The 54,553-nt window shown below is 35.5% G+C and overlaps 11 protein-coding genes and 1 pseudogene across 14 annotated transcripts; 7 read left to right on the plus strand and 5 right to left on the minus strand.

Moving 5' to 3' along the window:
* The first annotated feature begins 8,141 nt into the window (after positions 1–8,141).
* LOC125578582 (zinc-finger homeodomain protein 4-like) lies at positions 8,142–10,198 on the plus strand. 3 transcript variants are annotated; one of them, XM_048741739.1, is made up of 2 exons: positions 8,142–8,497; positions 9,060–10,198. In XM_048741739.1, the coding sequence occupies exon 2, from the start codon at positions 9,074–9,076 to the stop codon at positions 10,016–10,018; it is 945 nt and encodes a 314-aa protein (XP_048597696.1). In that variant the 5' UTR covers positions 8,142–8,497; positions 9,060–9,073; the 3' UTR covers positions 10,019–10,198. The 3 variants fall into 3 exon arrangements, with proteins under 3 accessions (XP_048597696.1, XP_048597695.1, XP_048597694.1); XM_048741738.1 differs by having other exon boundaries at positions 8,154–8,497; positions 9,008–10,198; XM_048741737.1 differs by having other exon boundaries at positions 8,174–8,497; positions 9,004–10,198.
* A 2,223-nt stretch (positions 10,199–12,421) lies between these two features.
* Positions 12,422–14,656, minus strand: LOC106369156 (aldehyde oxidase GLOX-like). Its single transcript, XM_013809256.3, has one exon. The coding sequence runs from the start codon at positions 14,217–14,219 to the stop codon at positions 12,543–12,545; it is 1,677 nt and encodes a 558-aa protein (XP_013664710.3). The 5' UTR covers positions 14,220–14,656; the 3' UTR covers positions 12,422–12,542.
* Positions 14,657–15,338: 682 nt separating this feature from the next.
* On the plus strand, positions 15,339–17,255 carry LOC106380924 (probable pectate lyase 3). The gene is made up of 3 exons (XM_013820770.3): positions 15,339–15,674; positions 15,760–16,435; positions 16,773–17,255. Exons 1-3 carry the CDS (start codon positions 15,475–15,477, stop codon positions 17,253–17,255), a joined length of 1,359 nt encoding a protein of 452 aa, XP_013676224.2. The 5' UTR covers positions 15,339–15,474.
* An 804-nt stretch (positions 17,256–18,059) lies between these two features.
* On the plus strand, positions 18,060–19,689 carry LOC106369159 (ubiquitin-conjugating enzyme E2 1). The gene is made up of 6 exons (XM_013809259.3): positions 18,060–18,303; positions 18,690–18,825; positions 18,896–18,921; positions 18,994–19,083; positions 19,157–19,245; positions 19,327–19,689. Exons 2-6 carry the CDS (start codon positions 18,701–18,703, stop codon positions 19,453–19,455), a joined length of 459 nt encoding a protein of 152 aa, XP_013664713.2. The 5' UTR covers positions 18,060–18,303; positions 18,690–18,700; the 3' UTR covers positions 19,456–19,689.
* Positions 19,690–19,706: 17 nt separating this feature from the next.
* On the minus strand, positions 19,707–22,273 carry LOC106380926 (probable serine/threonine-protein kinase PBL2). The gene is made up of 6 exons (XM_013820772.3): positions 21,966–22,273; positions 21,430–21,785; positions 21,201–21,336; positions 20,986–21,122; positions 20,778–20,901; positions 19,707–20,317 (listed from the first exon to the last, which is right to left on the minus strand). The coding sequence occupies exons 1-6, from the start codon at positions 22,030–22,032 to the stop codon at positions 19,848–19,850; spliced, it is 1,290 nt and encodes a 429-aa protein (XP_013676226.1). The 5' UTR covers positions 22,033–22,273; the 3' UTR covers positions 19,707–19,847.
* Positions 22,274–25,710: 3,437 nt separating this feature from the next.
* LOC106369155 (UDP-galactose/UDP-glucose transporter 3) lies at positions 25,711–27,639 on the plus strand. The gene is made up of 6 exons (XM_013809255.3): positions 25,711–25,936; positions 26,031–26,128; positions 26,215–26,345; positions 26,647–26,677; positions 26,781–26,884; positions 26,957–27,639. The coding sequence occupies exons 1-6, from the start codon at positions 25,833–25,835 to the stop codon at positions 27,482–27,484; spliced, it is 996 nt and encodes a 331-aa protein (XP_013664709.1). The 5' UTR covers positions 25,711–25,832; the 3' UTR covers positions 27,485–27,639.
* Positions 27,640–28,112: 473 nt separating this feature from the next.
* Positions 28,113–30,348, plus strand: LOC106380919 (annotated as a pseudogene).
* Positions 30,349–35,188: 4,840 nt separating this feature from the next.
* LOC106369153 (F-box/kelch-repeat protein SKIP11-like) lies at positions 35,189–37,270 on the plus strand. Of its 2 annotated transcripts, XM_048741740.1 has the most exons (2): positions 35,189–35,442; positions 35,736–37,270. In XM_048741740.1, the coding sequence occupies exon 2, from the start codon at positions 35,801–35,803 to the stop codon at positions 36,947–36,949; it is 1,149 nt and encodes a 382-aa protein (XP_048597697.1). In that variant the 5' UTR covers positions 35,189–35,442; positions 35,736–35,800; the 3' UTR covers positions 36,950–37,270. The 2 variants fall into 2 exon arrangements, with proteins under 2 accessions (XP_048597697.1, XP_013664707.1); XM_013809253.3 differs by having other exon boundaries at positions 35,189–37,270.
* A 718-nt stretch (positions 37,271–37,988) lies between these two features.
* On the minus strand, positions 37,989–39,333 carry LOC106365367 (60S ribosomal protein L10-1). Its single transcript, XM_048741741.1, has 4 exons — positions 39,222–39,333; positions 38,479–38,980; positions 38,323–38,404; positions 37,989–38,229 (listed from the first exon to the last, which is right to left on the minus strand). The coding sequence occupies exons 1-4, from the start codon at positions 39,316–39,318 to the stop codon at positions 38,161–38,163; spliced, it is 750 nt and encodes a 249-aa protein (XP_048597698.1). The 5' UTR covers positions 39,319–39,333; the 3' UTR covers positions 37,989–38,160.
* A 1,008-nt stretch (positions 39,334–40,341) lies between these two features.
* Positions 40,342–42,660, minus strand: LOC106365366. The gene is made up of 7 exons (XM_013804807.3): positions 42,151–42,660; positions 42,002–42,073; positions 41,517–41,584; positions 41,278–41,428; positions 41,099–41,182; positions 40,932–41,021; positions 40,342–40,848 (listed from the first exon to the last, which is right to left on the minus strand). Exons 1-7 carry the CDS (start codon positions 42,388–42,390, stop codon positions 40,759–40,761), a joined length of 795 nt encoding a protein of 264 aa, XP_013660261.1. The 5' UTR covers positions 42,391–42,660; the 3' UTR covers positions 40,342–40,758.
* Positions 42,661–48,168: 5,508 nt separating this feature from the next.
* On the plus strand, positions 48,169–49,973 carry LOC106365364 (dual specificity protein phosphatase 12-like). Its single transcript, XM_013804806.3, has 6 exons — positions 48,169–48,741; positions 48,816–48,868; positions 48,936–48,997; positions 49,087–49,165; positions 49,274–49,549; positions 49,625–49,973. The coding sequence occupies exons 1-6, from the start codon at positions 48,314–48,316 to the stop codon at positions 49,834–49,836; spliced, it is 1,110 nt and encodes a 369-aa protein (XP_013660260.2). The 5' UTR covers positions 48,169–48,313; the 3' UTR covers positions 49,837–49,973.
* A 2,453-nt stretch (positions 49,974–52,426) lies between these two features.
* Positions 52,427–54,089, minus strand: LOC106369152. Its single transcript, XM_048741742.1, has 7 exons — positions 53,976–54,089; positions 53,860–53,903; positions 53,633–53,776; positions 53,379–53,549; positions 53,155–53,280; positions 52,916–53,061; positions 52,427–52,837 (listed from the first exon to the last, which is right to left on the minus strand). Exons 1-7 carry the CDS (start codon positions 53,994–53,996, stop codon positions 52,614–52,616), a joined length of 876 nt encoding a protein of 291 aa, XP_048597699.1. The 5' UTR covers positions 53,997–54,089; the 3' UTR covers positions 52,427–52,613.
* Between the last annotated feature and the right edge of the window lie 464 nt (positions 54,090–54,553).

The raw sequence follows: 54,553 nt of genomic DNA on the forward strand, positions 1-54,553 counted from the left end.
AATCTAAACAGTGGCGCCTGAGGCTTCTTCTCGGTTACTAAAGCTTTCTTGAATTGTCTTAATAATCTGTTTGTTGTAATGAAGAAACAAAGAATTTGACTTCTCTATTGAATTTAAAAGCTTGTTGTCTCAAAGGTTCTCTTTGTATCCTCACAAGTTTGTCTTTCTTCTTAACTGACATTGAATTGAAGTTTTGTCTTTTTCTTGTTCAACTGTTTTTCTAAGTAGATACTCAGCTAAAACTGGGTCGTTTTGGAGATTATAGCTTTCATGGTTTAGTAGTAGAGAATCCATTTCCTGTGAATAAGCCTGCACGTAAAATAAAGGCCCAGTATGTTTAACAATGTTGTCCATTATATTTTTCGTTTTAATAAAGGGATGATTATGAAATATGAATCATGAATGAGAATCGAAGATGCTATTTCATACTTTTTTTTTTTTTTTTTTTTTGTAAAAAGGCTTTCAATTTAAATTGCAGAAAAGAAATAAAATGTTACAAACCAAGATGGCTAGTGTATCATGGTCAACAGACCCAATAGAGTTTTTATAAGTGCACACATATCATTAGAACTTGAACCCATAGCTCATAAGGTGAAAGGTGAGTTAAAAGCATTTTGGCCCATTACTGGCCCAAGTGGAGAGCACGATCATCTTCCGTAACGGAGAGACGTCAGTCCCGATTCAATCAGTTTGATCCCAGCCAGTCTTGCATCATAACACTAGATGATCGAGGGTTTTCAACTCTTATACTCTGAATCCTGTTTCTGATCCGCCCATTACTTTTTTTTTTATTCCAGTCCATTACCTTTTCTTTTTTTTTGCTAAACTGTGAACATCATATTAATGATTTGAGATTCTACGAGATAGTAATCTAAAATTATGTTCCAACCCGGCAAAAAAGAATAGAAACAAGTTTATAAATTATATATTTCATACATATTGGAATTTATATTTCCAAGTACAGGTGAGTAATGGTCAGAAATAAATTATAATAATTTCAATTATTATATTCAACTTTATCCTTTAGTTTAGAAAATTATATTATAAGGTACGGGTTTATATTTTCTTACACGCTACGTCCATTTCATCTGCCATATAACTGTTACTTGAGCAATATATATATTACAAAATAGTAAAGTGAATCAAAAGAACATATAAATAATACATGTATGATGAGAAATCAGATGTCAGTAAACTGATTGCACGTAAAACCCCATAATAGTGTTAAAAAAATCCAGGACTCGTGCATTTGCTTTGTTGGAAAGATTGTCGGCAGTAAGGGAAAATGATCTTTGTAAAATAAAAATCAAACACTAACTAGAATTTCTTTCATGTGTATATTTATATTCTAGTTATGTATTGATTTCCATGTTGATGTTTTTTTAATGAAACAAAGGAAATAAATAATTAAACAACGACAAGTAATCATAAGTAACTTCTTGTGTTTATATATAAGATTAGATAGGTAACTACTACAGTATAGTCACAACACTGTTGTTTTCTTAAACTAATAGTATAACTTAATATTTGGAAACAATGTTTTTCTTTGTTCTATATATGCATAATCAATTATGAGTCTGAATCACATAGAATGCATCTAATTATTATGAGACGATCGTGCCGAACTGTATAATTTAGCTTTCTTGTTAACAAAAATGTGTACCAAAGTTCGCAAAATATTCATCGTCACAATTCAAAACTTCGAAATCCAGGTTTTCAATCTATCTTTTGGTTTTCAAAATTTTATAATCTTTGTCCTGATAATCTCGACCGGTCAATAGCGGAACGCCTACTAGAAATAAGTTGTATCTACGTACGTAATCATCCATCGTAATCAAAACCATCGCATGCATTGTTAGTCTATAGCTGTCAATAAGATATATTGTTTGTCTTTTTCATTATTTTAACAACTATATATATATAGATCTTAGAATATGTCATATATGTTCTCTTAAGATAATGCCTTTTTCAAATTAAAGTTTTGTCCAACGAGATGGCACGATTCTTTGTAAATTCGATTGGAACTGCTATTGTGTGTTGATCTTTAGGATTAAGAATAAAAAAATATGTAAAGGATAATTCTTTGGGTTTTCAGAGGACCAATATTCCTCAGAAAAGAGAGATAACCAATATTCCTCCACTATATGCAATTATACATCATGAAGACATTAACCATTTTTAATTACCAACACAATAAATATAATGAAAAACGAACTATTTTCCAACAATTATTTTCTGAGTTAGATTATTTACAGCAAATGGGCTATGAGCTGGTCCGTGAATTGGTCCCCAGTTCGTCTGTTGCACCGTTTCTAGTATAAATAATTAATTTGTGCGCCTATGAAATTGTTATATGTATTAATACTTTACTATTATATATATGAAAATTACGAATATTTAATTTTATACACATGTACGCACAAAAGAGCTCTATTTTAAACTTTTTGGTTTACAAAAAAAACTATTTTTCGAAATAATGTTCGATCTTCATAAAATGAATTGGTGAAAACCACCGTTATCCTTCTTTCTGAGGAAAAAACACCAGTATCTTACATGGAAGTTCTTTTTGCAATGTTTATTTCGATAACTTGACTTTAGAAAACTGAAGTAACGTAGAAATGCTTTTGTATGATTACTGGTCTTGATTGTATTCATACGGATACATATTTTTGTTAATTAATAGATGCATGTGAAGCTTAACGAACCATCTTTGTTTAAGGCTTAATTTCGTTATTTCTTTTCAACATTTTCGTTTACGGTTACTTTAAAACAATTCCAAAATACAGCAGATGTCACAGTTCATCGGATAACAAACCAAAGAAGTTTCAAAGTTTTCTCAAAAAAAAAAAAAGTTTCAAAGTTCATGGCTTTCCGTAAACTATATAATATACTAGATCCATATGATTATATGTCGGACATCCCGAGAAATTTAATAACATTTAATTAAGCATGATTTTACTTTTCTTTTGATTGAAGTGGTGTGGGGCTTTTGAATCTCATGCCAAAAGGAATAATAAACGAAAAAAAGCTGGAAAAGGAGAATAACAAAGAAAAATAAAGAGCGAAGATGTTCCCAACGGCTGAATTTCTATCTTAGTGTCGAATTTTGTAGCTTTTATAAGAACTTAAAGTTACAAATTTATTCAAGGCCTGGTATAAATATTGTGTTGCAAGAGATATAGTAGAATATAAAATACAAAAATGTGGTCGGAACTTGTTTATATACATGAATAAAAATGTAAATAAATCATATATAGTCAGATTATTATATGTTCTTTAATTTGCCAAAGGGAATTTGTTATATATGTCGGAAACTTGGAAATATGCAAATTTAATAACAAACCATAAAAAGTAAACAATTTATTTAAATCCATATATTTTAGGTCTATAAAGTATTAATAAAGATCAGTGACGAAGCTCCTGAAAAATACAATCAAAGTAAGCATCAGAGGAGTTCGCCCTAGCCTCCCAGACACGAAGTTCGAGACTCATCCAAGATCTATGTTCTCCGGCGCCGGCGACGCGTGTTCCCGCTGGCGCTGGGCCTCTTCGCAACTGCTGTTCACCGTACTCATTCTCTGTTTCATGGTTCACTGCTCCGTCTGTCTGTTACCTGTTCGATTTCGGTGGAATCTCAAAGGAAGAAGATCTCGACTGACGCTACGACGAAGACGACTCTTCGTTGTGCTGGTCCCGTCAATTCTTCTCCTCCGTTTGGTCCCTCCTCCAGCGATGAGTCGAGAGGGTTCTCTCACCGCCGCTTTGTTCTGGTCCTCGGGTTCAGATCCCGTCGTACCTTCCTCTGGCTGCCGTAGGACAAGAGACGGTGTCGTTTCTGTCAAAATCGTTCAACCGTTTATGGAGTTGCGTTCTAAAGCGACGAGCTCAATCTCTCCATCTCCGGGGAGGCTTGAGTCCAACAAGCCACCGGGTGGTGCTCCTCCTCATATAACCGGCACCAGATCCAAACACATCACAAGTTCAGATCCGAATCTTTTCGGTAATGCTTCAGTCTCTCTATCATTTAAAGTGATTCTGCTCCGGCATAGCTCTTCCGGCGACCACTCTTTCGGCGCCGATGAACGGACTGCCTCTTGGTCCGTACTGACAAGGCTTGGTGAGCTGATGCTCCCTTATGCTTGGGCATGTCCCATGTGTGCAAATGACCAAGTCAGCCCAAGAAGCTACTTACCAGAACCCAATTATCTAGAAGAAAACGTGTTACAGTTCCTAATGGCGGATGGTGATTGGTTTAGCTTCTCAGAGATTTCCAGTGGGATCTCTCCCTGTTATATATTGACATATCTCTTTTTTGGGAAGAATTTACCGGTGGGTTCACCGGACACGACTCTGTTTCGATCATCCTCCTCTTCTGAGGCCACATTTTTACCACCATATCCTCTTCCAATGGCAAGGGGTGTTTTCTCGGGCTTGTTCCCGAATGCTTGCTTCAGTTCCTTCATCGTCTTGTCATCTTGCGGAGCGGTCTCTACGGAACCTGAAGATGCAAGCAAAATTACTTCGGTGATTTTCGTAGATGGGGTCTGGACCTCAACGTCACATTATGTGACTATTCTCAAGCTATTTGACTTTGTCGTGAAAGCTTCCCCGACGCATTCAAGCATCGTCTCGAATTCGCTGTCATCTCCATGTGAAGACCTATCTTATCTTGCTTATTTATCTGTGTTTTGTTATGCTTATTGTCTAAGAGGATGGATAATTCCCTCATGTTATTGTATTGAAGAAGTTTGAGTATGAATGAAATTAAGTTTATGTTCAAAAAAAAAAAAAGATCAGTGACGAAAATTATATTTTGAATTCATCTATAGTATTTATTACAAAATAATAATAAAAACATAAAAAATTTGATATATAACATCAGATTTATTATAAACTGAAATCCAAGTTAATTTGATCTAGTTTTACATTTTTCATGCAATGTATGCAAATGCTTAACGTTTATTTCTTGCACTTAGTAAGATGTTTATATTTCACTCATGAATGTTACTGGAGAAGTTCTATAATTGTCACATGTAGACTGATGAATATTTTTTACAAAGCGATATAGTTATACCAAATGTAGTGATATATATAAAAATGGATCAACTAGTGTGTGAGAAAAGTAAGGACAGTCCCACATGCAAAAACAGAGGTAGAGCATGAATAAAATGTGAAATTTAAGATTCATTTTTGTTGCTTGCAAGTTAAATGCTTGTTGCGATATACATAATGATGAAACTTACAAAAATGATGAATTATGATCAAGTCAAGTAAGAAGGAAAAAAACTGTTTTACAAAATAGGGAAATAAATACGTAAAATATTGGACTTATTTTTATCTTAATTTCAAATGCAAAGTGCAACCCATAACTTATATGATAAAATTATAACTCACATAACCATGAAATAACTAATGCATGAGAGTATGAAACCTAACAATCATGAATTAAGAGATATAATCAACAACTTTTTAATCTATTAAAATATAACAAATGATGTTGTTATCATAATTTTATTCTAACCAACTCTAAAATGAACTCATCATTATATTATTTGTCAATGTGATTGTGACTTGAATCTGTATTTTGATTAGCTAACATAAAATGATTGGAATATTGATTATACATATAAGAATAATAAGAGTATAAGACCATATACAAATTATTTGATTTGTTGTGATAAAGATTGTTAGAAGAAAGTTGGCATCTAAAAATAAGTTATTATTATTATTTTAGGGATACAAGCTTTGGCTGACCAAAAATTGATGGTTCCATCCAAAAAAGAAATGCACCGGCTGCCTTTGCACGCTTGTCACTTAATAAATATTTAAAAATGCCTAAAATACATCTTGAGACTTGAATCTTTTCATAATAGTAATAGTTTTTGTAAATACTAAATATATTAGATATAGTCATATAGCTTAATGCTTGACTTGAAAATTATAGAAGGGTTTGAATTCTACTTTAACTTACCATAGTATAGCTTTTTTTTAATCAAAACCATAGTATTTCTAAATAATAGAAGTTTCATGTAGGAATTATTCAGTTACTGAGATATACATTTTTTTTAGTAAAATGGGAAAATGTAGATACAAATAATTAAATCAACATATATAATTATATATACATCAAGAAAAGGAGTTTTAAGAGAATCTTAAGATTATCTTTTAATTTATTTATTTTTTGATCAAACGGATTATTATCTTTTAATATCTTTGCAAATTCACCCGTCTTTTTGAGGAATGTACAATTGTACATGACTAAAAATACCTCTTGAATCTTTTCTTCTTCTTTTTGATAAACTGGAAAACAAATTAAATAACCAGGCGATAAATATAAAACATGGAGATAAAAATATTAAAGTGTCGTAATATTTATAAAAGGGGTACGAGTAAATACGAACATCTTGAAAATTGTGAACAATTTTGGACCATCGACCTAACGTCATTTATTCTTGTGGACCCTTTTTATCTTGTTGCATGAGTAAATATATTTTGAAAATACTGAATACATCAAAACAAATTTATATTTATTTATAAGTGCTCTATATTGTCCCAAGTTTTGGGTTCATCCTATAATATAGGCGAACGAACACTAATATTGGTTTAAAGAATTTATCATAAGAAGAGACAACAAAACAAGAACCATAAAAAGAAAACGCATCTCAAATGTGTGGCCTGATGTCCATAAAACTTTTTTTTCTGATATCCATAAAATTATTAAACTAGGATATTGGTTCATTAAACGAATGTAATTTCAAAATGTAGTGGCTAGCTATTACATGGTTACTACTGCTAAGAGCAGTAAGTCTGAAATTTCAAGCAAGTTTCTCCATCTGACCACGACTTCCTATATCTAGGAAACGAACACTTAACTTTCGATCTTTTGCCCATGCTTCCTAATTTAAAGTACTAGAAATTATAAGGCTGTATAATTATATTTAAGTGGTAAATACGCTCAACAACTTATCAAATATTACAGGCATATATCTATATATTGAAACTTTTTACAGAAATATATATACAAATTAGGAGAAACAAGAATTAATATCTCGTCTGTGATATGAATTGAATAGTTTACATGGTTCGATATGTGGTGTATGTGGATCTGAATAGTTTATCATAGTCTCGAAATTCGTGTGATGCACCATATTTCGTCTATTTAGATAAAATGCACTTAGAAATGTACATATTTTAATTAAAATCAAATACTATAATATACCACAACCAATTTCAATATTTGCTAAAATACCGTCCAGTATCATTACTTTATCATTGAGAAAGTAAGTAATTTTAGCTAATATATCTAAGAAAATTCAAATTCCCGACTATCAAAGATTGTTAAAATTTCAGTTTTTTAAATCATGTCTAGTGTAAATTCCAAGGTTTAAATTGCATTTATAAACAGATACTACACTTTTATGATAAATATGCGAAATATTGTAGGGCCTTTATTAATAGTAACTTCTGGTTAATTATATAATTCACATGCATGACATGACAACCTCGAGAGTCCAAAGTCTTATTATTGGAAAGAAAAAGAGATAAATCTTTTTGATGTTTAGCGATAAATTATCTATAATATATTAATATCATAATATGTGACTTTTGGAAATAAAACGTGTAATTTCAGTAAAATATATATGATAAGCCCAAAATCCCGATTAATGAAGGTTGAAGTAAGGTTCTAATACTACTCAATAGGACTATTGTTTACAGTTTCTAATTCCAAATTATATACAATCAAATTAAAATTTTATTTTATTTGTTGGTTATTAACTTACTAGCTAACACATTTGTTTCTTTTGTAAACAACTTTCGTTTATTTATGAAATTTAATTTATTTGATTTATTATTACTTTTATGCTTGTCTCACTGATTCAGTACTCTCCCCACCACTCTCTGACACATTTTATCTCTACAAATTGTGTAAATTTGATGTCTGATAGTGCAAGCAAAGCAATCACCCATAGCCTTTAATTCTCTTCATTTCTCCCCTTCTTTGGATAATATTTGTATTTGCAGTTAGGTTATACTATATCTTATTATGGTGTAAAAATACTGTACTTATGATAAACATATATTTTAAGAAACCATATGCATTTGAAAATTCGATTGAACTATATTTTATTTGTGTAATTAATACAAAATACTACTAACAAAACTGACAAAAATAATGTTGTTGTGTATGTAGAAAAGAGAGTGAAATATTGAAAATATCTAGTTTGGCTTTCTCTCTCTTGCTTTGTTAGTCTTTAGGCTTCCACTACTAATACCCTAAGCCCTCTCTTAGTTTAAGACATTGTCTTCACATCCAAAACTCAAATGCAAATCTTTCTCTCCTTTCTTCCTTCAAAGTATTTCATTACAAAACCCTAGATATCTAATATTATCTTGCCTCTCTTAATGGTTTATATTTGGCTGATGCTGCCTCTCTTCAACCAAGTTCTGAACTTTTGAAGCATATTAAGATCAAAGTCTACTGCTTTTAGTTGACTGGGTATGTGTATTTCTGTTCAATCATCAACAACTTAATTCAGTTTTCTTTCATAACTTTTATCTCCCTATGTCTATTCAATTCTCATAAAAATCTGGGAGAAAGGAGGTTTATAACCATAGAACAGTTGTTTTTATGACTAATTCCTTGTCTTTGTTTTTTTATTGATCACCATAAATCTCACTTGCATTGAAGTACAGACTTCTTTTGAAGTGCGTTTGTCAGCTTTTTTTACGAGCATGCTTGCAATAAGAGTTTTTCCCTTAACTTCTTTATTTTTGGTATTCTTCCGTTTTGTCCTCTAATTTATGGATTTTCTAAACTTTGTGTTTCTTTTCAGTAAAATCATCTAAAATGGTTTCCGTGAGTTGTTTCTAAAAAAGTAGACATTTTCCAAGAAAAATCCTTTTAATATTTTTTGATAATAAAGAAAGCATTCACCTTTGCTGGTTCATAATCATTTTTAGTCTTAGTTACTAATTATTCTTCTTCATTGGTTTTCTTCTTAGCTAGCCTCTTTGTCCCCAAACCAAGAAACAGTTTGCAACAAGAAGTTTTTTTGTAGAAGATTCAATAAAAATGGAAATTGCAAGTCAAGAAGACCATGATATGCCCATCCCACTAAACACTGCATTTGTTGGTGGTGGTGGTGGTCATGGTCACATGATCCATCATCATAATGACCATCATGCTGCTAATTCTGCTCCTCCAACTCACAACAACAACAACATTACTACTCAACCACCACAGATGCCGTTACATGGAAATGGTCATGGCAACAATCATGATCATCGCCAACATCAAGATCCTCATCATGTGAGTTACAACGCCATCATCAAGAAGCCTATTATAACGTACAAGGAATGTCTCAAGAACCATGCAGCAGCAATGGGAGGAAACGCTACTGATGGGTGTGGAGAGTTTATGCCTAGTGGCGAAGATGGCTCCATTGAAGCTCTCACTTGCTCGGCTTGCAACTGCCACAGAAACTTCCATAGAAAAGAAGTCGAAGGTGAAACCGCCGCCACCGCTATTTCCTCTTTCCACCAGCCGCCTCCACCGCGTAAACTTATGCTCAACCACCATAATATCAGATCAGCCATGCCACACAAAATGATCATGCCGGTGGGAGTTTCTAACTACCGTTATATGCATCACTCGGAGTCTGATGACTTCATGGAGGAAGACGGGGTAACCACCGCGTCTAGACCCCCACCGTACAACCAGAAGAAGAGATTTAGGACCAAGTTCACGCCGGAACAGAAAGAGAAGATGCTGAGTTTTGCCGAGAAAGTTGGGTGGAAGTTACAAAGGCAAGAAGATTCCGTTGTTCAGAGATTCTGTGAAGAGATTGGAGTGAAGAGAAGAGTCCTTAAGGTTTGGATGCACAACAATAAGCTCCACTTCTCCAAGAAGGACAGTAGCAACAGCATTAATCTGGAAGACAACGACAACGAAAAGATCAACAACGTTAACAATGTTGATCTGTCTGGTAATATCGACATGACTAAGATCGTCCCATGAATTAATATTAATTACGTCGTTTTATGATTTTATCATGACTATGATTAGTCGTCTTTAAGTTAGCTATTAGGGTTTTAATGTTATGTTCTAGCTGGTGTGGTTATATTTATATATAAACTTGTATTTGCTATCTGATTAGGGATATGGATCGGGTAATAATATGTCCTTTCTTTTCTGGTCTATGTAGTATCTTTCCTTTTCCTTTTGGAAGCTATATATATATTGAACTTCTCGCAATAAATATATGACCACTCCGAGTCTTATTTATTCTTCTTCTTCTTTTGGTTATGTAAGAAAATCTACTTTGGTTATATCATTCTGAATCATTAGACTTTTCGCAGTTTGTGATCATTGTGTTCACAAATTCTGCATGCAAGATAAATTATATATATATATATATACATGGCTTCTGAAAGCGGTATAAATATCTAATATAGATACTATATTTATGGCGAACCATAACTCTTTTCTGGTTGTAAATTGTATTTGTAATCTAGTTTTCTTCATGCCTCATTGCCTTGGATTAAAATTGTATTCTTAGCTATTACAATCGGTGCGAGACTAACAATCATAACTATTAACTACCAAAGTAGCTACAGGCTAGGCTGGTGTTTATTTTTACTTTTATTTTGTAATGTAAAAACCAAATCTTATACTTGACAAAGAAAAGTCAAATTCAATATTGTTATTAGAAACAAAATACAAGTTTCATTGTGGCTATAAATGATGAGATTTTTTGGCCAAGACATGTTTTTATTTTGTTCTTGAACATACAATAATAGAACAAAATTAAGAGAGAGATAAAATACAAATAGTTTCTACAATTAGAGAGCTGGAGAGTGTACTCGCGAGTTGTAAGTTACGTCCTCTTGTGTGTGACGTATAAGGTTGAGTAAATATATGCAGTTGATGTCACAAGCGATCATCCAAAGTACTAATTAAACCACTTTTATATACGAATGTTCAGTAACTAATTATTCCCCCTTTTTAATTATGTATATCATAACTAGTGTAGTGTGCTACTGGATGAATAAAAGAATTTGTCGTTAAAATCTTGTGTTATTAGTTATGTCACATGTTTCATTTTCCTTTGGTCGTTGTATAGAACAATTTCATGCCTCGCATGTGTTATTGTTTAATGCAGGTACATGTTCCTATGCTCTTGTGGATGTGATTGTTGATCACACAAATATTAACCTTCGAAGCTGGAGAATTCTTCAAACTGTAAACATGAGTATTATGCTTAAATTGTGATATCGATGTATGATAGACTTGAATGTCTCAATCTTACTAAAAACAATTATAAAATTATAACTATTTCAGTCTTGAAGTATAAGAAGATAGTTCACTCATTTTTTTTACGTCAAGTTACTTTGATATTAAATCACTACTCACCGTGCTAAATGAATTGACTGAATTTGTAGGATCATAGGATGTAGAGTCGTCACTATTACATTTATTGGGGTCAGATAAGAAAATGTGATATTCTGAGCCATATTTATTATGTTTGTGAAGAAAACTCCATAAATGTAGTTGAAAATAAGGTCCCCTCTTCTTCCTACTTAAGCTATATGAAATGTGATCACTTAATTTGTTCAAAAAAATTTAAGACTGATCGATCTAGTATACTGAAAATCTGACCTGTTAGTGTGTTATGTTTATTCCCTTAGGGCATGTGTATAAAATCCATTATCGACTTATAGAAAACGACGACAATATATCAAACATGTCATGATCTCTTTGATACAAAAAAACTACATTGATACTGAACCAATGAAGCTATCGATCCATCTACATAAACATGACCTGGAAAGCAAGGAGAATACAAGGGGTGACGTACGTACCTCTCCAAGTGTGGGTCTTAAAATGAAAACTTCACATGTTTATCCCTAATTCTGAAGATTTATCTAACCAACACGGTTTGTAAGTGCCATTCATTTTGTCTTTACTTTGAGTTGTTATGCCTAGGTGAAGGAAAACTTCAGTGTCATATAGTCCAAGATTGACTACAATGTCCGAATTGTAACAGTGTAGAAGTAGATCAAAGCGTCACAAGGGCAATTGATACGTTTTCCCCCATATGTGTAGGGATCTCAAACCGAAACTGATAATTTGATAACTGATGTGGTTAGCCTTTCATGTATAATATAAACCATTGTTATCTTCACCAATATCATAATCTTTTTTTTTGTTTTTTGTAAAAGGGCTTTCAAATTAAAATGCATAAGTAGTACAAGAGATGAGTTTTCACCCATAAGTTTTAAAAAGATTGCAACAAGCAAAGGATACAATATCATAATCTTTCTATATCTTACTTTCACCATAACAAAATGTATTAGTACACCCAAAATGTATTAGTACAAAAGGGCTTTCAATATCATAATCTTTCTATATCTATTGTTTTATTGTTAACAAAATCTCTTAGTTTCCGTTATTTCTTACTTTCACCATAACAAAATGTATTAGTACACTAAAATGATGTAAAATCGAAGAGTCAAAAGCAGAGTAAAAAATGAATTCACGTTTAAACTTTAACCCAAATAGCCACACTCGGAGTTCCACGGTGAACCATGAACATCATATAATACCCAGGCGGTGCCACGTAGGAGTTCGTTGGACCATCCACGTCAGCTTTGTACGCAAAAACAGATAACTGAACGACGCGCCTCACGCGCAAGACCAGCATCCTCTGGTTCATCGCCGTCGAGTGCGTGCTGAACGACGGAGCCACGAGCCGCACCGACACTCTTCCGTCGAACATCCCAAACGCCGGAATCACGAACGTGACCGCAAACGACTTTCCGTACAGCATATTCCCGGCGAGCTCCACCGTGACAATCGACGGCCTCACGCCGGAGTATTGCGGATCCAGGTAACGCGGGAGGTAGGCCTCGAGACTGAGCTCCGTCGGATAATGCCTCGCCGTGAAATTGTAATTCCGATGAGGATTGCTTCCTCCGATTAAGACTCTGCCGTCGGCAAGGAGGAGAGACGCCGAGTGGTACATTCTAGGGATTCGAGTCGGCGCGAGAATCTCAAATCTCCGGGTCGGGTCGGGTTCATCGGGCAAGTACAAAATCGGGTTGAGAACGGCGTTAGTAGCGTCTTCCCAACCAGCGGTTCCGTTACTCGCGCCGTTAATGATCAAAACGTCGCCGTTGGGTAACAACAGCATATCAGGCATGACACGTGGCGCCGGCATCTGCTCCATGACCCAGCTCGGGTTCGGGTCGGTCACTTTCAATCTCCCGCACGTGCGAGACGCTCCGACGAAAACCTTAGGGATCGTCCTCGCCGCCTTAAGAAACGCACCGGGCGGTGCTCCGCCGCAGACCATTACTTCCGCCGCGATCTTCGATCGGTTATTTTCTCCGGTGAGTGATATAGGGAGGAGTACGGAGGAGCCAGTGCTGGGGTAATTCCGTTTATCGCCGCCGGGAATCACCGGAAACTCCTTGACGATTCGGTGATTGACGAAGTTGAACAGAATCGATCTCCGGTTGGCGAAGATGAATAGGTTTCCGTCGGGGAGAAGATGAAGAAAGGGATAAAGATTGTTCTCTTCGTTAGGATCTCTCGTCTCCGCCAAGAATCTGAGAATGAAAACGGACTTTCCCGGATTCTTGGGGTAAAACTCGTAGGTGAAGGCTCTTCTCCCGCCGACGATGATAATCCGGCCGTCGGGGAGAATCTGATTGGTGGAGTACCACCGGCGAGAGGAGAGGTACGCTCTGTTCTCAACCCAATCGCAAGAAACGCCGTCGCAAGGCGTAAATATACGTACAACTCGTTCGCCGACGCCGTAACCGCCGGTTTGTATCAAAGAGCCTGAGGCGTTTAAGGAGCCAGAGGAGCACCACGTGTCGGATCGGAGAGTGAGTGGGCGAAAGGTGTTCGAAGCGACGTCGTATAAGAGTGAGTGCGCGGAACAGTCGAAAACGGTGGCGTTTCGGCAAGTTTGAGAAGGGAGGGAGAGATTCGAAGGGCCGTAGTCCGTACGGTCAAAGATGACGACTTTGTTGTTGTGGAGGAGTTGCATGTGCATCGCTGATATGCCTACGCTCGGCTGCAGGAGATCCCACCTCCCTCCGGTGAGCATCTCTAACGGCGAACGTGGGAGGAGCAAATCCGACGTGGAACAGAAGAAGAAGAAGAAAGTGAAAAAGACTGCGTATAGGTTCTTGAATCTTCCTTCTTTCATGATTTTTCTTCTATTTTCAGCTCTGAATCTTCTTTTTTCAGGAGAACGAGATTTAACAGTTAAAGCTTTTTTTGGGTAATTATTGTCTTTCTTGGAATGGTTAGGAGAAGAAACATTTATGGTGATTAATGTATAATAACAGACTCAGAGTGCTATGTACATAATAATCTGTAGATGTATTATCATAAGGGTCAAGAAATTATTTATTGCTTTTGAAAATGTGCAGATAAGTTGGTGAAGTTGGATCTGTATAAAATTGATCACGGACCATCTTGGCATAGATAATCAGTAAGGCATCTTCTATCAACTTGCTCTGTGAACTATTCATGATATTCAGTTTGCATTTCTTGTTCTGTTTTCTTCAAATTATGTTGGGGAACAAAGAGTCCCGCCATTAATAAGCTTCTGACTGCAAGGTACAAGTTTAGTTACTTGGACGGCAAGAATAGAGGCTTCCAATAGTACTATATGGGCCGAGCTTGTATTCTGTTTGACACCAACTGATTCGACCCAATAGAAAATGGTCTCTTTTAATTAACGAATCAAATCACAAGATGTTATGCATAATGAAAAAGAAGAAGATTAGACTGTTAATGTGTAACTATGGACACATGAATTTTTACTTTTAGTAAGTGAGAAATCCAGATATATCAAATGATTCTGATCTGATTCGATCAACCAATTCCAAATTTAAGTTTTTATATTATTTTATGTATACAAGCAAGCAAGTCAGATTTAAAATCTTTTTGCTAGCTATTCTGACAAAACATTGGGTTAAACTCTTTTCATGGTAACGAACACATATTGAAAACACAAACTGAACACTCCATCAAAAAATAACAGTGTATTTGCGATTATTGATCAATAGTTTGGAACCTTGTATTGATACACTAAACTTATCTTATATATGGGTAGTAAAACCAAAAATAGTTACCTCAAGTTTAGGTTAAGACAAGAATAACTGAAAATATCCCACAATAGAAGGACAACACACAAAGGCATCTCAAAACAGGGGTTTAGGAGATGTGGTCAAAGAAAGCTAAATTAATGGTTTACTAATCTCTGTTAATTCTTAATCCTCCGTTGACCCTTTACCACCCTTTCCCTCTAGGTCCTTGTTATTAAAGCAATCGGTGATTCAAAAAATCCAATTTTTAACCTGAGCAAATCTATCTGAAAACCACAATTACTGCTTGTGGTTTTCACCAGAAAAAATAAAATAAAAATTCAGCGGCATTTATCGCCACATTTGCAAATGGCAGCAGCGTTTTTGAATACTGGCGGCTACGCTCTAGTCTTCTTATTAGCCATATTGGTCCCACATGTTCAAGCCAATGTTGCAGTCTTCGACAACTACTGGACGCAGCGTCAAGGCGATGCGTTGAAACAAACCATTGCCTCTTACGACCCTAATCCGCTTAACGTCACCGACCACTTGAATTACCATGTCGCTTTGTGAGTTTTCTTGGTCTTTGTTAGTCAAAATTGAACCTAACGTGTTATACAAGTAACCTAATAAAACAATCTCGTTCCTTGACAGAGCAGTGGACGCCACGGAATCAACCAACAACACGAGGAGAGAGCTGATTGGTCGGAAAACGCAAGAGGGAAGTGGAAAATGCATAGCTCATAACCCCATAGACAAATGCTGGCGATGTGACCCTAACTGGGAGAAGAACCGTAAGAAACTAGCGGAGTGCGTCCTCGGATTCGGCCGGAAAACCACCGGAGGAAAAGACGGACCTATCTACATCGTCAACGACTCGTCAGACGACGATCTTGTCAACCCTAAGCCAGGTACGTTAAGGCACGCCGTGACCAGAGACGGACCGCTTTGGATCATATTCGCAAACAGCATGGTCATAAAACTTCAACAAGAACTGATGATAACGAGCAACAAAACGATTGATGGACGAGGAGCAAAGGTTTATATCATGGAAGGTGTTGGATTGACGCTGCAGTTTGTGAATAATGTGATCATAAACAATATTTATGTTAAGCACATTATTCCTGGGAACGGTGGCTTGATCAGAGACTCTGAGGAACATGTAGGGCTCAGGACAAAAAGTGATGGTGATGGAATCAGTTTGTTTGGAGCAACTAATGTTTGGATCGATCATGTCTCGATGACGAGATGTACAGATGGTATGATCGATGCTATTGAAGGATCAACTGCAGTTACTATTTCCAACAGCCATTTCACTGACCACCAAGAGGTAAAGATAAAATCTCTAAAACAGCATTTCTAAAAATTTATTTCAAAAATAGCACCTAATAATAAAAATTCTTAAAATTACACTTATTTGATAAAAACAATTACACTTATTTTTAACAAAATAAAACTAATCTACTCTTAACTCTTAACCATAATAAATACTAAACACTAATCACTATACCTGTATATTAAATAAAAATGTTTTGCATATGTGCTTATTTTGTCTTTAAAAGATGATTTAGTGCTATTTGAGAATATTTGTCTTTTGGTTGCTTGTACATCAAGTTTAGTGTATATTTTTCAAATGAAGCCTTAAAGCCCTTCTTTGATCTGGTTAGGTGATGCTTTTTGGGGCGAAGGACGAACACGTGATTGACAAGAACATGCAGATAACAGTAGCGTTTAACCACTTTGGTAAGAGACTGGAACAGAGAATGCCTCGTTGCAGATTCGGAACGATCCATGTGGTGAACAATGACTACACACATTGGGAAATGTATGCTATTGGTGGAAACATGAACCCTACAATAATTAGCCAGGGCAACCGTTTCATCGCTCCTCCTAACGAACAAGCTAAGGAGGTTACAAAGAGAGAGTACACGTCTTACACTGATTGGAAAAGCTGGAATTGGCAATCGGAAGGAGATTACTTCCTAAATGGAGCTTATTTTGTACAATCCGGAAGACCAAATGCATGGAGCCCTAAACCGAAAAACCCTGTCCCAAGCAAGTTTGCCATTCGACCTAAACCGGGAACAATGGTGCGTGAACTCACCATGGACGCAGGAGCACTTGGCTGCGAACCGGGTAAAGCCTGTTGATTCAAACTACCACCTTCCAACAAACAAACAAAGGCTCCGAATGGTAACATTCGTCCCGCACCGCACCGCAGTTAACAGTAACAAAAATCTTTACATATATCATATATCTATATGTTTTTATAACTGTCAGAACCGCACCGCAGTCAAACCGCTTGTCCCGCACCGCTCAATTCGCTGTTACCATTCGGAGCCAAAGTTTATGCTTTGTACTGCTTGCTGTTCACGAAAAAGGGGAGAAGAAAGTAAAAGAAATTGTTGTTATATGAATGTGTGTTAGTAATTAAAAGAGTGCATATACAATGATCAGTTTCAGATTATTATTATTTTTATTAGGATTCATTACATCTCGTCTTGTCCCATGTGTTTTTGTTCAAAGAAAGAGAGAAATATTTGATATTATTTTCCTGGGTGTCAGTCAATAGGCCTTTGTCTGTGCTCATAAAAAAAAATACAATGATTGACATGTTAATTTAGATCTGTAGTCTGTACTGGTTAAGGACCTTGTTCTGGTAATGGATGTTTCCAAGAATTGTGTGCCGTTGATTGAACTCTATTGTAAGGGCAAATATGAAAATGATTTGAATTTGCTTATATATTATCTAAAAGCTCAGGCTTTGAGAAGAGGGTTGACTGTGAAATGGTTATCTAGACTACATCATTCTCCTCAGTTGGTTTGGGTCAAGATTGTGCCCGGTTAATAGTATAATTTGTTTATTTCGGTTCAGTGCCTCCGATCCTAAACCAAAAACCGGAATAGTTGTTTTCTATGTCGGTCAAATTGGTACTTATAAATGTTAATCGATTAACTCCGGTTGATGGTACGGTAAAGTTTCGCCCTAACGGTTTAGTACGGTTTAGTAGCCAGCCACTAGCTCGTCGAAAGGCCAACGCAAAGCCATCAAGCAGAGATCATCACTGCGTACCAAATCATTGAAAGTTTTCATCTTCTCCCATCGCACGGTGAAATCGAGAACCGGGCACGCTTGACGACCTCATCTCGCCGCGATCTTTGCCTCTCTTCCTTTTAACACGAGATTTGTTTTCCACGGTATCTTTTCATCTGATCATTTCTTTGCTGGTTTTACTTTCATCTGAGCCGTTTCTTGTCATTCTTATAATAGTAAAGGTGTTGTTTTGTTTTGTCACTCTTGTAGCTATTTTGGTGAAGTTGATGCGACTTTAAGTTGTTTGTAGATTCAAGTCTTACTGTCTTAGTTTTGATGCGACCTTAAGCTGTTTTGTAAGTTCAAGTCTTAGTTTTTATCTTGCTTCTAAGCTATGTAGGCTGTGTCATATGTCGTAAGCTTCCTTTACAGATCCGTATCTATTACTTATTAGTTACTTAGCATACCCAAATCATTGAAGGTAGTTTATGTGAACATATTTAAGAACAGACCTCAGAATGATGAACATGTGTGTGTTTTTGTTTTATAGACTAAGGTAGGATGTCGACTCCAGCAAGGAAGAGGTTGATGAGGGATTTCAAGAGGCTGCAGCAAGACCCACCTGCTGGTATAAGCGGTGCTCCACAAGACAACAACATCATGCTCTGGAATGCTGTCATATTCGGGTAAGGGAACAAGCACTAAGCCTATTCTGAAACATACTTACTTAGACCTTCTCGTTTCGTTGATTTGCAGGCCTGATGACACCCCATGGGATGGAGGTAACGTTATGTTTGTTTATGATTGGGATCAAGCATGTTAGTAGTGTTCTTATTATTGGCTCTTCATGGCAGGTACTTTCAAACTCTCACTGCAGTTCTCTGAAGATTATCCTAATAAACCGCCGACAGTTCGTTTTGTGTCACGGATGTTCCATCCAAATAGTAAGCACCATTCTCTTTTCTTCCACTTGGTTATTGTTTAGCTTTTTTGGCGGATATTAACCTGCTTTTGCAGTTTATGCTGATGGGAGTATATGCTTGGACATTCTCCAAAACCAGTGGAGTCCTATATATGATGTTGCTGCTATTCTTACCTCAGTCCAGGTAATAAAATCTAAATGCCTTATAAATCTTGAAAATTACTCTTTTATTATCTAATCAGTTTTCCCTTTTTGTTATTCGCAGTCGTTGCTCTGTGACCCTAATCCGAATTCTCCTGCAAACTCGGAAGCTGCTCGGATGTACAGCGAAAGCAAGCGTGAGTACAACAGAAGAGTGCGTGATGTTGTGGAGCAAAGCTGGACTGCTGACTAGTGTTTTAGTTAGTTGTAAGCTTTTGTAAACTCCCTCCTACTACTCTCAATGTCACACCATTCAGCAACAGCTTTCAAGTTTCAACTTATCTTTTCATTCTTGTCTTTTGTATTTTTTCCAAAACTCTTATGATGCTTTGATTGGTTCTATGAAACAACTTTGTACCAAACCTTACGAATTGTTCATCTTTTTGTATATATGTATTATATAAGTTCCAAGTTGTTCACCTTTTCATATGTTGATTCACTTCACTCTGATAGTTATGTTCTGTTATAAATCTTTTTTTTTTAACTCATCTCCAATCATACATACTACACATGGACAACCTGAATCTCAAAATCTCCATCTTACATACATTACACATACAAGCAACGAGTATGATCTATACACTTTCATCTCACACGCGGAGACTTACTGTAAGAAGGCAAAGGCGATGCACCAGGAGTTATGTTCCCCAGAGGCCGATCTTGACCAAATCTTACCGAAGACTTCTGCACACCAGAGGAATGACGACCCCTTGGAGATTCCATTTGCGTGTGTTTACCTCCAGGTTTAGCAGCGGACTCTAGCTGCTCTAACGTGACTAAAACCTCAGACATTTTTGGCCTTAGCTTTGCGTCAGGGTTTAGGCACTGCAACGCGAGGCTAGCAGCTGCGAGAGCTCCCTTTTGTGGATACTGGCCGCCTAGTTTTGTGTCCATTATGCGGAAAAGCTTTCGCTTGTCGTCAAGGTATGGTTTTGCCCAGTCTACAAGACTATATTCAACTCCTCCGTTTGAATTGTCCATGGCACGTCTTCCTGATATTAGTTCCAGTAGTACCACGCCGAAGCTGTACACGTCACTCTTTGCTGTTAATCTACCTGCAGTAGATTGAAAGGTGAGGTTTTAGAAAGTGTATTAAGAAACAAAAACACTCTAAAAGTCAACAAAACTTTGGATGATGTGAAAGATTAAGCTTTCAAGATTTAGAAGTCAAAACTTTTGAAAAGAAGATCTTTGAAAAAGTTTTGGAAGTGTTCTTACATAGAAAACTGACAAAACCTGTTTGAAACTACAGATTGACTTCTTGGATTAGTACGTTTAAAAAAATATATTAAAAATATACTTTTCAATACATTACTCAATGATAAAATGTAAACTTCAAAAAACATATTTAGTTTATTGAAGTTATATTAGGTTAAAAATTATGGAAAATAGTTACGTACAAAATAATACATGTATAATTAAATTTAATATGTGTGAAAATTGTAAAACATATATTTTTTTGAAATAGAGAGAGTTTCGGGTAAATAATGGGTAATGTGAATCTACAGAACAAACCTGTGGCGATATATTCAGGAGCAGCATATCCCTGAGTACCCATAACCTTTGTGGTCACATGTGTGTTATCACCGGTAGGTCCTGCTTTGGCCAAACCGAAATCTGAAAGCTTAGCATTGAACTCCTGCAATATGACAAACATTTCAACCGGTTAAGAGTCAAATAAATCACTAAAATGTTTTTGAAGAGAGATGGTTTAGTTTATTACAGCGTCGAGTAGAATGTTAGCAGCTTTAAAGTCTCTATAAATCACTTGTGACTTTGCTTCGTGAAGAAAATTAAGCCCTTTAGCTGCACCTACTGCCACTTTCATTCTTATTGCCCATGTAAGTGGCTGTGCACCACCTGCAATAATCATTGGCCCAACTGATTATTAAACACAATCAAAGTTATTATTTGTTTCTTTTATTAAAGAAAACATACGTCTAAAAAGATGATTCTCCAAGCTTCCTTTAGGCATGAATTCATATACAAGAAGCCGGTTTTCGCCTTCTAAGCAATAACCAACTAGTAATACAAGATTTGGGTGACTAAGTTGACCGAGATAGTTCACTTCAGTCTGTAAAAAAGAAGAAGCATAAACTCATTGTTAGCAACAAGAATCAATCAAGGCCAGTGTTCAAGCGAGCCACAGAAAGTAACCAGGGCTTACCAGCCACTCTTTATGACCTTGGAAACCTTCAGGCTTAAGCTTCTTAACAGCAACGACGATACCAGAACCAGGTCGTGAAGCAGTGAGAGTTGTTTCATCAATCCATCCTTTGAATACACGACCGAAACCTCCTTCGCCTAGTAGACTATCAGGACGGAAGTTCTTGGTAGCGTTCTTTAGTTCGTTGAAAGAGAAAGCTTTTAGATTGGGAGATGAAAGTATCTCTCCTTCTGTTCTTGGCTGCGTTGGTAATGATGATCCTAAACTACTGCTTCCTGTGCTGTAAGAGTTTGTGCTTCTTCCTGAAGGACCCGTTGAACGGCTTGTGTTGCTCGAGACATTTGACGCAGACGAACCTATAAAAATGATCAAATAAAACATTGGAAACTCTTATAAACTTGCTACAAACATCAAAATCAAGATCATTCAACAATTCCTATTTGGAGACAAGGACAAACCTTTAAGAAACTTTAACACGTAACACAAGTTAAGCAATAAAGGCTTGAGAGAGAGAGAGAAAAATATTTAGTATTTACCAGAATTAGCATGTGGGCTATGGCTGCTGCTATCCACCTTAGCTGATGAATCTAAGCAATTACCCATCTCAGATTAAAATAGCAACTTGAAGACAGACAAAGCTTGTGGAACAAGGACACAGATGATCAGGACAAGAACGAAGTACAGTAAGTTTCGGCGGCGCAAGTGTCTGCTTAGCCGAATATATACGTTAAATAGAATGAAAATATTAAACAACAAGAAAGAAAGAAAATCTCAAGAAGAAGAAGGAGAGAGGAAGGACCAAGGAAGGTGAAGAAGAACAGAGAGGTTCTGAAGCAAAAACAAATAAATAAGAAAGTCGTAGTCGTAGAGTGCTTTTGTTTTCTCCTCATGATAACTTGTGGAAATGACAGGACTACCCTTGAGTCCATATTGACGTCAGTTTCGTTTGGAATGACAAAAGAACCCGTGGTCCTAGAACGTTTCTAACGCCATAGGACAGGATACTTTTGGAAATTCGACTTAGATCCGGTTGCGTCATGCTCACGTTTGATTATTAACTGTAAGAAAACTTTTGAATGATATTTTGTTTTCAGTAACTGAGTGGTGATTAGTACAAGAAGGAAGGTGGTGGGAGAAAAAGTCGTGTTCCCATATCATTTTTTTTTTTTTTTTCAAAAGCAGAGTGCATTTTTTTTAACGATGATTTATTATGATCTTATAATTATAATTATGATATGTGAAAGATTACATAGACGATTCGACAACCGACAATACTACCTGTCTTATGAAGATATATGCCTAACAGCATCACCTGAACCGTCCTATGAAGATCCACTGTCTGTTTTTTTTTTTTTTTTGCTTGCGAATGGGAGAAAGAGGAATATTTAAAAATTCTTGATATAGATACATTAGAGTGAATATAAAAAAAAAAAATCCAGAAACTAAAAAAGATTTAAAAAGTTTACACAAAATAATTCTTATCTTTTTGTCATTTTTTTTTCGTTTTTACTAGAAATTAATCATTTATACACTGCACAACTGAGACGTGATTTTAAAAGTGGTTTATTTGTATTTTTGTTTCCAATTGAATTTCAAGTTCAAACACAGATGAAACCAGACCGGGTTTCTACTACAATGTTTGTTTTCCTTCCGTCTTTCAATATCCCCTTTTAGTTTCTTGTTTTCCCATCTTTTTATTTTTGTAACTAAAAGTGTTCCCATATTTGTCTTTTAAATGTTACGGCATATTTTGGATGGCTCAAGCTATAGCTGACTCGTTAAAACGTGTACTAGAATCAAGTATTTGTATTTAAATTGCTTATTGTTCTGTCGAATACAGTTTTATTAATATGAAAATATATAAGTTATGGAATAAAGAAACAAAAAAAACGAAGGTCTTATTTTATTGTGTTGACGTAAATAAAAAACGGAATTTATGGCTTTTGGTTGTTGTTTTTCAAACAAATATATGGTCTTCGTTGACGATCAAAATATTATTTATATTAAGGGGACAGTAAAGGCGGTGGGGCTGGATCGCCCATTTCGTTGAACTTTTCTTGTCTATTTTGTTGGATAATAAGTTTGATGTTTTCAGTCACGATCGATAATCTGTGGGAATATTCCCTATCAATCAAAAGATTAAATGTTTACGTTTTAAATTTTGGAGTTAATTTCCCTGGATCTGTCGATTTTTTGGATCAAAGATTTTGTATAATTCGACCCCGAGACTGGAATAAATTGCATCTTCTTCTTTTTCTGGTCAAAGAAATTGCATCCTTAAATTAAAAGAATCGCATGCACAAAATGTACATGCGAAAGCAAGAATATAAAATGAAATTTTTTGTTTCGTGGTGAATTTTAAGAACTTAGATAATTTTATCATGAATTGAAAAGACTTCATTCTACAACTACAAAAAAGGATTTGGACAACATACTCAACAGTGGCCGACAGATATAGAGAAAATGAAGACGTTTTTGTATAAGGTCTAGGATGTGTTCTATCATTAAACTTGTTTTGTTCAGAGTGCTCTCGTTCTATACGGCTATACCGTGTTAAATTTCCGAATCATAAATTGTTAAGATATTTTATATCATTTTTATGTATCAAACCATGATCAGTAACTAATTAAACTCGCAGTAAAAGCATTGTTTGTAACATAGAACTAATGGAAAGTGGTAGTCAACGTTTATGAATACTTTTCTTTGTGTCTTTCTTAAATATTATCATCACATGGCAATTCATTGACTCAAAAAATTACTCGAGCAATGTTCACATTGCTTTTGATCGTGAATTGAAAGTGCTGCATGGCACGTGTGGACAAAAAACAATTTGGCATCTTTTCAGAATTCGCTCAATAGAAGTAACGTTGTAAATTATAATATTACCCATCGCGAATTATTCTGATATATTAGACTATCTGAGATCTGACCAAGTTACTTATCGTGAATTATTTTATACCTGCTCAATAGAAGTAAGCTTTAAAAAAAAAAGCAAGCTAACTTTACATGTGTGAATGGGTAATAAACTAATATATCGTCACTCTTTTGACTCTTCAAACCAGACTTGGTTATCCAAATCAAGGACGATTATGTATGTTTATTACACAAATTTATTCCTTCACTATATATTCTCCTTCTGTGTGACTTCTATGTTCATAAAAAAATATATCTTATTCATAATTCTCAAGTTTGATCGCCTTCTCCACGTTATTGTCACATTTGCTTTTAAATATATCATATTGCACGTTTACTTACCACACATAGACATATAGCTAGGCCATGACTAATCTAAAATGTTAAATAATATAGGCTTTATTTTTCTGCTAAGAAGCAAATCAACATGTTGTTTATTTTCTCATCATTACATGATCTTAGGTTTATAAATTGAATCGGATAATCTTCTAACATCAATGACGATTATCGTCTCCAGCCCGCGCGAGGATAAATGTAACTTTTATATACACCACAATTTTCAGCTTAAGCTTTCAATCCGGACTACTACTAACATCCATTGAATTAGCTGAAAATCATCACTTATTGCTACAGAATAATTGGTAGCCAATTTATTAAACTGTTGTAATCGATTTAAATGAACAAGTCAGTTAATTCTAATAAATTAGATTTAAATATAATAACCTTGCATTCTAATATTTAATGTAATTTAAAACTGTTTGCACGCGATGCCAAACTGTTAGAGTACAAAATATCTTAGCGGATAAGCTTGCATGCGGTGTGAGGAGTTTTCCTTCAATTTTACTTTATGTCGATTCAATTCTACCGGTTTGGCTTGCTAGACCGGTTTGAAGTTTCTAGTTAATTTTTTAGTTGATGTTGTCAAAAAAAAAATTTAAAACTGTAATTAGCTTCCATTAACGGATTAGTTTCTTAAAATACATCATCAATACACCATGTGAGAATATATGTGCTCTTACAGTTTTACTTTACGTTGTCTAAATTTTTTTTTTTGTCACGACGTTGTCTATGTTTACTGTCTGCATTTTGGGCTAATCAGAAGAAGGCCGAGTAAATACATTACAATAACTAAAATATCCAAGCTGAAAAAGACGAACTAAACCCGAAACATAGGTTATATGAAACTCCTGACGTTTTTCATCGAAACAAACGTCACGTAGTTCATGTCTCTATCTGAGACATAGATGCCAGTGTGTGACATGGATTTTCATAAACGAACCCACGTCCCGCGTCCAATGAAAAACACCATGTCAGTTAATTCAACCAATGATACAATCCCACGTGTAACATCTACGTCTTTCTCGCGCCTCCGACACTGTTAATAACTTTCCGTTTCTCACTTCAGATCCATTCTCATAAATTCATCCCAAAAAACTACTTAAAACTCACATTCGAATCGTCGCCTGATTATAATCGGAGAGAAACACACGATGGAATCCCACGGCTCCGGTCTCCGGCGAGTTCTATTGCTGTCGTTCTGCGTCGCCGGGATCTGGGCCGCCTACATTTACCAAGGCGTTCTTCAGGAAACCCTGTAAGTATAATCTGAATCGAATCAGATCATCAAAGCCACAAACTTTCTATGATTGCGATCCAAAAGTCACAAACTTTTATGGTTTCGTGATTAGGTCCACGAAGAGATTTGGGGAAGACGAGAAGAGATTCGAGCATCTTGCGTTTCTGAACTTGGCTCAGAATGTTGTCTGCTTGGTTTGGTCTTTTATAAGTGAGTATTCGGAAGACTCTCTTCCTTTAGATGTATAGCTAAGAATGGATGAAGAAGCTAAAGTATGTTTTGTTTTGTGAGAGCAGTGATTAAGCTGTGGTCTAATGGAGGTAGTGGTGGAGCTCCATGGTGGACGTACTGGAGTGCTGGCATTACTAATACCATTGGTCCTGCCATGGGCATTGAAGCTCTCAAGTATATTAGTTACCCTGCTCAGGTAATAACTTTGGCATTGTTTTGTAATAAGCAATGTTCTAGAAATTGCTAGGAGGTGGTTACGGGCTTTACATGAGATTATTAATTAGGGCGTCTAGTCCGATTTTTTGCGCGCATAAACCGATTTAAAAAAAAAAATCTTTCTAGAAAAATCGTTTCGTTTATGTCTGATTTGCCTAGACCAATTTTTAGAACACTGGTAATAAGCGACACTGTTTGTCTTTGGTTGTAGTTGATACTTCAGCTTAACGGTTCATGTTTTAACCATTTCCTAACTATTATTGATTCTTTTTTTTATGCAGGTCCTAGCGAAGTCTTCTAAAATGATTCCAGGTGAGGTTACTATTTAGAGCGTCAATTTATTGTTCTTCATTTATATAAATCAAGATTTTCTTGTATATATTATCTTATGTTTTATTTTTTTACTTTCGTGTAGTCATGTTGATGGGGTCCTTAGTGTATGGCATAAGATACACTTTACCTGAGTATCTTTGCACCTTTCTTGTTGCTGGTGGAGTGTCCATGTTTGCCCTTCTGAAGGTAAACAAATCTCCATTAACTTTTTTGTTATCTATGGAAAACATAGTAAACCGTATTTGAATCCGGTTTCAGACAAGTTCAAAGACCATAAGCAAGCTAGCAAATCCAAACGCTCCCCTTGGTTACGGCCTCTGCTTCTTGAACCTCGCCTTCGACGGGTTCACAAACGCCACGCAAGACTCCATCACCGCACGGTATCCGAAAACCAGCGCGTGGGACATAATGCTGGGGATGAACCTATGGGGAACCATATACAACATGGTCTACATGTTTGGGTTGCCGCACGGGAGCGGATTCGAAGCCGTGCAGTTCTGCAAGCAGCACCCTGAGGCGGCGTGGGACATTCTCATGTACTGTCTGTGCGGGGCGGTGGGACAGAACTTCATATTCTTGACGATAAGCAGATTCGGGTCTCTAGCTAACACGACCATAACCACGACGAGGAAGTTTGTGAGCATCGTGGTGTCTTCAGTTCTGAGCGGGAATCCGTTGTCGTCGAAACAGTGGGGATGTGTGTCGATGGTGTTTGGTGGTTTGTCTTACCAGATTTATTTGAAGTGGAGGAAGCTGCAGAGGACGCAGAAGAAGAAGAAGACTTGAAGCTGAATCTATAATTCTTGTTTTTGATTTGTGAAACGTTTTACTTTCACCATATTAAGGTCTGAAACGTAGAGGAAAGAAAAGCTTAGCAAAATGTAGAAGAAACTTATATATAAATATGTCAAGCGAAAGTCAAATCATTATTTCCACTCATATATGTATATGTCTTTAGCCGGAAGCTCCCCTCCTGCAAAAGCAATTAGTCTTTAAGATTAAAATGTTTGATCACAAAGTCTTTTTAAGTATTCTATGAATGATAAGCTTACAATTTCAGAGAACTGTGGACTTGGGATGCCTTGTGCTAGAGTTCTGTATCAGGCAATGGTGGTTGACCCTGAACTATACTCAGAGCTCGCTGGTGAGTCATGGAGGTCAGGTTGCCTAAACGACACTTTTTTTTTTTTGAACACAATGCCTAAACAACATCAAATGAAAAGTTTATACAATTAAAAACCTTAAAAAGATGAATACAAACATTCTTGTGGTGCTTGATGAAATCTATTTTCTCTCATTTTTTTTAATGCGTGTAGGTAAACCTATATTATAATAAAATCGGACATGTACCGGGAGATACCACGCGGCTGGTTTAATCCAAACCGGATTCTGAAACCAAATTAAGATTAATCTTAAATATCACAGAACCGAGACACATGAAGTAGATTAACCCCCGATGAGAGTGAGAGAGAAATCATCGATGAAATTCGTTCGGTGTGCGGATCTAGTTGTGGGTGAAAGGGCGAAGAAGAATCATCAAGTCACTGAAGATGAAGATGGGAGTGGAGTTGTTCTTCTTCTTCTTCTAGGTTCTTTATTTTTCCAGATTTGAAACAAAAACAGACAATGTTGTGTCGGAGATTGGTACGTGAGCCTCGTATCCCTCTGAGTCTTGGAGGTACTCTTACAGTTACAACTCATCATTTGCTCTCTCGGAAGATGTCTTGTTACAAAGAGAGATTGCGAAGTGGGATCGTCGATATTAAGAAAGATGAAGCTGTTGCTCTGTTTCAAACTATGATTGTGTCTCGTCCTCTTCCTACGGTCATAGATTTCAGTAAACTGTTCAGTGGCATTGCGAAAACAAAACAGTACGATCTCGTGTTAGCTCTCTGCAAGCAAATGGAAATGAATGGGATTGCGCATGACCTCTACACGCTGAGTATTGTCATCAACTGCTTCTGCCGTCGCCGGAAACTCGGTTTTGCTTTTTCTGTTTTTGGAAAGATGTTGAAGCTTGGGTATGACCCCGGCACAGTCACTTTCTCAACTTTGATTAACGGTTTATGTCTCGTGGGTAGAGTTTCCCAAGCTGTGGAGTTGATCGTATGGTGGAAATGAAGGTTATTCCAAATCTCATCACTCTTGTCAATGGACTTTGTCTCCAAGGTAGAGTGTCCGAAGCAGTGGCTTTGATAGATCGAATGGTGGCTAATGGATGTCAACCCGATCAGTTTACCTATGGTCCGATTTTGAACAGAATGTGCAAGTCAGGGAACACTGCCTCGGCCTTGGATCTCCTCAGAAAGATGCAACTTAGAAAGGTCAAGCCTCAAGTAGTCACCTACAATATCATCATTGACAGTCTTTGCAAAGACGGGAGCCTCCACGATGCACTCAGCCTTTTCAATCAAATGGAAACCAAAGGTATCAAACCAAATGTCTTTACCTACACCTCTCTCATTGGAGGCTTCTGTAACGCTGGCAGATGGGATGACGGCGCACAGCTGCTGAGGGATATGATTTCAAGGGAAATCACACCTGACGTCATCACTTTCAGTGCTTTGATTGATAGTTTTGTGAAAGAGGGAAAGCTTTCTGAGGCTAAAGAGTTGTACAGTGAGATGATCGTAAGAGGCTTAGATCCTAATACCATTACATATAGTTCTCTGATACATGGACTGTGCATGGAGAACTGCTTAGATGAAGCCAACCAGATGTTGGATCTGATGGTTAGCAAGGGATGCGATCCTGATATTGTGACGTATAATATCCTTATAAACGGGTATTGTAAGGCTAAACTGGTTGATGAAGGTATGAGACTTTTCCGCAAAATGTCTCTGAGAGGAGTGGTTGCAGATACAGTCACTTATAGCAGTCTCATTCAAGGGTTTTGTCAATCAGGAAAACTTAAAGTCGCCAAAGAACTCTTCCAAGAGATGGTCTCTCAAGGTGTTCATCCTAATATTGTAACCTACAAAATTTTGATGGATGGGTTGTGTGACAATGGAGAAGTAGAAGAGGCTTTGGGAATACTTGATCAAATGCACAAGTGTAAGATTGATCCTGGTATTGGTATTTATAATATCATCATTCACGGGATGTGCAATGGAAGTAGAGTCGATGAAGCTTGGGATCTATTTTGTAGCCTCCCTCTCAAAGAAGTGAAGCCTGATGTCAAAACATACACCATAATGATTGGAGGACTATGTAAGAAAGGCTCGATGTCTGAAGCGGGCCTGTTGTTTAAGAAAATGGGAGAGGATGGGATTGCACCAGATGATTGTACGTACAACACACTAATCCGAGCACATCTCCGAGGTGGTGACGTAGCGACATCAGCTAAACTTATAGAAGAAATGAAGAGTTGTGGGTTCTCTTCAGATGCTTCCACCGTAAAGATTGTTATGGATATGCTATCGGATGGTAGAATGAAGAAAAGCTTTCTGGATATGCTTTCTTAGCTGATGTTTTTATGAGCTGTATTAGTTGAAAGTTGAAAATAAGTTTGTTTGTTAACATCTAAACAGAGCGTGATGATGCTTTCAGACTTGTCCTTTTTTTTCTGTCGCTTCAAGTGTTTCGTTTCTGATTCATGCTGATGTATTCAGTTTACCGAATGTGTATGCAATCTTCACTTGGGCAAAACATGGACTTCTATAAGTGAAGTGTGGTGTAGAATGAGGCACAAAACCATGGTTCAACCATAGACAAAATATCATGAAACCTCACTAATGGAGACATGCCAATATATAGCATCATACAGTATATAAAATTCTAAATGTTGTTTGTTGTAATGACTTGTTATGTCTTCTCTCGAGATCCTTACCAGCTCCCATATTGCTCCTAATAAGGAGAACTGATGTTTTCTTCCCCCAAGATGGACATATTCTCATCAATATTTTTCAGGACATCACACGTTGAGAGAAACTCAACATCACCTTCCTTATGTTCTGTCTGAGTATCAGGCAATGATGGTTGTGTTCTGTCACCATACTTATCCAGCATGATGGTTGATCCTGAACTATACTCAGAGCTATCTGGTGAGTCATGGAGATCTGGTTGCCTAACAAATGAAAAGGTTATACAATCAAAATCCTTAGGATGAACACAAACATTCTTGTGGTGATTGAAAGCTATTTTTCACCTCCAAGATGAGTGATTGTCTTCATAACTACTCCTCAAAACATCTATAAGGTCCCTAAACTCCTCTAGTTGAAAATTAATGTCAGGTAATCCATATCTCAATATATAATTTTTCTTGTCTTTATTCATGAAATCCTGAAGGACCTGAACATACATAATAAGAAGCTCACAACATTTTTCTATTTCAATATGTTGAGAAGTTGTGGTTTCTTGGTTTACCTTCCAAGCAGTCTCCATGCTTTGTTCTTTGTTATCTTCATTAACTTTCTGCGCCAATGAGCTTAGAAGTTCAGCTTTCTCCATAGTTTGTAAAGCCAACTAGTTACTCTGCTCTTATAACTATGACTTCACCACCCACCGTTAGAGTTTGAGCCTTGATTCTACCTGCCTGAGTAGTCCTAGACTTCACGAACAAAAAGATCATTGGGCCGTTACATCGTAGGAGCTTCTACTGTAACCAATTCTTAATAACAACAAAAACGTCTACCGTGAACCCAATATGGTTTTGAGATTATTTTCCAGTCCCTGCCATAATCACAAACTTTTCTTTAATACTGTGTTAAAAAGTACCTTTTTGAGATATTAATCATCTTCTATAATCTATACTCTAGCACATAAATACTGAAGTTCATTAAAAGAATCAAGTCCTTACTACCTATTCTTCTTGCCACTTAATTTTGCATGTAAATGTTGGATAAAACTTGGATGTTATCTTTCTAACCGTTCAAAAGATTTTCGTTCTTCTTATTGACATGTGTAGCATACAAATAATTATAAATTATTCATGTACGAGAGAAATACAATGGAAAAGAAAGTTCACAGAAGGAGAAGAACAGAAAAAGAAGAAAAGGACGTGCGCCTAACAGTTGTCTGATGTATTTGTAAGAAAATGCAAAGAACATTAATTTACTGCTCTTGCATATGAACCCTTTGGCAAAATCATTACATACGTCTCTCTTTCTCCATCTCTCATTGTCTGTCTATTCGTACATCTCTCCCACGGCGACGTCCCACCTGTATGTATCATCCTTAACTAGTTAAAAATTTATATTCGTTTAAATATCTATTTATATATAAGGCTACAAGCCATTCTACGTATGAACCGGTCTGTTTATTAGTGTTTTATAGTTTTGTCCAGGATAATAATAATAATTTCTAACTACCCCCTAATAGTATATACTAAAAAATATACTCTATAAATGGTATAAATTATACAGGAAATAGTCGAATATGGGTCCAAACAAAACTATTCTTGTCTTTACCATATATGGTTAAGAAAAGAAAAGAAAAAGGTTAAATATGGGTCTATGTACAAACCTATATATAATCTCTTGGTTGGTTTTAGTTCGGATTTCAGTTTCACAGTGAGGATCAAAGAATGACCTTTGGAGATATACAATGTCTTTTATCAATTTGACCTAATCTTCTTAAATCATTATTTTCTTTCGTCTTTATCTGACTCGCGATTTTAGTCGATCTCAATTCAGAGAATTCCGTTTGGAGTTGATATCTTCCTTTTTTTTCTCAAGCATGACTAATAATATTAATTTTATTTTACTATATATCTATAAAGCTTTTTTCATATGTGATTCTTAGTTCTTTTAAAGTTTTTTAAAAGGTATTAGGAGCCGAGACGTTATCTTTATAAAGACGATCATTCAAAACAACTCGTTTAAAATACTTTTAGCTCTGGATGTTGTTTCTTCAGTAAGACAATAGTTTGTTTTTTTAATGTGTAACGATAACTTTGTAACCAAATATATATTGTTCGCAATTTTGTCTTTTCTCTTCGAATGTGATTGCGGATGCAGCGTGCTGTCACGCAGCCGATGACGGCTCATCAACTAATGCGATATTCAGATGAGATGTAAATTAGTTATTCGAAGTGATGGTGATGACTCTAGTAATGTTATGTTTATACCCTAATGACTAATGTAACATATTACTCAGAATTTGGATAACACTTTCACATATATAATTTAGAAATGTAATCACCGATTACGATAATATTTTTCTGACGACTGGGACTCGTAAGTTAAAAGAGATCAAGGTGGAAGGAAAAGGAATGTGAACACACAAAACAAACAGATCACGTGGACAGCTCTTATGACTTCACTTTCAGACACAAGTCACCACCCAAAAATACAGTCACGTATTGGTCCTATGCGATCATTTTGCTAGAAAATTAAAAGCAAAAATACCTTTTTCCAACCAGTATTCATTAAAAACGGAAAGAGGACAAAAAGTTATATGAAGATAGATAGTTAGATACGATTCATTCGATATCATACAAATCTTCTCCGACTATAGATATATCGTTCGTAAGAGTAGTTCATAGTTATTGACTGTTGACTCCCAAATTTGGTAAAACTTTGAAATTTCAACATAAAATAAGTTCAGTATTTTTTATTTAGAAATTATTATAAAATACCTTAAATGTCACAAAACAAAGTTTTATTCTATGTATAAAGTAGTAATGCTGGTACATAAAATATAGACCTTAGATCTCTTATGCTTCGTCAACCTCAACGAACCTATCTAATTTCTTTATTTCATTAAAGCACATAACTCTTTTAAAAGGGTTTCATGAGCTTTGGGAAATACCTTATTGATAACAACCAAACTCTCTTTCTATATATCTGGTCAGCCATATTATCATCCATTTCAACCATTGGCTTTAAGAAAAATAAACAAATAAACGCTTAAACAGTATCTAAGATAAAAAAAAATGGTTCGATTAAATTAGTCATAAAATATAATTAAAATACTAATTATAGAATATATTTATTTTGAATTTTTTTATTAAATATTATTTAATTAATTAACTTCTCCCATTGAATTTTTAAAACAAGTGATATAAGAAAAAAATGTAAACAATTTATATATAAAAATAGAGAAAGTAAAGCACTTTTGCTACCGTCCAAATAACGATTAAGATGGCTCTCCCAGATGTCAGTTAATGAGTGGATTCAAGCTGGCAAAATAAATTTTATACTCAATAATCCTTTAGTTGCACGCTATAATCTTTCGGCGCGAGTCGAGCTACGATTTATATAGTGGAGTAATATGTAAGATAAGCACCGTACCCATATGACCTTTAGAATTTGAACATTAATTACTGACATTTGGTTTAGTAATATTTTAATATAGCTTTTCATTTATAAAATGATTGATATATAGCCCATTTTTAAAGATCATGGAGAATAGTCCACCGTCAATCCGCGAAGTTGTTACCATTGTTAACGTAATTAATGTTCATTATATTACTAGTAAACATTTCAATAATCGGAGGTTAATCTATGTCTCTATCTATTCTGTGGAAAAATCCATCGTTTAAAGTTTAAACGATAAAAACAAGACGTGTAGAATATGATAAAAACACATGTCAAAGAAAACGGACGACTAATATTTCTTGACGAATAAAGAGCCCACCACATAAGTTGTTTTTGGGGTCAACGGCCGGCGCCCACCACATAACTAAAGTTGAGTAATTCAGTAAATCTCGGGGTATTAAATTAAGTAAAGACACTAATTTCATGGTGTATGCGCAAAAATATACTCCCACGTGCGTCGGCACGTGCTCCGTGAACCTAGATTCACTTTGTCGACAGCTTTCTCGTGTTCCTCATCTCTCTGTTCAGCTATTCTGATGAAACACACATACATGCTCTCTCTCCCGTACAGTTATTTTAATGGAAGTTATATTCGAAAAACATAAAAAGAAGTATTATATTCGGTGAAAAAGAAGCATTATATTCCTAATAATGTTTGTGTGGGAAATGCGAATAATAGTCTTTTATTTTGTTTTCCAATTCACATACCACTACTATATTCCATTGCCAAAACTTCCAAATGAAACCAATAGTTAAAATGATTTATTTTATTGGAATTGTTTGAAAGAGAACATTGTTTAGAGTACATTGATACTGTTACAATAAAAATTTGAAAATGTAATTTATATAAATAAATCATATATAAACCATGATGAGATGATAATAAAATATATTTTTCTAAGACGTTACTCAAGAAAAAAGGAAGATGCTATTAAAGATATAAAATTGATTATTACTCTTTTTATAGAGAAAATGAGCAAGGAGATATGAATGACGGTACATACTATAAAAAGTTTATTTTTGTGGATGACGTACGTACATGGTTTTGATAACTTTCATTACAAAGCAAGTTAACTTCCTTTGACCAGAGGATTTATTACAGGTAAAGTACCGAAACTTGTAGAACATTTTACACTGAACACTAGAAAACAAAGCTAGAAACAGTTTCAGTTTCTTGATTTAAATACTACACGTTAACCACCACTGTGGAAAGAAAAAAAGAACTTATCTAAAATATTTGGACTCTCTAACGTAACCGCAGAAAGAAAAAAAGAATATTTAAATATAAGTTCATTATTTTAACACAAAACAAAGAACAAACAGAGAGAAAGAGAAACGTTAAACAGAGAGATAGAGAGAGTTGAGTTCGACCTTTTAAAACTTTGAGACTCCATACGGTTCACTCTGATTCGCAGAGAGTTTCGAAGAAACGACAGAATCACAACGACTAATTAAAAAAATAAAACTATTTCGTTAATCCAATCCGTAAGTACCTTCATTGTTATTGTTTATTACATAAGCTCCTCTCTTTGTTCTTTTTTAAAGATTCTTCCTTTTCTTCTTCTCCGTTGAGCAGTTCATATTCAGATCGGGATCATCGATTCCTCCGGTTTGATTTTTTCTGGGTTTTCAATTTTTTAGTGTAATTGGGTTTCAAAATTTGGAATCTGGAGATCTAAAATCTGTTTGAAAGTGTTAGTCTTTCAATTAAATTCGTCTCTCTGTTTCATTCTCGTGATAAAGGCTCTGTTTTTGAATCTGATTATCTATGGTTGAAGATCGTACCCATCTGTTATCTCGAGTCTTCTCATCTTCTCGTCCCTCGGAATCAAACTGGGATCACATGTATCCACCACAAGAAGAAGACTCCCTCAAAAACGGCAAAAGAGCTTTAGATGACGATGACGATGAGCTTAAAGACGATCTCAGACATACCAAATCCCGCAAACTGTCTGATGATGACTCACTCATCAACGACATCATCGGCAGAGACATTTCCATCAGCTGTCTGATCCGCTGCTCCCGGTCCGACTACCCCTCAATCGCTTCCCTAAACCGGAGTTTCCGGTCTCTGGTTAAGTCCGGAGCCATTTACAAGCTCCGGAGACAGAACCGGATCATCGAGCACTGGGTCTACTTCTCCTGCCAGCTCCTTGAATGGGTTGCCTTCGACCCGGTCGAAAGAAGATGGATGAATCTCCCGACGATGCGTTCAGGCGATACCTTCATGTGCACGGATAAAGAGTCTCTCGCTGTCGGAACAGACTTGCTTGTCCTAGGCAAAGACGATGGCTCTTCTCACGTTGTGTATAGATACAGCCTCTTGACTAACTCTTGGTCTCCCGGCAAGAAGATGAACTCTCCGAGGTGTTTGTTCGGGTCAGCGAGCTTAGGAGAGATCGCTATCTTCGCCGGTGGTTGTGACTCTCTAGGTAAGATCAGTGACGTTGCGGAGATGTATAACTCTGAGCTTCAGACGTGGACTACGCTTCCCAAGATGAACAAACCGAGGAAGATGTGTTCCGGTGTCTTCATGGATGGGAAGTTCTATGTGATTGGAGGGGTCGGCGGCGGCGAGGAGTACGATTTAGCGGCCAAGAAATGGACTGAGATACCGGAGATGTCGCCGCCGAGGAGCAAGGAGATGCCGGCGTCAGCGGAAGCGCCACCTCTCGTTGCGGTTGTGAGCAATGAGCTGTATGCTGCGGATCATGCTGGTATGGTGGTGAGGAAGTATGATAAAGGGAGTAAGAAGTGGTTTACTTTAGGGAGGTTGCCTGAGAGAGCTGGCTCGGTTAACGGTTGGGGGTTGGCGTTTAGGGCTTGCGGTGAGAGGTTGATTGTGATTGGTGGGCCTAAGAGCTCTGGTGGAGGGTTCATTGAGCTGAACTCTTGGATACCAACTAGTGGTGGAAGCCCTCCTGTGTGGACATTGCTTGATAGGAAACATTCATCTAATTTTGTTTACAATTGTGCAGTGATGGGTTGCTGACAAAAATTTTGAACATTGAAATCAAGATTCTTGGCTGCTTGGGGGAGGTTGAAAGTGGCATGCATGCAGCCTTTTCTTATTTATTTGGCTATACAATTTAATTCAGTTTCAGTACAATGGTCTTGGTGGCATTGTTAGGTTCTTGGGGGTGAAGGAACAGAAACAAGTTTTACAATAAGTTGGTGGAGAAAGTTCAGTCTTTCAGTTCTGTTAAAAGTTGTTGAATTTGTTTTCTGAATACAATATTTTTGTTATGTCTTGGAAATATTTATGTATCATTCATTCTTTTTCAAAAAATGTATTTATTTATGTTTTATGTTTCTCATCTCAGAAAAGAGAAGACTAAGAGCTTTTTATCCCATGGACTAAGTTGCAACTTGCAAGCTACCTTTGATATTTTTGCTTGCTAGTACTACACTAAACTCATTTTAAATGAAGACCTTTGTTCTCTGCTTTGACAGTTTTTGGACCTTTTGCAACAATTTTTTTTTGAAAACACACAAAAATGGATTTTACACATGAAAATGGCAGGTTGAGTCTGATTTTTGACATGTAGTCTAGACTTTTGTCATTTTTCTTTTGGATCACTCAGCCTAATATAATTCATGAGATATTAGATCATAAATGTTAAAAAATGACATTCACCTAACATTAGCTAGATAAGCTTCACTAATTACAAATACATGCACTTCTATAACATGCTCTAGAGATATCCAAAGAATCACCCATCTCTCTGATTGCTACTAGAAGTTTTATACACACTAGAAGTTTTATACACACATATTCTCTGAAAAATATTGCAACATCTATTTTAGTAACATGCACTAGCCAAAAGAATCACTCTTTTACCATACTTTTATTTGGACGGAAAAAAAAAACAATCACCAAATCCCCAAGTATCAACATCTATTTTAGCATTAGAGTATTACTGTAATAAAACATACATATGAACTTATTTGACCAATTTTAGTTCTCAATCATTTGATTTCACTAGTGTTAATAAAAACGAAGGTTTAGTAATGAGAAGTCAATAGCGGACACGACAAAACTTGCAAAAGGAGCAACATAGAATAGCAAAATATCATTTCACAAAGATTCAAAATACTGAATATGTCCAACTAAAAAACTTAACAAAACTTTCAAGGATAAAAGTAAAATGATTCAGACTCAATACAGCTCTTCACGGAAAAGTAGACTACAGTCCTGAAACTTCAATAGGTGGCTGGCAAAAATGCACTTCCGGGCTGACGGTTAGCCAAAGGTCCATGACATGAAAGGAACTACAAAACAAACCGAGACATTGTCAAAATCAATAACAAAAGACTGTTACAATAAACCCAAGCTATAACAATCTGATGCATAAAATGAGATACCTTAGCATTAACACCATCAGGAACAACACGCTTCTCTTGCCTCAACTTCGTAAAGTCTGCTCTGTTAAACTTAGTGAAACCCCTGAAACAAAAGTCACAAACTTGATGAGTTTAGCAACAAAACTTGATCCTCAAGGATCATCAATCTCTACATACCATTTCCTGCTGACGATAATCTTTTGACGACCAGGGAACTTAAACTTAGCCCTCCTCAGAGCCTCCTGAGCATGGTGACCATGACCATCCTTACACCTCACAGACAAAAGCACTTGCCCAATCGCAACCCTAGCACAAGTACCCAACGCCTTTCCAAAAGCACCTCTCATACCAGTCTGAAGCCTATCAGCTCCAGCACACGAAAGCATCTTGTTGATCCTCAGAACATGGAAAGGGTGAACCCTAATCCTCAGATGGAAAGCATCTTTTCCCGCGGATTTCACCATGTACTTGTTGCAAGCGATACGCGCAGCTTCGAGAGCTTCGCTGGAGACGTTCTCCTTCTCCCAGGAGACGAGGTGGACGCAGAAAGGGAACTCGTCAACACCTTTCTTCTTCATGCCGACATCGTAGATCCTGATCTTGGGATCGGGCACACCACGACAGTAGCGAGATTTAGGGTATGGCTTGCCCTTGATCTGACGGTAACACCTAGCTGGTCCTACAATAATTTTCAGATTTTAATTAGCTACATTATTTCTCATTTACCAAAAATATCGAGAAAAACATATCTCAAGTCAAGGAATCTACGACAGGACATAACTAATCAACTCGTGTCTTAAGAAAGTTATTAACACTCAATTGCATAATCACACAAAGCCATTTTGTAAGACATTTTTAACGTAAGTGAAAGAACAGGGAAGCTCTTGACATGAATAAACGAGAGAGATGGAGAAACTTACTTCTTCCCATGGCGTCTCTCTCCTTTTCCCTCCTCCACTCACTACCTGACGACAGGACTGCTGCTGCTCGAACAAGCTTAAGCAAATGACTTGGCATTTATACATGTGATTATTGTCTAGGCAACTAAAAGGTTCTCAATTTGGGTTTGGGAGACTTTTTAAGGCCCATATAATATATAAGAGAGACTTACGGCCCATATAACTGCGTCGGGTTAAAGCTTTTCTTTGGTAGGTAAATTTGACACCCCCCTCCCCCACCAAAAAGATATTTTTTGTTTCAACAGTTTAACTAAAATTCAGAATCCGAAAATCAAACCGAGTCTGAACAAAAAAACCCAATCCGTTATCCGATCAGAAATGCAAAAAATATTCAAATGGATTTTGTAGGATATTACAAAACATATTTGAATCCGAAGTGTTATTAACCAAATTTGAATGAATACTCAGACAAATCCAAAATTAATAGTTAATATAAATATTCAATACATAAATAAGTAATACTCAATTAAATGTTTATTTGGTATAACATATAAAATAAGTATTAAAACTTAAATAAATACCTTAAATAACCAATTACTTACGAATAATACTTGCTCGTTGAAATAACAAAGGGCAAATCTACTATTCTATACAGTAATGCATATTTATTTATAAACGATGTTTATGGTAACTCTATTCAATTTTTTTTCCTTATGTTTTGTTTATAAATTTTGTCTTTTACATCAGATATATCAGAACATAACCGATATAACCCGAATCTAAACTATATATGGTTATTTTATAAGTTTATAATGTGCTACAAATTAGAATCGGAAACGATGTGTTATATCTGATCTCGACATATACTTTCAAATTCACTATAATAAGATCTAAGATGTGATACAAATTATAACTGAAATCCAAAATATCCGATCCGAAGAAAAATCATACATGATACATGTTTATGCACTGCAATGACTTCATGCTAGCAAATTAACTTGTTGTCTTTCTACGGATTTTTCACTCTTTAATTAATCATATTAGTTATATATATATATATGTGATACTTGGCCTTACAACTCATGATGATATCGTATGAACAAAAGTAGGCTAAACAAAAGTGATAGGCGACGCGTCTCGGTAGTGAAATGCTTGTAATGTCATTGAAAAGCTCAATGTTTAAAAATAAACAAAACATCTTTCAGATTATACAATGCACAAAATCAGAAACTCTAAACTCTACATACATTGGATGACACGAATCTATCTTAGATTCATTAAGTTTTTTAAAAGAACCATGCACTAAATTTGGACACTCCTTCGTCATGCTTTAACTTGTGAGAAAGCCGACTCAGAAGAACCTTCATGTAGATCTTATGATGCATTACACCACATATAACTCGGTAATTTCATTAGAAAAGTGTTATTCCACTGCAACAAGTGAAAGAAATAGAGATTGATTCAACAAATCATCTCTTCTTTTCACTTATTGCAAGTTACTCTTTCACACCAATTTTTTCCTGATGAAATCACTGAAGTACCTAAATTGTGGTGTAAATCAAGGCTCCATAGACAAATAATTAACCATGTCTCTAGGTTGACGTGAACTGAGCACCAAGGCAAACCGGGTGGCTAAAGCCTCTGCTTCCTGTTCAAACCATTGATTTGTTTTAACAACAAAATGTCAAAATGATAAGAAAAATTTGTATTAAATGTGTTTAAAAAGCTAACCTGTCTTTGTCTTCGCTGATGCAAGATATTAATAGCTGATGCCATTATGTAGCAAGGAAGAAGAAAAGTAGCAGCTCGGAGTAAGAAAAGCTGCAATGATAATATTGTGGTTTTGGAATTGGAACCATCATATCATAATCTGTTATAGACACTTGGTTTCAACTTACAGAAAGTATTGAAGAAGGATCCTCCTCTTCACCATCTGCATAATCTGGTATAGTTAGTGCGTATCGCAATAGAAGAGTCATCATCTGCAAGAAAACAAGGGAGGGATGTTATCAGGTTTACAACTCTCGGTAAGAAAACGGTAGTGTTGAAACTTTGCTAGAAGCTTAATAGGGCTTACAATAAGAGCAGATATGCGGAAAAATGCAGCTAGAGTAGTATCTGGTTCTGTATAATCATCATACTCCAACTCTAGAATCTGACGTTCAGCTTCTGCGATTGCAAGTAGGTTTGGATCGTCTAAATCCAGACCTGAGATTGTCCATCCTCCCCTACAAACAGATACTATTAAGTTAGAACAATTACAAGTCATATATAGAAATGTAGTAGGGTATGGCAGAGTTAAGAAACTGATCATACCCAATGTCAATAGTAGTTTCATCAGACTGGGGTGGAGGTGGTGGAGAGGTATATCCAGCTTGGTATGGCTGGATAAGACAAGTTAAAAGGCTATCAGATTTCAAACTTACATAGAACTTTTACAGTAAATGCATAGACTTCCAACTAATTCTTAAGTATTGGCTTTTTTTTTGAGCAACAAGTATTGTCTAAAAGGTTTAAGAAAAACAGTTATGTACATTTGGTTATCTTTCAAACTGTAACAAAATATAATCTATCAAGGTTCAGTTTCTGGTGATTTTAATTTTTTACCCATGCCTGGATTTGGTCACAACTCATTGGCATTGATTCCATAAAATTTCTAAGATGTTTATGTTCCTAAATTATTATTTTTAAAAAATTATTAAAATTCTTACTAAATGTTTATGTTCTCCAAAATCTTATAACCAGCTCTACATCAGTTCTCTGGCCTCTACTCCTAAAGATTAAAACAGAGTCGTATATACCTGATGACAGATCTCGCATATAGTGTTTCCCTTTTCATTGCACCAACGTTGAACACATTTTCTGTGAGCGTACTGTCCAAAAACATTTGTAATTTTTTTCTTATTAGCATCTTTTTTCTTTTCTTTTTGGGACAATGTGAAAAAAATACCTTTAGGCTTCCATTGCAAGAACATGGACTCTCAAGATTCTTAATAGCAGACTCCTCCTGACAAATACGACACTCCCCCCACCAAACCAGTGGATCCTCCTCTTCCTCTCCCTCTCTCTCGTAGATATCAACTGCATTATCCTCCATGATGCAAGACGGCTCAGGTGTTTCTGACTCAACGGGAGGTGACGGAACCGGCTGCATCAGTCGGTCGACATATACCACCAAGTGTTCACTCATCTCAGATTCTCAGCCAGGAAAAAAAATCAAGAAAAATCACCTGGAAATGTTCAAGAAGAGAAGGGTTTTATAGAGTGAGCAGGGAGCTTTCTTGTCCTTGATTTAAGAGCAGAAATATCGGGAGGAATGTTAGCAGAGACGCAAAGAAGTTGTGGTTTTGCTTTCAAAACAAAAATAAATCTGGGGAAGATAGACAGACAACTTCCAAGATTTTTCCCGTAAATCAAGCAAATGGAAAGCACCTTTTTATAGCGAAAGAAAAGAGGAGAGGAACACAGAAAGAGAGAGAGAGATAACGGCGTCTGAAAAGTTTAACGGCTCCGTTAGGACTAGCCGTTGACCATGGTTTTAATACTTATATCGGCTCCTAGTAGTTATATAATGAGCTAAATAATATTGACAACATAGATTATAGTTTAGGTAGAGGAATTAGAGAATTATATACATACTGATTTACATATACAACTTGTCTCTTTATTCAACGTAGAACCGAGTCAAATAATTAGAAATAAATGCAACATATAACCATTTATTATTTCCATCAGAAGATGAGTTCAAACAAAACTACAAAATTTCATAAGTATCATTCGTCTTTTAGAGTTTAATTTTCTGAGATGTCATTCTAAAATATAATTAGAAATAAGTATCTTATTTACCTTTTCATTTTGTCGAGTCTAGCTTTTCAATTTTTGATAATAAAATTTTAAAATATCTTTCTTGATATAGATGGAGTTTTGTAAAACGATATTTATATTGTGATGGATAAGGTCAAATGCAAGATATAAGTACCACTATGAAGGATGTCAAAAAAAAAGTACCACTATGAAGAGTATGTATAAGATTCATTAAAATAAGTAAACACTTGGTCTTTCTATTTTACCAAGTTAACACTTGGTTTGAAGAACATCATAGAACTCACATCTTTTTTTCTTTTTTGAAAACATATTAACGTCGTTGACAATAAAGGATCATATACATATTTGTCGACTGTTTATATTTTATTGACATAGTTGTTGTATGTTTTGGAAATTATTGACCGTTGAGTTATAAAAGTGCTCAACTACAAGAGAATGATTCAATAAGGAAAGACATGGTCACGTCTACATATTTTTAGCAAATGTAATAGTTTGTCTGACACAGATGATGAATGCAGACAGACGCTCTTGATTCTGGACGTTATATAATATTTTAACTAGATCCATATGAATTTTCGATTTTTTGTTATTTATTTAACTAAATGATGTATTTGTAATATTTGATTTATTATATTTACCAAGTAAATTATTTTTTTAGCGTTTTAAACCATCGATTTATGACGAATATTCGATATTATATAAAAAATTGAACAAATAGACGTAATTAGAGAATTGTGGATGATATATAAAAACAATGGTATTAATGTAAAATATAAAAAAATATTATATTATGACTTAGTATGACATAAAAGATTATAAATTAGTTATACATGTTTAAAGAAAATACAATGATTTTTAAACTTCTATGAAAAATTTAACATATAAAAAATGGCGATAAATTAGTTATTAAATTGTAAATAATTTCATAATTTTATTAATAATAAATTATTTATAAGCTTTGTATTTATTGATTTGTTTTTTATAAAGTTTAGAAAATCAATAAGATGATTGATTGGTTGATACATCCTATGAAGAAAACTATAGGTGGTTTGAATATTGTACATCAATCGTTGCATGATGTAAATTGACTATATAAAACTTGAGCATGACCATTTCAAGCTAAAGTATCCACTAAACAATACCCCTAAATTTTCTAACTTATTTACACTTTAATGCCACTGAGAATTAAATTAAACTACATATTTTAATGTTTGTCTTTTTCAGTTATATTAATGAGTTTTTTTAATCAAATTTAAACTTAATGTCATTAAATGAACCTACATATTTTAATGTTTGTCTTTTTCCAGTTAAATTAATGGTTGATACATCCTATAAAGAAAACGAAAACTATATGTGGTTTGAATATTGTACACCGATCGTTGCATGATGTAAGTTGACTATATAAAACTTGAGCATGACCATTTCAAACTAAAGTATATGTAGGTTATATGAATTTGTTATATTGTAGTTAATATATTTTAAATATTACATATGTCAAGTGATTCACATTTTCGTAAAAATAAAATTTAAGTTCATTATTGGGCCGTACTTGTCCGTAATAAAGCTACGTTAAATATGATGTATTTTTTAGGTTCATTTATTGACATTGAATTTAAATTTGATTAATGAAAACTCTTTAATTTAACTGGAAAAATACAAACATTAAAATAGGTAGGTTTATTTAATGACATTATGTTTAAATTTGATTAATGAAAATTCATTAATTTAATTGAAAAAGACAAGCATTAAAATAAGTAGTTTAATTTAATTTTCAATAGCATGGAAGTGTAAATAAGTTAGAAAACTTATAAGTATTGTTTAGTGGATACTTCTCTTTTAATAATATAGATAATTTATTTATCGTACGGAGAAATGGTAGTGTTTCTATTACGGTAAGAAAAAGATTTCTAATGTAAATTTATTCGGTGAAATATGTTAAAATTTACCTTTATATCAACCAAAATATAAGGTTAAGAAAATCCACCAAAAATATTGGGATACAAAACTTGAATGCTTATAAGTTATAACTCTCTACTCTTGAAGAACATAAACTTATATGCGTTTTAATCATCTAGTTCAAAAATCAGGAGGTCTAAAGAATATAAACGTTTGATCTGATTTACAATTTTAATGTATCCTCGAAAATTGAAAATTAATTTCTCAATTATAAAAGATTCAAGTCTACTAAGCCAAAAAAAGTCTAAGCTAACCTTGACATCTACAGAGTAACAAAATATTTTGCGAAAAAAAATAAATATATTTTGGGAATATAGACTAGTGACTTGGATCAGCAGAATAATACATACATAATTGATATTTATTTTATAGACCAACTCCTAAATAATCCGGTGTCATTGCTATAGAGTATAAGTGGTCTATGAAGATTTATTTGCACTGAGCCCATGTGGTGATTGATCCTAGTTCCAACAACTTCAGCCACATAACTGCTTTATCACAAGAAAAAAAACTTGAAAATGAGTATCACGTAATTATAAGGAACACTATGATCGACACAGCTCCTCAGACGATTCAAATATAGTCAAAGGAATTCTCATATGGATGTCTATTGAAGATGTTCTACTTGACGATTTGGATGGTTAGAGGTTTGATCTCAAACGCAAGCATTTGTAGAACTGGGGTCGAATAGCATATTGATCCATGCAAAGACGATTCTGGTGTGTGAAATTCTCCCAAAGATTTTGCTCTGATCTTTTAAACATGTCTTAAACCATATGTAGTTTTAATTTGCGGATTTGATGGGATAGTACCGATTGGTCCCAAAAGTAAACCATTCCGTCCTGAGGTGGTATGCACCAATCGGTTCATGTAGTTGGCCTATCGGTCTTCGCTTTGCTACATCCCCAATTTTGCTCATTTATCTAATCATCCACAACTCTACTTCAAATATTTTTTTCTTTTAATAATACTAATTAAATAAATTATTAAATTTTTATTTTCATATTTTTAAACAATCATTTTCTTATAAAAATTATTCCTTAATATTACATTTATAATTTAATATACATATATAGTACGAGTTGTTTTGTTTCCATACATATTGACGTATTATGATCTATTAATATACATATACAACGAGTGGTATAATATATATACTACAAAGAAATGCAAAAACATATATGTGAAAATTCTAGCATCTAAAAAAGGAAAACTTAACTTTGTTTGGTTTTGTTTGCTTAGCAATCGAGGCATGTAAGAGGGAGTTACCAGAGATGGCGACATACAATCTGTACAGACGACCAGAGTGCTCGGAGCAGACAATCGGTGAATGTAGACATGTAGTCTTGGAGAAATTTTTAACTATTAAAGATTCATCGCCCTCCAATGAAGAAGAAGATGAAGAGTTCGACTATGAACACGGAACTCATGATCCGGACAATGATTCTGAGGACAAGAACATGAAATCTGATTGGCTTAAGTCTGTTCAGCTCTGGAACCAGCCAGAACCTATTCTTCCCAAAGAGGTAAAATATATAAGATATCCATATTGAAACGCATACTAGCTAACTTATGACAACGCTCTAAATATTTTTATTTTGCGATTTAGGAACGGTTGCAACCAAAGATTATTGAGACCATTGTGGAGATAGATGAAAGTATAGGAAAATATCCAATCGTTAACAGTGGTGAAGAAAGGAAGAGAGAGGCGGAGAAAGACGCAGGAAGAAAGCAAAGAAGGTGTTGGTCGTCGCAGTTGCATAGACGCTTCTTTCAACACCTAGGTGGAGCTCATGGTGAGTTTCAATATTCATATATGATTTTTTTTTTAAATTGATCTTTGGGGTTCATGGTATTCTAGTTAGTATATTGATTTTGGTTCGATTTGTAGTAGCTACGCCAAAACAAATCAGAGAGTTAATGAATATTGGTAGATTAACAAATGATGAAGTCAAAAGCCATTTACAAATCCTACTAAACACATGCAATTATTTTAGTAGGATTTGTAAATGGCTTTTGACTTCATCATTTGTTAATCCACCAACATTCATTAACTCTCTCTGATTTGATCTGAGGAAAGCAGATTAACAGGTTCACTTCAAGCTGCTGGTAATTTCACCAAATGCCGATCTGCAACATATGCAATGTTGCAGGAAGGAAACAGTAAGATAACTTTATTAATATAGCTGAACATCGTTGGTCAATGTCAAGTTTCTTTATCTCTTATGTATTCAGCTTTGGTGCGTTTTGTTATGTACAGAGAAATGTCCTTATAAGCATTGTTCTATTGGATCAACATTCACACCTGATCTACAAGGACATTTTTTGGCGACATCAAATTTCTACTACACGTCCATGGTATAATATAAACCAAAAACTCATATCTGCATGGTTGTTTTTTTATGGAACATTGGTCGACTAATGTTTATGTATGAATCAGTTCTTTGAGTTGGATGAAAAAGATTGGCTAGCTGAAATGATTCCAGCTGGAAAGAGGTACTGTAAAGAAAAATGGTCGGAACTGAAAAAGAGTATTGATATGCTATTTACAAAAAAAAAGAAGAGTATTTGCTTGGGTACTGCTTCTCATCAGCATATATTATCTCAATGCTTCACGATAGTCTTGGTTTTGCTCTTGATGATGGAAGGTAAATATGTTATCACACAAATTCAAGAACGGTCTTAACAATCAATGTTGAATTTTTAGGTTTCGATAAATAAAATAAAACTGTGTTTGTTTTGTCTTTGCAGAATTGAGTTTGCGAGTAAAGCAGGAGAGAAAGACATACCACTAGAATGGGCATTAGGAGCTTTTATCTTGAAAACTTCCTCAGCCACTTTTGACTACGCTGATTTATCAAGAAAAATGCTTGGCTGAAATAGCGTAGCAAAATAAAATAAAAAAATATGATATTGATATGCTATAAAATATCGTGTTTCGAATCAAACACGTTAATTGTGTTATGTATTTTACGTTAAAGTTGTGTTTGGAACTGTTGTCGAATTATTGGAAATGCCAATTATAGTTTCGACATTGTAACTTTTAAAAAGAAACTTTACTTTCTTTGAACGATCCAAAAGTCTATAACAAAACAAAGGATGACACTAACGAAATCTCATAACAAAAGTGTCCGTAATTATTATTATTTTTTTTTTAAGTGTGTCGGTGATTTTTCTTTTTGGTTTTGGATTAAAACTTGAAACCCCCTCTAGATAAGTCAGAAGGTTTAAAAGTAAAAGGAAATAAATACAAACCAAACCTCATCGATCTCGTGTTCCTCTTCTCCGAGTTCGACTTCGCCTCTGTTCGTCTAGGGTTCTTCTTATCGACAATGCAGAAGCTTGACCTAATTAGGGAGAATCTATACCTCGGCGATATTTGTGCCGCTGCTGAAGTTCTCAAGAATGGTAGCTCCGAAATTTCGCACGTTCTTACAGTTTTACACTGCCCTTCCATATCTGTGTTCGAGGAATGGCGCAACGTGAGACTAGACTCAAAAGAAATCAAGGAAGTGTATGTTGGTGATGATGATCATCAAGGCAGAGAGTTTGCGGCAGAGAGTGCGTTGCCATCTGGGAATCTTCTATATTCACTTGAACATACTGGCAAAGATCTCAAGTTTACTAGAATGGCTGTGTTTGCTTACGATCAAGAATGGGAGAATCTGCTTGATTTTTTCGATATTTGCTTGGATTTTATTGATGCTGGCCGCAAAGAGAAAGGTGTTTTAGTTCATTGCTTTGCAGGAGAATCTCGAAGGTAAAAAATCACTTAGTTTTGTTTGTTGTTTTTCTTTACTTCTCTTGACTATAACTATTACGTTTTTGTTTCAGTGCTTCTATGGTCATTGCGTATCTTATGAGGACCGAAAAGCTTTCTTGTCAAGGTATGTACTATGATTTTTAATATCTCTCATTATTCCCGTTAATTGATATGTTGTTTTGTTTTTACAGATGCGTTGGCGTCACTGAAGCAAAGTGCTCACGCTAGACCCAATCTTGGCTTCTTAAAACAGGTGAAGACTAAATTATTTGATATATATTTACAGCTCTGTGACTTGATGTGAATGTTCATAATAATCATCAATGTTTTCACATCTTGCAGTTGGATTTGTTTGAAAGAATGAACTTCAAAGTTGACCGTTCCAGCTCTATTTACAAGCATTTCCGTCTAAAGGCTTTAGGTTTTGATTTATTTCATCTTTAGGTTTTGATATATTTCTTCATAATAAGTGCATTCACGTTTGGTCATGTATCGGATTATATGATGTTTTGTTGTTTTGCTATACCAGGTTATTTATACAGCAAAGATAAGAGATTTGACAAACTAAAGTTAAGGGCTGATCCGAGAATGTCAAATGAGGGTAGTGGTAGTACGTTCCAGTGCAAGAAATGCAGGAATGTTTTGTTGCTTCAGAAGCAAGTCATTGATCACACTCCTGGTGAGGCTGATTTAGAGTTTGATGACATGTTTAAAAACATGATGGGAGAGGTTCACAACAAGAATCCTGGTGATCAGAAAAAATGTACTTCTATATTCGTAGAGCCTCTCAGCTGGATGAATGAAGGTGATACTCTTAATCACACACATTGTAGATCTGTAGTGGTTTCTTGATTAGTCTGATTTTCTCTTGCTATGTCAGCTGTGGAAGATGATCTGCCTGAAGGAAAGTTACTGTGTCCCAAGTGTAAAGCGAGACTTGGAAGCTTTGACTGGTTAGGAAGTTTTTGTAGCTGCGGAAGCAAGATTGTTCCGGCGTTTCAACTTCAGATGAGCCGTGTGGATTGTATCCCTGTGAAAGCTGACGTGAAGAAGAAGAAGAAGAATATGAAGCATGAGAAGAAAATAGTCTAGAATGTTGGAGGAGAAATCGCACTTCAATGCGCTGATGATTTTATTGGAGTTTGTATTAGAACTTTGGGATGATGACTGTAACAAAAATTAAAATAAAGAAGACAGGATGATTGATATAAAATTGTATAGTTCTCGTATGTGTGTTTTAACTTTTTTGCTTAATCAGATCTAACCAATATAAAACCCTTTTAAAATAGTCTAATAACTTTTAGTTGATGGACGGGTTTGGTTTTTATTATATGTACCTGTGTGATTTAAAAATAAAAAGAATTATGATTTTACTATTATTAAAGAAGTTTCAACTATGTTGCAAATGTTAGTATATTATCCATTGTGTATTTGTTAATTTTGTTGGTATAGTATTAGTAGTATTGTAATTTTGTTGGTATAGTATTGTAATTTTGGTATATATGCATAGGTACCTTGGTTTACAAGATCTAAGCAAAGAGGGAGTTCACGTTGGAAGACATGAATCTTGCACGTTCTTCTTCAAGAGCTTCCATGTATTGGCCACATCTCTCCCGTTTCTGGTTGTAATCCATATTGCTTAGCCTCTTGATCATGCTGCTTTAGAACAATTTTAGAGAAAATGATGAATACATTTATATATGGCAATATAATCACTATCTTGAGAAAATAAAAAATATATAAAATCGACCCGTAACGCGACGAATCTTGCGTCTCTACTATTCAAGACCCAGTAAAAACTCAACTTACTGTGTTTATAGCTCTGATGTAGCAACTGGCTATGGAGTTTGAGATTTCTTTTTTTTTTTCTCCTCTCAAGAGAATCATTGCGTATGAGCGTGACCAAATGCATGTGCTTAGGAAGACCTTTAGCCCCTGGAAGTGACCGTGCTTGGTCTATCATCTATTTCATCACCACCTTTATTCCAAACAATCATGTCATCACCACCTTTTGGGATGCTCTGCTGTTTTCTTTGCCATTTGATAATGTTAAAAGTTTAGTTAAAGACTCAGAACAAACCGATCTTCTTCTTTTTTTTGTAAAACAAACTATCGGATCTTCTTCTTAATGTATCACTATATAAACACAACGTTGTATATCCACAATTACAGGATGTCGTTTCTGGTAGCTGACGCTTGCTTAATCGCTGGAGCTACGAACAAAATGTAGTAGCAGCCATTAAGGACCATAATCCTTAATGTCTACTACTGCATTTACTTTACTAAGTTTGTATCTTCACTACCTGCTCATGAAGCAAACCGCTCTGGTTCAAATCATTTGTAGATGTAAGAAAGAAAAGAGGTGGTGGCATTGTTACAGTACTTCTGTTACTCTTATATGTTTTGCTTGTTATATATGTCTACGCATTCTATTTCAGGATTGACACGAGAGAGTCAAAAGGACAAGACTTTTATTTTGGGATTTAAATAAGCCCAAACAGTTTGTTAATAATGAATTAGTCGAATAATGCATTAGTCGAATTATTCATACTAAAACGGCCTATTTAAACAAGCCCAAACCTGAATAGTGAATACTCAGTTTATATTAATAATCGGTTAATAACTGATGGCTTTTAAAAGCCAGCCCATAGTTGGAATGAGTTTTTCTTATATAGTTTCAAATCCTTGTATATTTCATTTGGATAAGTTATTGTTTTCAACGTATGTAACCATTTACTTCAGTGTTGACAAAAAAAACTGCAAATATACATACGATTATACTAAGTGGTAAAAATGTTGGGGGGGGGTATGTTAAATTTACAGAAGCAAGGGATTCCGGCTTTCAGAAATATATATATATATATAAATTTTGACCAAAATTTTCCCAAAATTCATTTAGCTTAGTAGTAAAAATGTTGGGGGTGTGTTAACAACCTGAGTTCTAGAGGTGGGTATGTTAATTTTGTCCATTTTTTACGAACTGCTAAGGATACTAACATATAGTTTGCGTGAACAAGAATGAAATATTAAGATGTTACGAAACTAAATCGTGTATTTTGTAGAAGATTCAAAAGTAGAGATCAAAAAGAGAGAAGGATCAAACATATGATCTCAAGTTGAAGCAAATTTATCGGATAATAAAGTGTTCTCTGAGGTGGTTAGAAAAAAAGTTGTACTTGGACTTAATGTGTATATACTTAACAAGGACTTGGTGTCGGCTCGGCGTTGGGTGGGGTTTTAAAATCTGTCCACTGAGAGAGACGCTGTGTTATGGAACACTACGGTATTCGTCTATATTCAAATGGGGAATATGATGCCACGTTTTAGAAGGATAGGCAAATAGTGGAGACACTGAAGCTTGTGAAAGAGTTTTGGAGAAAATGCTGGAGAGAAAAAATGGCATATCAAGTTGGTCAAAGCTTGAACCAAGACACCCGGCTAATTTTGTGATGATCTCAAAGATATATGGAGATCTGACATAATGATGCTGCTAGGCTATGATAGATACTGGCTTTAAAAGAAAGAAGCAGATGTTACCTAGATTGAGACCGATGATGGGCTATAATCTTGAGGAGAGAAGCATAGTAGAAAAGAGGAATTACAGAGGTTGATAGAGCTTGATGGACTTCAACACAACTGAAGAAGCTTCCGGTTAAGATTGGATTTGGATCCATTATAGGAATAGCCGTGAACACATTTCTGGAATGTAGATTTTGATACGTCTTTAGTTGCTAAAGATCAAACACTAAAACAACATAACACACTCAATATCCAGACAAAAGAAAAGAAGGTTTGCATAGCACACAAGTTTTTTTTTTTTTTTGGACAACACATTGCACAGAAGTTAATATCATAAGCACGTCTTCTCCTCAGAGAGAGATTTCTACTCCCTTCTTCTGCTTTCCCTCCCTAGTCTCACTCTTCTTCTTCTTCTGAATTCCCTCCCTGGTCTTGCTCTTCTTATTCTTCTTCTTCTTCTTCTTCTTCTTCTTCTGATTTCCCTCCGATGTATCACTCTTCTTCTGCTGTCCCTCAGTAATGAAACATAGATTTGGATCTTCTATCTGCTCCCTTGTGAAGCGAGTTAGGTTAACTAAAACAAACAGACAGACGAATCAATGAAAGGTTTTACTTGGTTAAAAAAAAAGAATAAAGAATCAAATTTACGTACTTGGGTGAATGAAGCCAGACATGTGTGGATTTTCTGGAAGTGGATAAACTTTAGTAACTACAAAATTCAAGCCTTCCACAGAACGACCACTAAGTTCCAGAGCCTTGTCTACAGCATCTGGACCTTGGACATAAATGTAAGCTTTGCTGTCAACTCAAAAATAAGTCTCTAGTTAGCAATGGATAAATTAAAAAAAAAAATACTACTAAGAAGAAGACTGCGAGGAAGAAGACACAAACGTTTTGATAGCACCAGAAGCGGTTTCATCTTGGTAAACAAAAGAACCATGTGAAGAGAAATATTTCTCTAGCTCTATCTCGATATCCTCGACAGGAAGGGAAGTGTCATAACCCGTAACCTTCAACCTAATATTGCAGGAGTATCATATTATCAACGTGACAAAAACACGCAGACACAATTCCCAAATAATAAATAAATAATCAGAAAGGAAAGAGTAATTTACGTCTGTTGTGGCCAATAGACTTTGACTTCTTTCATAGGAGCCAAGTCATTCTCAAGGTGATTTTCGTGAAACGGGTATGACTTAATTTGTAAAATCTGTCCTCCCATGTCACTTCCATCAAGCCTCAGCGCCTTTTCTACATCTTCTTCATTAACATAAACGAAGGCATATCTGTAAAACAAAAGAAAACAAGTTAATTATATAGTAAGAAGCTGTTAATTTGAGGGAAAGAGCTGGAGGAAGAAGCCACGAACCTGCAGAGAATCGTCTCTTCATAGTTTCTGGGAACATACACATGTATTATGTTTCCACATGAAGCGAAGTGTTTTCTCAAAGCATCATCGACATCCTCCATACGAAGGGAGGTGTCGTATCCCTCGACGGAAATTCTCCTAATGCTGTTGCAAAGAATATTCATTAATTACCATGACACATGATCTATCTATCTAATTAGAGATACAAATCTCAAAAAGAAACGAACCTGCTTTTTCGAATCTCTGCATCAGTACCCTTCGATTCCAGACCCTAAGTTACAAAAGATCTAATCAGAGAAGAAGAAACTATAATTCAGAAAGCGATAACTCGAAGAAGAATTACTTTGTTCGCGGATTCGTCCATGGCGACTGCTGCGCTAGGTTTTTCGAGAGGCGATAAAGATATTCTTGTTTTCCAGATCTAGGATTTTAGGTGTTTATAGAGAGTCTCGACTTTAAATTGTTATTCTGGTTTTGGGCTGTAACCGTCCTTCTCGTTGGGTCTTAAATTTAGTTTAAGCCTGGATTAGGCCCATTGACTAATAAGCCTCTTCCGAAGCATAAACATTTGGAAAGAAGGGGAGAGTGATCATTGAAGGACTGTTTTGCGCTCAAGTCAGCACTTAGCAGGCTGTCATGTATTGGTGCTCGAGAAATCTTCAAGATATTTCACCTTCTCGACCAGGAGGCGTTGCCTCAAACAATGTTTCCTTGGAGTAGTTTTTTTTTTTTTTCTTTCTTTGGAGTAGTTTCTTGCCATTCACAACCCCTTTTTTTTATGAAAAAGGGTTTTTGCCTTTCACAACTTCACAAGATAAATAATTAATGATGATCCCCTTATTTTGTTATCCCTATTGGCATCTTTTTTCAAAGCTAGCCTAACCAACTAAGCATTTCTTAGAGCAACTCCATCGGTCATAA

The sequence above is a fragment of the Brassica napus genome, chromosome A9, assembly GCF_020379485.1.
Source record: "Brassica napus cultivar Da-Ae chromosome A9, Da-Ae, whole genome shotgun sequence".
NCBI lineage: Eukaryota > Viridiplantae > Streptophyta > Magnoliopsida > Brassicales > Brassicaceae > Brassica > Brassica napus.

Bases quoted from the DNA above. Each gene is read 5' to 3' on its own strand.
- LOC106365364 (XM_013804806.3), top strand. From the start codon at position 48,314: ATGCAGAAGCTTGACCTAATTAGGGAGAATCTATACCTCGGCGATATT. The intron at 48,998-49,086 runs GTGAAGACTAAA...CACATCTTGCAG, and splicing joins ATCTTGGCTTCTTAAAACAG to TTGGATTTGTTTGAAAGAAT. The intron at 49,550-49,624 runs GTGATACTCTTA...TTGCTATGTCAG, and splicing joins TCTCAGCTGGATGAATGAAG to CTGTGGAAGATGATCTGCCT.
- LOC106380924 (XM_013820770.3), top strand. From the start codon at position 15,475: ATGGCAGCAGCGTTTTTGAATACTGGCGGCTACGCTCTAGTCTTCTTA. The intron at 15,675-15,759 runs GTGAGTTTTCTT...GTTCCTTGACAG, and splicing joins TTGAATTACCATGTCGCTTT to AGCAGTGGACGCCACGGAAT. The intron at 16,436-16,772 runs GTAAAGATAAAA...TGATCTGGTTAG, and splicing joins ATTTCACTGACCACCAAGAG to GTGATGCTTTTTGGGGCGAA.
- LOC106380926 (XM_013820772.3), bottom strand. From the start codon at position 22,032: ATGGGTAATTGCTTAGATTCATCAGCTAAGGTGGATAGCAGCAGCCAT. The intron at 21,786-21,965 runs GTAAATACTAAA...TCATTTTTATAG, and splicing joins TAGCCCACATGCTAATTCTG to GTTCGTCTGCGTCAAATGTC. The intron at 21,123-21,200 runs GTATGTTTTCTT...TGATTATTGCAG, and splicing joins GGAGAATCATCTTTTTAGAC to GTGGTGCACAGCCACTTACA.
- LOC106365366 (XM_013804807.3), bottom strand. From the start codon at position 42,390: ATGAGTGAACACTTGGTGGTATATGTCGACCGACTGATGCAGCCGGTT. The intron at 41,429-41,516 runs GTATGATCAGTT...ATCTGTTTGTAG, and splicing joins GAAACTACTATTGACATTGG to GGGAGGATGGACAATCTCAG. The intron at 41,022-41,098 runs GTAAGTTGAAAC...TTATCATTGCAG, and splicing joins ATCCTTCTTCAATACTTTCT to CTTTTCTTACTCCGAGCTGC.
- LOC106369155 (XM_013809255.3), top strand. From the start codon at position 25,833: ATGGAATCCCACGGCTCCGGTCTCCGGCGAGTTCTATTGCTGTCGTTC. The intron at 26,346-26,646 runs GTAATAACTTTG...TTTTTTATGCAG, and splicing joins ATATTAGTTACCCTGCTCAG to GTCCTAGCGAAGTCTTCTAA. The intron at 26,678-26,780 runs GTGAGGTTACTA...ACTTTCGTGTAG, and splicing joins GTCTTCTAAAATGATTCCAG to TCATGTTGATGGGGTCCTTA.
- LOC106369152 (XM_048741742.1), bottom strand. From the start codon at position 53,996: ATGGACGAATCCGCGAACAAA. The intron at 53,904-53,975 runs GTAATTCTTCTT...TTTGTAACTTAG, and splicing joins TGGACGAATCCGCGAACAAA to GGTCTGGAATCGAAGGGTAC. The intron at 52,838-52,915 runs GTACGTAAATTT...TGTTTGTTTTAG, and splicing joins GTCTGGCTTCATTCACCCAA to TTAACCTAACTCGCTTCACA.
- LOC106369156 (XM_013809256.3), bottom strand. From the start codon at position 14,219: ATGAAAGAAGGAAGATTCAAGAACCTATACGCAGTCTTTTTCACTTTC.
- LOC106365367 (XM_048741741.1), bottom strand. From the start codon at position 39,318: ATGCCAAGTCATTTGCTTAAGCTTGTTCGAGCAGCAGCAGTCCTGTCG. The intron at 38,981-39,221 runs GTAAGTTTCTCC...AAATTATTGTAG, and splicing joins GAGAGACGCCATGGGAAGAA to GACCAGCTAGGTGTTACCGT. The intron at 38,405-38,478 runs GTATGTAGAGAT...CTTTTGTTTCAG, and splicing joins ATTATCGTCAGCAGGAAATG to GGGTTTCACTAAGTTTAACA.
- LOC106369153 (XM_013809253.3), top strand. From the start codon at position 35,726: ATGGTTGAAGATCGTACCCATCTGTTATCTCGAGTCTTCTCATCTTCT.
- LOC106369159 (XM_013809259.3), top strand. From the start codon at position 18,701: ATGTCGACTCCAGCAAGGAAGAGGTTGATGAGGGATTTCAAGAGGCTG. The intron at 18,826-18,895 runs GTAAGGGAACAA...GTTGATTTGCAG, and splicing joins TGGAATGCTGTCATATTCGG to GCCTGATGACACCCCATGGG. The intron at 19,084-19,156 runs GTAAGCACCATT...CTGCTTTTGCAG, and splicing joins ACGGATGTTCCATCCAAATA to TTTATGCTGATGGGAGTATA.
- LOC125578582 (XM_048741739.1), top strand. From the start codon at position 9,074: ATGGAAATTGCAAGTCAAGAAGACCATGATATGCCCATCCCACTAAAC.